Source organism: Cinclus cinclus, chromosome 4, assembly GCF_963662255.1.
Source record: "Cinclus cinclus chromosome 4, bCinCin1.1, whole genome shotgun sequence".
Lineage (NCBI taxonomy): Eukaryota > Metazoa > Chordata > Aves > Passeriformes > Cinclidae > Cinclus > Cinclus cinclus.
In genome coordinates, this window is record NC_085049.1 from 24,524,120 (window position 1) to 24,596,208 (window position 72,089).

The window sequence follows — 72,089 nt, forward strand, 5'->3', positions numbered from 1 at the left end:
AAAACACACATCATTTGTCATCCTAATTAATGAGTCTGGGTAAGATAAATCATATTACACCTGAATATATGACATACTCTTGAAAGCCTGTGACCTCTCTCCTCATTATGGGTCCACCCACAGGAGATGACTACAGCCTTTAGCAGAAAACACGTTACATCTGAGCTATTTTCGGGCGGTTTCAGCTGATGATGTATCCAGAATAATAATGATACTACCACATGCCAGCAGATATTGTACCACAGTCCTTGTGACAGACTGTCTGAAGAACTATATTCTTAGCTATAAGTATTAGGATCAGGGTGGAGCTGGAGGTGGTCTGGAACCAAGGATCTCTTAACTTCGCAATAGTCAGATTGTGGATTTGGCAACTGAAAGATGAACTGCCTAATTTACAAGCATAGCAGGTGCAAGTTAAAAAGCCTTCTCTTCCACTTGTGCATCACTTCACAACTTTCAGGGCAGAGTGGGCTTGAAGCCTGGCAGGCAGAAATGTACAGTAGAATGTGGTTTGTTAACCTCTTACAGACTCCTGGGCACATTGAGGACATGGTGAAGTAACACTGCTGCTCTCACAGAACCAGTTGTGGAGCCTTACACACAGGGAAGGTTCAGTGAGGCTTTTTTAGTAGCCATTCTTGGTTGGCTGTTCCCTCCATGCCATATGCAATCCTTATGCAGGTGGTGCTGTAGGCATGGCTCACATCTCTTCCTGCTCCCTACTGAACAGACTTTTTGTGGTAATGTCATGGTTCAACCCCAGCCAGACCCAAGCCCCTGCTTGCTCGCTCCCCCACCAGTGGGATTGTGGGGAGAATCAGAAAGGTAAAAGCTGGAAAATCCATGGGTTGAGATAAGGACATCTTAATAGGAAAAGCAAAGGCTGCACACACAAGCAAAGCAAAACAAAGAATTGTTTCCCTGCTTCCCATGGGTTGAGCACTTCCAGGAGAGCAGAGCCCCTTCCCCAGGAAAAGCGATTTGGGAAGACATACACCATCACTGCAAACATCCCCTCCTTCCATCTTCCTCCTCCTTTACATACTGAGCATGATGTCACAGGGTCTGGAGCATCCCTTGGCTCAGCCATGGTCACCTGTCCTGGCTGTTTCTCCTGCCAACCTCCCAGGCACCCCCAGCCCCTCCCCAGCGTGGCCTTTGAGGCTCAGGAAAAGCCTTGGCTCTGTGCAATCCCTGCTCAGCAATAGCAACAACATCTCTGTGTTATCAGCCCTGTGTGCAGCACAGATCCAAACCACAGCCCCATTCCAATCCCTGGGAAGGAAACTAACTCCACTCCAGCCCAAAGCAGCACAAGTAAGAGGAGGGGAAGAGCCTGTTTTCTCCCTTCCCATACCACACAAGACTTCAGGGACTGCACTTTGCACAAGGAGCAACAGGCATGGTCAGAAAGAAGACATGTCCTTTAAATACTACAGTGGCTGCCACCAAAAAGCCTCAGCAAAACATGGTGAAAATCTAGGTTGCAATTTCTCAAGTGCTAACAGCAGTCCACTTATATAGTAAGAAATGTTACTGAAACTCATACTTTTAGAAGCATAATACAAATGAAGGTTTTCTCACCATTTCTCATCAGGGACAACATTAGTATTTGAGTTACTTCTGAAGCAGCTTGCTTCGAGGTAGTTAAATTCAGAAGAAAAAATAACTCTCAGCCACAGGGCTAAAGCAGCCAGTGAACAACCAGCTCACCTTCTATCAGTTCCTGTGGTGCTGCAATCATAACCATGAAACTCCCACAGAACTGGTTTGGTTTTGGTTTTTTGTGTGGTACTGAATCATTATTGGTCATATCAGGTACCTCAAAAATAAATTAGCTCCACATGAGATAGCTGCACAATCTTTATTATGTAGCAAGAAAGAAATTAGCATGTCCAAAAGCCACTCAGTCCTCTGCATTTCCTAGTGTACTAAATGCTTACAATTATGCACATTATGAATATTTCCAATCAGAACTAGAGAAGATTAGGTTACAAGTCTTCTTTCCTTGTGGCTTAGTTGTAGCCATAAACAGTTATGCAACAAAAATTAGCCCAAATTAAAAAATTGTCTGTTTTGTGAATAAAACTTGGTCTTAAAAATAGCCACAAATTCAACACCACAGGAGTATGGAATACAGACAGAAATTTTCAGGTAGGTAAAGCCCACTGGGGAAAATATTTACAGCTATGCAAGGTATCCCATACCATTTTGTCTAGTGGAATTACCATTGCACAATTTGTGCTGGGAGTCTAAAAAAACTTCTGAACTTTCAGGAAAGCAAAGCAGTGCTGACTTATTCACTGCTCATCTTCCTCTCAAGTGATCTTTGCTTTGAGGCACTGAAAATATTGACGCATCTCCAGTGTTTTTCCCTTGCAGAAATCAACTTGCTGTGTATTTTCATTACTCATCTCTATGTGTTCCTGCCCTCACTTCTTGCACAATGTACATGATGCAAAGAGATCACGTTTTGTTGTTGTTGTTGTTTTGTTTTTTTTGTTTGTTTGGTTTTTTTTTGTTTTTTTTTTTTTTTAATTCTGTTGAAGCTGGTGGTACAGCAAGCTTGCCTTGTCTGGAAGTCTCTACCTGGCCTGTTGGGAAGGGTGGGGTTAAGGGTAAAGATAACACATGACATCTACATGTAGTCATGATCCAAGTCTGATCAATGTGAAATGATCTAGGGTATAAATTTAGGAACACTATAAATTTCTGAAAGATATTCTTTGGGAAGGACCTGCCTCAGAGCTGGCACAGTGAGTGATTTGCATTGCTCCTGAATGTAACACTGAGTGTCTCCTACAGCCTAGGGCACCCTGCAACTGGTTCTGTCAAGTACCAGCTCAGAACATTTCAGAGAGAAATACAAATCCTTGCATCCTATTGCATTGATTAGGATCACATCAAAGAAATCATGATTGGCATTGATCTTGTCTTCTAGAAAGACCATGTATCTTGTGATTTGGAAATGGGAGGCAAGATATTTATCTTCAGACAGCTTCCTGAGGTGGATTACAATCCTTGCACCATTTTGACAGGTGGAAATTAAAGCACAGGGAGACTGAGTTATTTAAGGCTACACAGAAATGAGAAAGACTGCAGAAAAGGGATCATATTCCTTAACATTCTGGCTATAAGGCCAGAACACTCATTCCTGGTTACAGGTACAAGAAAAAGAAAAAAGATGGTCAGTGCTGATTAACAGCTTGATCCTCAGCCTCACTGACAGCAGAAGAATTAAATGCTGTGTTAGGATCATGTGCTCAAGCCTCCCACTGTTGTGGCTCACATTTGGTGTGAGTCAGTGAGAAACATTCCTGAAAGTTCATGTGTCCTCACTGAACAAATACCAGTGGCCAACAGGCAGCAGCATTTTACAAACATCAATCTGGTGCATTAATCCAACATCTCATGCTGTTATCAGGGTAACACTGCATCAGCTTCATGTAATACCTACAGGAGCCATGTCTAAAGATGAGCTGCAGTTAGCTTTTATCTTCCTGGGCAGTTCATCTTTCTGAGAACACGTCCCTCCAGCTTTGATGCAAGTTTCTATTACCGTATTTTAATACAAAGGGAAGGCAAAATATTGCCAGGTTTAGCTTTGTTCATCAGATGTATTTCAAAAGCTGAAAGCCATTTTTGTATGAGCATCAGTGTGCACACACCTCAAGACAGGGACATTCTTTACAGTATCTGGCAGCAGCAGCAGGGAGACATCTCCTGACTCTTCAGGAGTACGAAGGTGTAAGAGCATTCTGTGTAGTGACAGACCACAGAATTACAAACACAGCAAAGCTGCAGAGGAACTGACAGGCTTTTTTTCCAGGGTTAAATTCTACTTTTGAAAGTCTGAAAATGACATTTTCCCAAGGCTGGTGTCTCATTCTTCATCTAAGATTTACTCCTTAGTTTCCTCTTAGCCAAGTTTTATACAGAGATGTGTCTACTGATGTCGGTCCCAGTTGACATCACTGTGAGAGAGTCTGAAGTTTTTTCTCCATCACTTTACAAGCTACATATTCTGATTCATTCAATGAGTCCTGTCTAGTTTGGGAGTAAGTGAAACACTTCAGGATGGTTCATCTGCTACAGCATATTTGATTTTTATTTAGCTTTTACACTGGACCATCCTCAGGTCGTTTGCATAAACTCTTGGGTACCTGAATGAGGATCTGCCAGCATCACCCTGTTTCTGAATGATGAATCTATTGGCTGCAGTCTGTTTTAACAGGAAATTCCTAAACAGTTTCCATGCATTTTGTGTTTCGGTTGTCTTGGAATACCAGCAGATCTGATGTGACTCAGGTATGGAAGGTCTGAGTAAACACTGGACCAGTGATCTGCACACAGGCATTAAACCCTGATGTGTAACATCCACAGGCATACATCAGCTCTGCAATTTGTGCACTACAGATCCAACATCCTCACTTACTGCACCTGCAACACAGAAACAGTCAAAACAAGTGCAGTTACTCCAGTGAACTTGGTTTCTCAGCCACATTCCAACTGCCCTTCCATTTAAAAAATTATATTGTTGGGTTTTGAGTGTGAGTTTGTTTGTTGTTGTTGTTGCTGTTGTTTTTTTTCTCCTAACACATCCCTGCAAAGCATTTCCAGTCAATGAAATAGTCTTTTTTGAGGTTAGATTTTGACATACTTTTCCTACCTGCCCTAACCATAGGTTTAATATCTGCAGTTTATTTTTAGTATGAACAGATATAAGTAGACTATCGTAAAAATACTGATTTATGCATGCTGGTGGGTAGATCTACAAAGCCTGAAAGCAGTTACTGCTCAACCATTTAGGCTGCTACTCTTCCCAAGGTTGCTTTTGTAGAAGAGAGAGTTTGACGGGATGCACAAACTCTACAGTTTAGAAAATGTAATTGAAATAAGCTGTTATCATTTACTTCCTAGTACTTAGATATGTATTTTCCAAGCAACTGTACCTTCTTCCCTTCCTTTGCTGCACCTTTATATGCTTATTTTATTTCTTTCAAATGCACTTATCTCCATATGGTTTGAAGGTTTAAAAAAAAAAAATAAATCTGTTGTGTTTTAATGCCATCACAGAAAGAAACACAATTAAAAAATAAAGCAGCTGTTATAAGACAAGTAAGAGTAAACTGAACCAAAGTTCTTCATTGATGCTTCCAGAAGTAAGGGAAGTCTTAATTCTGTTGAAATACTGCTGGCTTTTCACTCATGCCAGACCAGGCAGCCACACCAGCCACACCTTTCTTTTGGTAGCACAAATACATTTTTAGATGTGTTGGGTACCACTGAGCGCTGAGACCTGAGCCCCACCTGAAAGATGCCCTAGGCTGAAATGAAAGCTGTTACCCCACTGGATACACAGAGGTGGCATCCAAGAGATTGGGATAGGGAAACCAGGATAAAGAGCATTCTGTGTGGAAAGTAGGTGCGGGCTTAAACAGAAGTAGTGCACGGAGCAAATAATCTTTGTTGTTGAAAAAAGCAGGTGTGCTCCCCTTTGTCACTGTCTTACCTGCCCCTGCCATGGATCATGCCTGGTCTCGGTGCAAGGGAGGGGATGAGCCCCCGGGCACTTGGCGGCTGCGGCTCATCCCTCTCCCCTGCGCTCCCCAGCACTCCCACCTGCCCTCTCCGAGGCCTCGGCACCGCCGCGGGCTGGGTGGAAACGGGGATGGCTGCAAGTCCTCCCTCCAGCGCCGCCGCTTCTGCCGCGACCGCGTCCGGAGAAGAGTGGGGAGGTGAGGCCGGCATCCATCCATCCATCCATCCATCCATCCATCCATCCATCCATCCATCCATCCATCCATCCATCCATCCATCCATCCATCCATCCATCCATCCATCCATCCATCCATCCATCCATCCATCCATCCATCCATCCATCCATCCATCCATCCATCCATCCCCTGCCGGCCCGCAATGACATCACCGTGCGCCGACCCCCGCCCGCCGTGCGCGGGGCTGTGCCTGGGCCGCGGCTGCCGCTCGCCCGCCCCTTCCCTTCCCTTCCCTCCCCTCTCCTCCCGTCCCCTCCCCTCCCCTCCCTTCCCCTCCCCTCCCCTTTCCCTCCCCTCCCCTTTCCTTCCCCGACTCCTTCCCTTCCTCCATCCCTCCCTCCCTCCATCCCTCCCTCCCTCCCTCCCTCCCTGCCGGCGGAGCGCCCGCGGCCCGCGCACCTCGGCCTCCCCCGCGGCCCGCAGGGAAGAGGATGGCGGAGAGCGAGGCCGAGACCCCCAGCACGCCCTGCGAGTTCGAGAGCAAGTACTTCGAGTACAATGGGGTGCGGCTACCGCCCTTCTGCCGCGGGAAGATGGAGGAGATCGCCAATTTCCCGGTGAGGGACAGCGACGTCTGGATTGTCACCTATCCCAAATCAGGTAGGCGGACGGGCGGGCCGGGGCTGCCGCGGCTGGTGGGGCGGCTCCTCCTCCTCCTCCTTCTTCTTCTCGTCCTTCTCCTTCTCTGCCCGGTTGCAGGGCAGCCGGGGCCGGGAGCGGGGGCTGGAAGCGCCCCGGCGGCCCCCGCGGGATGTGGGGGCGAGGCCTGAGCTCGTTCTCCACCGTGGGTGTGTGCCCAGAGAGGGTGCCCTTAATCCAAGGATTGTACCCTGCATCCGGGGAAGAAGCACTGTATCCAAGGATGGTACTCTGTATGCGGGGATGGAGCCTTGGGGCCGGGCATGGTGCAGTGCCCTGTGTCCAAGAATGGTACCCTGTATCCGGGGATGGAGCCCTGGGGCCAGGGTGGTGTCCCGTATCCAGAGATTGTGTCCTGTATCCGGGGATGGAGCCCTGGGGCCAGGTGTGGTGCTCTGTGCCCAGCAGCCCCCGCAGCTCTGCAGAGCTGAGAGCCTGTCCTGGGCACGGAGGGGGTTCGGGACCCTGTGGGGGACCCACGGAGGGTGGGTACGCACCCAGCGCTGCCCCGGTGACCCCGCCTGGGTGGTCCCAAACCGCTGGAGTGTGGCAGTGCTGCTCCGGGCAAGGGAAATCTCGCTCAGCAAAGATGTCGAACGGGGGAAGGTCTATGGCATCCGTGCGAATGTCTGCTGTGGTGCACAGGTTCGGTGTCTGCTCCACAGCCTTCCCTCCGTGCTGCGCTCCCGAGGCGGCTGCCCAGATCGTTCTGGGAGAACATGTGCTCCAAGTACGTTCTTACTGCACTGTCTGAATCACCAGAAAGGCCTCCTGTGTGCAGTACAAGTGAATGTTTTGTCCAGCAAATGCATCCTTTGGCTGTTGCACACCGTTTGGATGTCTGCTTGTAATGCCATATTTCTTGATTTTTTTATCATCTCCGTTTCCAAGCAAAAATATTTAAAGATAATTACCATGGATGTAGTGCTGCCTGCAAAGGGATAGACAATATGGGAGCTTTGTAGCCCACCTGATAAAATCAGATAAACTCTTTTGTTAAGTGCATTCTTAAGTGACTTTTTTCCTTACAATGAGATGACCTCTTTCTAGGAAATCCACTGGATATAACAGATGTCAGCTCTGTAAATGCCCTTGTAAAATGATGTTTCAGTATTGTAGGTTTCTGACTTACTTCATTGTTTGTTGTGTGAATGGCTAATGCTTTTCAATTTCCTGGTGTGCTGCTTCAAGCATGCACATTTCTGCGGCATAGCATCTATTATGTTTTTATCACTTCTCAAGCAGTTTCAAGCATTTGTCTTTATATATTTTTTATATTTTGTTACTTGCTATCTCTTAAAGACTGGCTAGAGCTTGCTAGATAATGCATTAGGAAAGGGAAAATATGTAGATGGATGGCTCTCAAAATACTAGGATTAGGAGTAGATAGCTACATCTACATCATTCTTTTAAACTGTTTTCTCTAAGATTTATAGCATGCAGCACCAACACTATTAAATTCTTTGTGGTTTAAGATTTCAATTTTGAGAATCTGAAGCTACAATAATCTTGTGGCATTGCACCCCAATTTCATAGTGGCGTCTTGTTAAATATCCTCAGCCAATCTCAGCCAGACACAATATCATTAATAGCTGGCAATACTTAGTTTTGGTGGCTAGACAGCTGGCTGTGGAAAGCCAGTTTGCATAATCATATTTCATTTGCTGTTTTGTGCTTATAGCAACATAATATGAGATCTTTTGGAGCCCCAGTGACAGGGAACTGCACACTTAGGAAATGGACATGCTGCAAGAGGATTTACTGGGAGAAGGAAAAGATGGGTGAGAAATGAGGCAATGAAAATGAAGGTGCAGTATTGTGGATGAGCTGGAGGAGCAGCCTTGAGATCAAAATAGGATTTTATTTGCCAGGAAAGAGAAAGCTTGGGTGGTGAGTAATCTGATGTCCTTGTTGAGAGAATAGGCTCTGGACAATAATAGCATCTTAAAGCTCCAACTTCTTGTAGCCCACAGTCTACCAAGACCCTGGGAAGCTTGTTTTGTCAGCTGCTCCTCTGTGGCTTACAGCTGATTTAGGGAGGGCTTCAGAGGGCCTGCTGCTAGGGACAGGCATGGCAGCAGAAACTGGGCTTCCCTAGGATGGTTGCTGCTGATTTAGCCAAAGTCATGCAGAAAGTCTACAGCAAAGCCAGGAATTAAATCCAGAAGCCCATTACCCTAACCACAGCTTTATCTTTCTGCCTCTCAATACTGTTGACAAAGATTTTTCTGTTTACTGGACCTAATCAGAATTTTCATGATGTTGCTGTAATGAAAAAAATGTAGGTCCACAAAACAGATTTTGTGCACAAAATGTAATCATTTGGGGTGAAATAGTTCAGCTTGTTGTGGTAATATTTAGAAGTAGAACATGTCTGGGACCACTTACCTAGTTTCTGTGAATAAACTGTGTTTGGACAATACTTCAAGAAAGAAAAATGCACCAATGTCAAATAGATCCAACAGAAAACTTTTTTTTCTTTTTCCTAAGGAAATCAGCTTTGTTCAGTGTAGCAGCAGCTCTCCATCTGCTCAAACTATGGAAAATACCCAAACAAGCTGGATGTGTGAGAGGCCAGAGCCTGTGGCTACAAGCAGAAAGCTCCAGCAGTAGCTGTTGACCATATGGTGGCTTCTCTGGCAGAGAAAATCCACAAGTGGCTTATAGGGCCAGGACTACTTCAGCTGTCCCAGGAATAGACAGTGCAGCTCCAAACATGTGAAATGGAGGTGGTGCTTGGAAATAGTTACAGTTATTGGTAAATTGGGAGTGACCCAGGAAGAAGCTGTTCCAATAATGGTAGAAAATCAAATGTACCAGTGGCCTTACTGGCAGTAATGTAATAAGCCTAATGGAAAGTGACTCTGCTTTAATGTGATTTCCACTGACGGATGGCTGAATAATGATATCCCCTATATCTTTAATTATTCTTAACACCTGTGCCAAATCAATAGTAACAGCTTTTGGGAACTTCTGGGCTATGAGAAACTTTATACCTGAAACCTAGAGACTCAGATACATGAACATGTGTCTATGTTTGTACATATGGGAGTAATTATAGAAAACTATAATATGTAATTATAGAAAACCTATTTTTGTCATGATGGGTAATTTAAAATCAGGTGCGCTACTGAAGAAATGAGTGGGCAGGCTGAGTGGGACACACAGATTTGCAGGAGAAAATGTAAACCAGAATGCCATTGTCTATAGTATTAAATAACTGGAGCTCACACCACAGATAAGATACAGATGCACTGCTTACAGGGAGCACTGTGCCTCTGTCACAACTTGCAATGAACTCCCTCTCATCCTGTGGATTTCCTGTACCCTACTTGGAAATTAAAATTCTTGTCTGTGAATTTAAGCTGCAGAATTTATGGTGAAGCAGTTTTTTTCATTTTTGATTATTCCCTCAGTCACCATGCTAAGAGCCAGATTAGCTGTTTGCTAACATCAGTGATTTCAGTGGAATTAAAATCAATCCCTAAAGTACAGTGTTTAGTTCAGGTTCAGTCAGTGTTTTATTGTGTCTTACAGTGTCACCCTGACTGGATGTGATCTGTCCATGTACTGAAGTGGTGCACAGCAGCTTCCTTAATACCATCTTGTGTGTGTTCTAAATGAACATGTACTTTGCATTCTTGGGTCAAAACCCACAAGTTCATGCCTTTTGCAAAATCTGGTAATTTGAGAAAGCGAGCTGTTTGCATTAATAATGAAGCTCTCTCTCCAATGGTGATTATTTTGCCAAATAATCTTTTGGAGTTCTGTGTGAAAAAACGTCAATTGTTGAACAAATATCAGCTTCAAGCCCAGCCAGTTCATGAGAACCTGCATTTGGTGCTGGGCAGTCGTTTGAAAGAGGAAGTGTTGCCTAAGGCTTTTACCTGTCTGGGAGTGTCTTTCTATAGATTCCAACTTTCCCTTGTAGCACTGGATTTTTGTAACTACCCTTTGGCTGTTAGAGATGGGATGGCTCTAGACCTTTGCCTTAATGAAGTTCCAGCAGTGAGCTCATGGGTCATTCCAAGGACAGCTGTCATGTGTGCATATTTACGGAGTTCTCCTCTTTGGAATTCTTTCACACTCACCTCTGGTGTTACATGAAATGAACCAGGGAAAGTCAGTTTGAGTTGTCCATTTTGTAATTTGTTTGATAGGCTCTGTGTGTACAGGTCATGCCTCTGGCAGTGCATTGCATGCATGGGGGCTTCTCTGTTCTCTTCCTGTTCTGTGTCCTTCTCCCACTTTGTGCACATCTCTTTTATCCTCCTCTTTCTAGCACTCCTGAATCCAACACTTCCTCTTGCTGGGTCACCAGGATGTGCCTGTCCCTTCCCTGGCTGATGGAGGAGCTCTGTCCTTCCTCTCTCTTAGAGTCTCTCTGCATTCTTCCATGGCCCATTTCCATCCCATAATCCCTGTTATGTTCTGCCCACGAGAGGACTCTGGGGTTTTCTTCTGTTATGGGGACAGAGTTGTTTGATGCATTGACTATTGCAGCTATGGGAGGGGCAACTGTTAAACTGTGGGACACAGAGGGTACAATATAAACACCAGTTTTCCTCTTTGATTCCCCAGTAAAAGTAGTAGACTTCAGCTCATCAATATCTAAAATATTCTTTGATTAAACTCAGCACGCAAAATTGCTGCACTTAAGGAAGGGAGAGGTTTGAGCCACTGGAGATGTAGACATATGTGCTTTTTATTTGGCTATGAAGTTGGTTTAAGGATTTCTTCTCTTTGGCCTCTTGTTTCTTCCCCTTCCAATGAGCCTTAGGTGTCTGTGGGACCATGTTATAAAGCAGATTGGCAAAAATTTGAGCAAAGAAATACATTACAAAGAAAATGTACCAAGTAAGTGTGCCAAAATCTTGCTTCGTTTATCTTGTTCAACCCTACTTTTCATGTTTTCCACAGACTGTAAAAATCTCCTGGCCATGAGATTATATTTGTGATTATGTTATTATAAATGAATATATATACAGGTGAGATTGGAATTATTGTACGTCACAGTAACAGTCTCATTATTCAATATACAGAGTATTATTACTTGACTAAGTTCACGTGGGTGCAGATACCCAGATGTGCACAGGTCGAACACTGCTGACAATCAGTCCTGGTTTGCACAGTCATAACTGAGAGGAGAATCAGGCTGAAAGGTTGCTCAAGGATGTTCCTGAGCTGTGGGAGACTGTGCTGGGAGCTGTCAGAGGGACATGTGGCAGCTGCAGTGGATTGCAGAGGTTTCCCTCCTAATGGCAGTTCTGAGTGGCCTTTGTAACAAAGGCTCCTCAGGGAACACAAGCATCCATGAGTGTTAAATTAGTTGACTTGCCTTAATTTCCAGTGTTCTCATATGGAACTTCTCCCAGCAGTTTTATTTGCATTGTTTTATAACAACAGCTCTGCAGTTGCAAAAGAGCCAGATTCTGCTGTGCTGGATGACCTCTGCAGAATTTTGTTGCCTTGGGCTTAAACAATTTTCATTTAAGGAATTAATTCAAATGTTACAGGCCCAGAGGCATGCCTCAAGAAATCATGAGGCTGGCTTAAAAATAAAATTTTTACACAAAATACATTTGGTGTTCTTTTCCTTTCACCTCTGGTTTTTGAAGCAATATTATGCTCTGTGACATGGAATGATGAAAAACCTCTGTTAGTTTCATGAATCTGGATGAACGAATTAATATCTTTAAAATCAGAATAGAGCATGTAACTTTTTCTCTCTGACAATAACATCACAGTTATTTGGTTTATTTAAGCAATGTATAAAGCTCAGATATTGTTCTGTTTTAATGACAGATAAATGTGCATCAATTCCCATACCAGCTGGCCAGAATGAATGGAATTCTTTTTCAAACAGGAAGGGAACAGCAAACTGCATTGTGTGATAGAGATATGCTGTGTGAACTGTCTCTATAGGGACTGATGGATAGGGTCTGTATTTAAATCTGATTTCATGCTCTTGCTGACTGAAATAATTTTCCTTCCACTACTGAGAAGAATAAATACTCCACATCTTAAACTCACTCCATCGAGGACCATTCAGGTGCAGAAAGTGACTCCTGTAGATTAATATTTCTGGGGATTAGAGCCATTGGGTTCTTGTGCTTTGAAAATCCTTCTGAAATGGGTCTTTTTATTTATATGTAGCTCAAAATACCTTCAGGTACTGACTTACTCTTAAATGCTGCTAGGCAAAGAAATTATAAATAAAACTACCAAAAAATAAGTAAGTCAATGTAAAGTTTGTCACTGACACATTTGATTTAATTTCAATGTGAATAGAATTGAATAAGTCCTTGTATGCTTCAAACTTGAAATGACAGCAGAGGAAAAATATCTGTGGTTAAAGGGAAACTCCTTTTATTATCTAGATAGCAGTGTTTCTCTCATGACCCTTTTATCAAACCAGTGAAGAGATGTTACTAGAGGCAGAACAAATGGCTCAGAAGACAAATAATTTTCTAGTTACCTAATAGGTTTTACTGGGACTTTTGCAAATGTAGCATAATTGCTTCTCTGCTGTTAATTAGTGCAAAACTCAACTTGCTTTTTCTTTTTGTAAACAGGAGTAGGAAAAGAAAAAAAAAAGAAAAAGGTTTTACCCTGGGTAAAAAGTGTCTTCTGAACATGTGAAATCATTATTGACTGTATTAGATGATAATGACCTCAAAGACTAAAGAATTAGAAAATTATGTAGATCAGCCAAACCCACCAGCCAGTCATTCTCATTTCATGTTAATGTTTATTTATCACAGTGAAGATATTAATGAAAGGAAGCAAAATGCTTATTTTTTTTTTTATTCTAATTATTCAGTCTGATTAAATGAAGGCTTTTCCTTGTTGGGTACATTAGGGATTCATACACCCCATGCTGAGGGGAAAAACCTGTTTTGTCCCAAAAATGCTGCTTTAGAAGCAATGCAAGGTTTGGGACACTGGGCATGCAATGTGACTTTGTTGCTGCAGATGCTGTGACCTGGGATAAATCTTATAATTGTTCTGGCTATGTTTTCTACTGGGTGTGTTTCTTCTGTGCCTGAATTTTTCATACATAATGAAAAGTAAGTGGTTTTCATGGGCAAACAGATGTCACCTACCATATCTATATTTTAGAGAAACTAGTGAATTGCCTGTCTGAAATGAAATTAAGCATTTCTTCTCATCCTATTGCTTGAGCCATGGCAAAAGAGCCTGACACTGCCCCTCCATCAGCTGTCCCCTCCTGTCAGGGAGTTGTGCAGAGCCACAAGGTCCCCCCTGAGCCTCCTTTTCTCCAGGCTGAGCCCCTTTCCCAGCTCCCTCAGCCCCTCCTGGTGCTCCAGCCCCTTGCCCAGCTCCGTTCCCTTCCCTGGACACGCTCCAGCCCCTCGGTGTCTCTCGTGTGCTGAGGTTCCCAGAAGTGCCCCAGGATCTGAGGTGTGGCCCCAGCAGTGCCCAGCACAGGGGACAGTCACTGCCCTGGCCCTGCTGCCACACCATGGCTGGCACAGCCCAGGTGCCATTGGCCTCTTGGCCACCTGCTGATGCAAGGGAATGAGAAACACAGATTAACCATCAGCTCCAAGCCTGTTTACTGATGGCCAGGGTTGCCAAAGTAGTACAGAACAGCTGCAGGCACTGCTGAGGCTGGATTGCTCTCTACATGCAGAGCTGAAATGCACATTTGTAATGATCAGTGTCAGTGCTTCTATGGGATCACCAGTGCTTCCAGTCAGAAATGTCTTGTCAACCATTTTGCTGCAACATGGTAAACTTGTTGCGTGATATGTTACTGATACCTCATAGCTGTTTTAAAAGGGTAAGATAAAAAAACAGTTTTTTATTGCAAGCTTCCAGGTTCCCCCATTGTTATGAGCACACCCAGTAACAGATTTCTACAATTTTTATAAGTTTCACAAATGATCATATCTAACAAGTATTGTCCAATTAGAAGACCAGCTGGTTAGGTAATTTCCCTCCAGGCTCTGCCCCGTTAGAGTTGGTCAGGGGCTTCTTTGCCCCATTTCTTGTGTCTTCTCAGTTTCTGGTTGGAAAATAAAATGTCCTTGAAAGTTCTCTTCTTAAAGACCAGTCTTTCAGGAATGTGTTAGAAGATTAGCTTATTACTCCAAAATCTAAGGCAAAGGGTAGGAAAAATACCAGGAGCTGTATAACCATGTATTATCAGTCCACAAAGCTATGTATCTATGAAAAATGTATAAAAAGCTAAAATCTCTAGGCATCAAACCCATGATATCAATTGGCTGATCCCCTTTTATACTCTCAAACAGATATCTTTCCATTCCTGATTCTGAAGAACAGCAATGGAAAGGGCTGTAGCTGGCTTAAAACTGCTGTCCAGCTAAATGAGAGGGGACATAGGTACCTTGAGAAGGACGGTTTTGCTTAGTGCAGCTATAATTGGAGTGGGATTCTGTGTAGGACAAAATGCTTTACTCCCTGACCTTAGACAAGCAATAGCTGACTGGACGGGTTGTGGTTTTTTTAATGTATAACCTGTACCTGCAGCTGTTTCACATTATACTATTGGTGTGCTGTGCTCTTGAAACTTGACCACCCAATGTGTGTAAATGCACATTAATGTGTAGGCAGGTTTTGTCTAACCATTTTACTGGAAGGGGTTGAAACTGAGGCAGAGAATTGCATTTTGAGTAATGACAGACATCTTCTGACATTACTATATGGGGAGGGGAGTATGTTCACAGCCAAGGGTATGAGATCTACCTCAACACCAGTGCCTAATAGAGGTGCCCTGTTGTTTCCTGATTTCTGATCCTGTCTCAGTCAGCAGAGCTCACTGTGAAGCTCTGCATTTACCCACAGACCATATTGTGATTGTAGAGCAGAACACAGAGTCATAGAGTTGTCCTAGAAATCAGTGGAGTTAAGGGTAGCTATGCAGTTCTTTTTGATGTAACAAAGTCCTTGAGCATGATTTTAAGACCAAATGACTTGTCATCCCAGCAAAAATCTTTCCTGCATTGTTGTCCTTGGTACCCGTGTGTGAAAATGACAGGAAATTAGGCACAGTGGGAAGACTTTTGGCTGGAGATTGTGAGCTCCTGCTGGGGTAATGTATTATGCAATTTAGGCATGTTTTTGATATGGGCTCTAAAAAGATGGGAGAATGAAGCTGCCAGAGGGTGCAGGAGGGCAGCCTATAGCTGAGGTAACAACTTAATGTGCTGGGTTGGCTTTAGGCTTGGTCAGCCTTGAATAGATGTGGGAAGGGTGAAGAGAAATGTCATTCTATCAGAGCAAGCAGGCTTATCTGTTATTTCTACGTTCCTGCACGTTGTATGTTACAGTTTTTTGTTTTAGCCTGATGGATGTTCTGCTCTCTTTTACCGTGGAAGTGTGTTTGGTTGGTGATTAGAAACCGGAAGAAAAATTAACCTAAGGATATGGGCAGATGTCTGCTTTTAAAGGTGCCTGTGCTAGTGCAGGATTGTTAGTGCCCTTAGCCTGCTGTTCCTCATTCCTGGTAGAAAAACAACCCACAGATTATTTTGGGGGGATGCATTCTGGTTTGTCCCACGCAAAATTTGCTCTGTGAGTTGATGCCAAAAGTAGAAACTCCTTCAGCTAATTTGGCCGATGTAATTTTAAGTGGATTGGAGCAGTTTGTGTGAAGTTACTCTATTAGTGATGGCACCCGGTGCAAGACGGGATAAGTATCCACAGGTATGGACAGCCCAGCCAAAGCTTCAAGAGAAAACAATTAAAGTAAAACAATTTTCCCTTTGAATATCTGATACCAAGAGGTGTCTGTAACCTACCAGTAGCAGCTTTCTGTGAAGGACTGTGACAAAACCCAGGACACCTGGATATGATGAAGTCATGGATGTTGGGACAAGCTTGATGACACAAATCATGTCTCTTCAATCAGAAGGCAAATCAAGGCAAACTTGCTGCCTGTTGGTGTTTTTAACATAGATCTGTGGACCTGACTCATGGTTCTTAGAGCTGTTAGGGTACTATTTACCCAGCCCTTGCTGCAGAGCATGTGAGGATGTTGTGGGTTATTACAAGGACAGAAAAGAAAGGCTTTTTGCCCCAACTCTCCCCAGCAAGAGACCTCTGCCAGCAAGCGACAGATGAATCTCTCTTCTTCAGGGAATCAATCTCTCTGGCTGTGGGTTTGGCTGTGCCACAAATCTCCCAGAGAACAGGTCCTGGTGTGTTTTATTTACTGGTGTTGCTCCAGTTTTAGGACCCAGCATGCTCCAGAGGAGGTGTTTTTCTCCCAGCTGGTGTTTGGTGTGGGCAGTAGTGGCCACCTGCCTCGCTGTGTGGGAGTGGGGCTGCCCCAGCTGTCAGTGCCAGCTCCCAGACACTCTGTGGTCAATGTGCACTTCTCATCCTGTCCTCTATTGAGTAGTTAGTCTGCTAATGTAAGGGAGAATCACGACTCAGGCCACTTAAAAAAAAAAATAGTACTAATGCATTAGCGAAAAATAGCCCTGCTTTGTAACCAGTTCATTAAAGCAATGCTTTAAGATACTGTATTGGACATAATAGCAATAATCTGTGGATAATACGTGTGTGTAAACAGTTCAGTGACAGCATTTTTACCAAACAGAAAGTAGGTTTTTCTCCTAAATAGAATAGGGTTTTCATAGTGTGCTGTTTATAGCCTCTAGCAAAGCATACTCAAAGCACAACTCAGAATTAATGGACCCATGTCTGCAGAATTTAGGCTGTTGGTTTTGGTTTAAAAGCTGGTAGCTACAAGCAGAAAAATAAAATAAATTGATTAGGAAGTCTAAAAAATAAATCTAAGACTGTGCTTACTGAATGTTGCTGGAAATTGTGTATTTAACACTTCTTTTAAATCCAATCTTAAGTTGCCTCCTTTAGTTTCAGGAGGTCTGAATTTAGGTTCCTTGTGTCCCACAGACTCCCTTGACAGGTCACTATTGACTGTGTGGCATTTAGGCCATGTAAGAGGGGCATTAGTTTTAGAGAACTCATTCCTTTCTGAAAATTTGGCCCTCTAATAAATATTTAACTGGTCAGTCAAAAAAAATAGTGTGGCAATACAACATCACAATTTCAGTCCTTATTCTAAATCCCCAGTCTCATTTAGGAATACAGAAGAATTGGAAAATATGGTATCAAGGTGTATACATTATTTTTATTTTTAAAACTCTAGTTTTTAATGAAAACCTCTTTATTTAAGCCAGGTGGAATTTGAATGTGTAAGAGAAATTCAGCATACAGACCTCAAGAGGAGATACTTTCATGTTTTGGAAATGACTTTTTTTCTTCTAATGGAAAAATCTAATTTGCCCTCTAGTATTGTAGGGTGAGGATGAATCTGCCGTACTGACCTGCAGATTTACACTTAAATTAGCCAGGGGGGAATGAGCTTGCAGGCAATTAGAACAATGGTGTGAGGCTCTGCTGTACAATACTTGCAGACCAGTCTGGCAGCTTTAGCAACCCTCACTTTTAATGAGCACTTGCATCTACCAATGCTACAAAAAAGTTATGAGTCATAATGGATCTGCTGCACTGGATTAGCCAAAATTCGGTCAAGCACTGGCAGATCAAACAAAGTACAGCTAATTGGGATTGCTAGATTACTAGCATTAGTATTTCTTTATTTTCATTTTCCATGCGGTTTCCATACAAGGTGCAAATAAAGGTAATATGCCAAAGGCCTTCACATCCTTGGGCTGCTGGTTTGTCTTAGCTGGTAGGAGAGGAGAAACTGAAAGAAACTACCTTTGAAACCACACAGAGAAGCTAAATTTCACTGGAAATCTTACAGTTTTATATCTGCCACTTCACTTTGAACACAGCTATCATGTCTGGTGACTTTGTAGGAGTGCCAATGGCCAGAAGGAGTTGAGAGAAGCCAGAGAACACATGCACTAGAGAATATTTCTCCCTTCCACGGTGATTAAATTTGACACTGGAAGACATCTAACACGTAGAAGGCAGAAGGAGTAGCTGTGGTGTTTCCAAGTCGTGTGTGTCTCACTGTGCTGCCTCATTGCTGCAGCAGCTCCTGATGAGTAGACAGAGTGGCCCTGGTCTGACTTTGCCCTTGCTGCTGAGGCATTGGCCATGGAAAGGGCACAAAGGAAGAGTTCCCAGTCACGGGGACTGCTGGAGTGTGGTAGGATTTTTAATGAGTCCTGGTTTCTGTGTGTCATTAGGTAGCACAGGAAAGCACAGTGCATCCCCACCAGCACACTCCTATCATGCAGGGCAGAAATACAGGCTCACAGATAATTTAAAAAGCTCTCCTAAAGACCTGCAGATTCTGGCAGGCAGTAGCTTCTTGCAGCTGTTTCCCACCCCCCTCTCTTTCCAGATATTTTGTGATAAACTGGAACAGTGTGTTCTCTTGAGGTGTTTTATTGACATAGCAGAGGAGCTTGTTAGGAAGAACATTTCTCAGGTGCTTTGCACTGAAGTTCCTCAGATGCTGACTGTCTCCATTTTAGCTGGAATTGGATAAGTGTTCATGAATTCCATGTCTGTTTTGGCAAGATGACCTTAGAGGTAGCAGGATGAGCAGTTTCCCCCCCCCCCACCCCCCCCCCAAATGAAATGCTGCAGATGGAAGAAGAAAGAATTCCTGGGAACTTATTAATGTGGCATTTGGTACTTCATGTCCAAAGACTGACAGTTAATCCTGTTTTTCAGTGATTATCCTATTGTGTTTATCCTTTTGTACCATGCCAAGTGAGGTGTGCATGTACATGTGCAGGTGTTCAGCAGCACAGGGAGGAAGCAGTGAAGATACTGGAGATGCACAACATCCATTGCCTCAGCAGGGCCAGAAATCTAGGGAGTACAGAGAGACGCTCTGCACACTTTTATTTTCACTTTTTGTTTAGCTTGCCTCACCTTTTTCTTCTATGATACCAACAGGTATCATAATTTTACTTTTACTGAGAAAGTCTCTGTGACATTTAGATCTGGCCAGGTTTTGTGATAGACTGGGATTTCTGGCTTTGTTCACATAATCTCCTTTGGTAATCTCAGTTCCAGGAATTTACTCTACCTTCCAGCCATAAAATGATGGTTCTTGCAAATGTCCAGAGATCACTAAGTCAGATGGGTCAAATGGCAAATTTCTGTATGTTTTACACACAGATGGGGCTGCAGTGGATGACTCACATCCTGTCATACTGTGGCATTTTAATAAATTCTGCTAGCCCAGCTCTAGGCTTGGGCTCTCCATCTTGTGGATAGGTACAGTATCCCACTTTATTTGGCTTTTCAGCCAGGTTGTTTTTTCCAGGGTTGAAGATGTTGCCCTGGCAGCCAGATCTGGAATTTGGGCTGCCTGTTGCTAGGTTAAGTCATCCTTTCTAAACCAAAAGAACATTTAGTTCTGATACATTTAATTTCAGCTGGTTTTAGTCCTAGTAGAGATGTGAGGAGGTCATACATATCTAAATATACATATAAAAGCTTTTAGATTTTGTTTTTCTATTTTTTTTTTAATAAGCATGTTATGCTTTATTTTGTTCTTTTAAACAGGAAAACAGGTCAATGATAATTTTTTTTACCTGGAGCTTTTGGAATGGGTGTGTGTGTGTGGTAAATAATAATTGATTAAGGGTGACAAGTTAAAAAAAAAAAAATCACGGTTCCCTCAAAAGTTAATTCCCTATTTTTCGTTTGCTTTAAGATGCTGAAATTCTGAAGCATGGTAACTTGAGTGCTAATGTGGGGAAAAATTAGGCTAATACAGTGACTGACAAAAGAAAAAAGTAGCACAGAGTTCATGGCCAAGGAAAATTGAGATCAGCGATCCTGCTGCAGGTGTAGGGAGGAGAAATTCCAGCCTACTGGATAGTCCCAGCATTTCTCCTTCAGCGTGTCACTGGTTTTGGTGGAAACACTTTTAGTTGGAGACTTTTGAGCTTTCCAAAAACCTCAACTCTGGATGGGAAATATGTTATTTCCAACCTGTGGAAATATCACAGGTTGATAATTATCACAGGTTGATAATTGATAAAAGATTTGTGTTAATCATAAAAGTATTGGGGTTTGTATAAACCAGAATACTTAGGTCTGAAATGAAGCATGCACATTAGATAGAGAAAAAACTATATAATTAAATCATTCTGCTTAAATACCCCTGTTATGAATATTGTGTTTTTTAGTAAACTGTATTCAATACCAGTTTGCAAAACGAGGTTTTCCCACAGCCTGAAAGATTTTACAAAATCAGATTTCCTGCCTTTGTGTAATCAATTGCAACCTATCTGCTAAGACCAGACTTCCCACTTCTGCTGTTCCTTATCTACCAAAAGCAGGTAGTTACTTGACAAATTGTCCAGAGATCGCGCACGAGCGGTCCCATGGATGTTTTCTTTGACTATCACTGCTTACCTGGCAAAATTATGACAACAACAAAAAAAAAACCAATTATTGATTGCTACAAGGAAAACCATACTATAAAAAGGAGCTGCAAACCAAGGTTCAATGGAGCGTGGAGTGGGTGGTGACCCCTCACCTTCCCCAGCGCTGCTTGCTCCGTCTATGTCAAATAAAACAATCTAAATTTTGCTAAACATCGAGACTTTGTTTCTCATTTATAACACACCTCTGCAGTTCTCTGTGGATTTGAGGGCAATCAAGCCAAGTCTAGTGCTCAGCCACAGGTCTGAGCAGAACCAGGTAAGGCCATGGGGGGGTGTGCTCCCTGTCCATCACTTTTAACTTCTCTGGCGGATTTTGTGGGGAGCTGGAAGGGAACATGCTGCTCTCCTTCAGTTTCAGTGTGGTTCTTCCTCAACCCTGTGGCCCTTCTGTATTCAGAGGCACAATAGAGATGGCAGCTATTTGCCTAGACAGCAGCTGAGCAAGGAAAAAATAGTTTATTGTGTATCCCCACTGAGTTCTTTCTTTTCTTTCCATGGAAACAGGGGTGCTATAATAGCATTTCTCTTTGCAGATAGAATTGGAAATACTGAAATAAATTACAGAGAACCGGTGTGTTTCTGGTCAGAGTAAATATTTAATGAGAGCAAGGGTTGTGCTCATTCAGACTCACAGGGACTGATACTAAAGTACTGTGTGAATGTTAATTTTAATGCATAAAATATATGCTTCAACTTAAAAATGCAGAGTGAACAGCCTTGGGGGCAGGTGTGTATTAAGTATGTGACAGCTGTCTCTGTGGGTGATGATAATGTAAAAGTGTCTTTTTTTTTTTTTCCTGTCCCAAACCTTTTTAATTTACCCATCAATAAGGAAGGGAACAGTGGAATCTTGAAGGGCTTGCTATCCAAAACAATTCTTGAAGGTGTGTGTTCTTTCAAATTGTATCTAGGCTGTGTTCAACCATCAACCTCACATAACTGTTTCTGTCTCAGATTAAAAAATAACCAGAATAATGATACAGTAGGAGTTTTTTGGGGTTTGTTTTTTTTTTTTTGGTGTTGGAGCAACATACAGGATTGATATAAATGTGCCTCTTTGTGTGTACTGTCTTGTCAGTTAACGTGAATTAACTAGTGACTGTTACAAGTGACTTGAAACTCACAAGTTATTTTCAAGTTCAAATGGTCATGATCTCAGAGTTTACAGCTCATCATTCCAAGAACTGGGCTGCAGGAGCAGGCTTGGGCTTTCTAACCAGTTCTGAAGCCATTACTTGTTCCTTTAGGCACACGAGAGAGTGAATAAATCCTGGTCTCATTTTCCTTACTGCCCACAACTCTTAAATAATGGGTCTGTCTTTTGCAGTTTTCAGGGTGTCCAACACCCTTGGGACTTCCCACCTAAACTGTGGGGTCCCTACCCTTGCGTGCTGTGATCTCTCATTCTGTTCCTCCATCTCACCAAGAGCCTTTCTCTTCATAACCTACTCTGTCAAATATCACTGTTCTGAGGGTTCCCTACCTGCCTGAAGGTAAAGTAATTTTGAAATAGTTGCCCTGTCCAAAGGTCTAATTGAAGTACCTATTAATTTTCCAAAGTGCAGCCACTGGCCATGATATCTAATGGTTGCTTTGTAAATGTCCTCAGAGTGGGGAGGGATGTGTAATTGAGGCTTCTGAAGCTTCTGACTGACTCACTGTGCATGGATGTGTTTGGGGCTTTATCCACTCCATAGCCTGGAGGCATAAACAGACTCTCAAATCATTGCATAACAGGGGCCTTGCCTGCAATTTAGAATAAAGGTCTCTCAGCACAGCCACTAATGCATTTTGTGAACTTGGATGACCTCTATTCACCTCATTTTTTAGTTTCTGAAATGGAAATAGCAGTGTATTGCCAAGGTAACATTTACAGAGGTGAAACCTTTTGTTAGATGCTTTGCAATTCACAGGTTAAGCGGTTTGGAGACAAAAGTGTATTTAAATTGTTACTGAAGAAAAAAAAACTCAGGTTTTTTGCATGAAAGACCTACATGTATTTAAAATAAAAGTAAGAGAGCTGACATACTACATTAAAACAGTAGTAATAGACTTAGCTCACAGCAGATTGTTGAGGACAAAAGTTGCCATTATTTCTCTGTTTAGGTCTCCCTTCATATGGTTGTGTTTAGATAAGAACTGTAATACAATCTGTTCTCCTCCTTTGTTTGGTTCATGCAGGCACAGGCTTGCTGCAGGAAGTGGTATATCTAGTGAGTCAGGGAGCTGATCCAGATGAGATTGGACTAATGAATATAGATGAGCAGCTTCCAGTCCTAGAGTACCCTCAACCTGGTCTGGACATCATCAAGGTACGATTTATTGCGAATAAAGTCTTCCAACATTTGGGTGTCTTTTTCCTCAGTTCTGTGTTTATCACTTCGTTTCATCCTGTGTCCTTCTCGTTTTTGTCACTGGGCTTGTTCAGAATGTTGCAGTAATTCACAGTGTTATTAGCTTATTTTAAATTGCTTTTATTAAGATTCACTGTGTTCTGTTTGGTCCTTTAAATGTGTCTCCATGTCCTAAATATCTTGGCAGTGGGTTTTCTGAATCAAAGTTCCAAGCTTCTCTTGCTTATGTAAACAGGAGCTGGCCAAATGAGGCTATTTTGCTTTGATTCCTTCCCTGAATTTGTGAAAGTGTAACTAAAAATGCAGAAATCCATGCATTGGTGTTCCCACTGCTCCAAATTTACACATCACAATCTTTAGATCCACAGAACCTGGCTCTCTACAGACACTGTGGGTGTAGTTTGAGAGGCCTGGAATATCCTGCATGAAATCCCACTGTGTTAAGAATCCCTTGGATTCCAGCTGCACAGCACATAAGTGTGATCTTGTCCTTGCTTCAACCACTTCCGAGAGAGGCACGTCTTGGAATTATTAGGAAAACTATACAGGACCATCCTGTAACAGCTGCAGTGCTGCTTGGACTGAGCAAGTTGAGGCTGGCAGGGATAGAATTTTTAAGCTGCTTGTGGTCAGTGAGAACTGCAGCCTCAGCTTACTTTAGGCTGAGAGTATTTAGAGGTCAGAGATTGCTCTTCTTTTTCATCTAATCCAGCGAGACCTCAGTGCTACCCTGCTGCAAAAAAGTGGTGGCAATAGAAGGAGGTTTAGTTTGAGATTACACATTCTTATCCATGCATGTGCCAGCAGCTTGATTCAATATTGGATTTATTCAATTTTTAATAGCAGAACATGATTTGTGTCATGAGACAATTTTGGATCAAGTTACAGAAAAAACACTGTTTGAAAGACATTTGCACACTCAGATAAACCTTTGGGCCTAATTCTGAGGATAAAATAAAATGCAAGGGTAAAGTTTGGAAGAAGTTAGGGGTCATGTTTTCAGGGCTTCTAATATTTTTCAGGGATTTTTAGTGGAGGCATCACTGGAAAAAAGAAACTTAGACTGTTATATTCTCTTTCTGAGAAGGTCCTGCAAATGGAAGTATTTTGAAAACAAAAGGGATAAAACCCCAAAATAACAAAACCCCCAACACACTATCCAGCCTTTTGATATATAAAAACCAGATGTAATTCCCTGACCTGATTTTGAGTCCCAAACTCCTCTTAATTTTAGGAAGTGAATTTGTGAATGGAAGTCAGTGTAGTAGAGAGCCTCAAGTGGGATAGTTCAGGACAGCTCAAGATGTGCCCCGGAGAAGTGCTCAGTAGGAAACAATTCTCTCTGCTTTGTTTTAGGAACTGACGTCCCCTCGCCTCATCAAAAGCCACCTGCCCTATCGATTTTTGCCTTCAGACCTCCACAATGGCAACTCAAAGGTGAAAATGAACTCGTGTTTGTTTTAACTCTGCTGGCAGCAGTTGTGTGAGTGCTTTGGGATGAGGAAAAAGCTTTCAATAAGATGATTTTCCCCCATCACAGGTAATATACATGGCTCGCAACCCCAAAGACCTGGTGGTGTCTTATTACCAGTTCCACCGCTCCCTAAGGACCATGAGCTACAGAGGAACATTTCAGGAGTTCTGCAGAAGGTTTATGAATGACAAGTGTAAGGAGCTGTTCTCTCTGCACACATTTATTTTCATCACTGCTTTCCTTCTGCAAGTACAGAAGTGAACTGGATAAAGGTGCATTTGTTTTGCATATACAGAAAGGAGGTTGCTACAGATAGCGCTGTGGGGATTGAGATTTGTCCACGCAAACTATGAGCCGTGCTTTTTGTAAATATTTACCTTACAGTATTTGACCCTCTGGGTTCAGCAGTTTTCCACCTGAGCCAGAGGAAAACTCTGGTGTGCTCCTCTAAAATTCAGTTTGTAGGCTGCCAGGTACCTCCTAAGTGGTGAATACTCCCAGCATCATTTGATTTCAGTTACCTGTCACTATTAGCTGTTCTAAGGAGTGTGTCTCGTCCTCAGGTTTGGGGTTATTTTTCTGATAATTCCTTCAATATTTAAATTTCACCCAAAACCTGAAGGCTCATACCTTACAATTTAGCACAAAATTCTCTAGTTTGCATGGGCCTGATCTGGAGTGCACCAGTGAGCTCAAGTGAGACCCCATGAGAAGGCAGCTGCAGGCTGCTGCTGCCTGGAAAATGCAGCTCTGTGAGGAGAGTGCAATAACCAAGGAATTGCCACACTCTCTAGCTAAGGAAGAGAAAAAAACCCTGCTGCCTCTTTTTATTTTGCAGTATCTCCTTTGATACCTTAACGTGACCCTTAAGAATTCACCAGGTACCTTGAGCTTTAAGAACAGGATCTCCTCTAGATCCAGACCAGCAAACCTGGAATTTAGGAGAGCTGATGCTGAAGGAGCTGTGTAATACCAAAGGGAACTAAAAATAAAGCCTACCAACAGAGGTTATTTAACAGGCCTTAAAAAATCTCTGCTGCTCCTTATCCTGCAAACTTGAGCAGGATTAATGCTCTCCTCCCATTCCAGCCCACCTTCAGTTTTCCACTTGCATTCCCTAAGAATGGAATGCTTGCCTGTAGCCCCTGATCAGGAACTGCTAGACCAGAGACATAAGAAAGACACGTTAGGAGGTCTTCTAAGATAGAAAGGTTGGGTGCTCTTTTCCATGTATGTATCCCAAGAGTTATTTGTCTCTTTATCTTGTAGCAGCCACCTGATTTTATCACAACCTCCCAGAGCCAAGAAAACATCACAGCATGTTCTGTGGCCATAATTGTGCAAATGGGATGTTTACAACACAGTAAATTTAGCGTTTAGCTGGGTGTTTACATTTCAGCAGGATCCTGGTAACTTGAACACCTCCAATGGACAAAGAGATCAGTTTCATAGGAAAACAATTTCATTCAACTGACCAATTTTTAATTTTTATAGAAGCACTAAGATTCCATTTTTGTTTATCCCATTCCATGAGAAATGGATGCATGAAGGTAATACATCAGTGTTCCAGTTACCAGAATGAAACAATTCTCTTTCAAAGAGAAAAGGTGGCTTCAAAATACAAACCTGAGAAGTTGTTTTTTAAATTTTTCTTTGGTTTTTTTTTTTTTGCTTTGCTGAAAAGATAAAATTGACCAAAAATATTGGGAAAGAATTGAAAATCTCCTTATTTGCTCACCTCCTACCATGATTATGTGAAGTACTTGTGGGAATTAGTCACTGGTAATGGAGAAAAATGCAGAATGAGTTTCTCCTGGGGGTGTCTTCTAATATTGGCAACAAAAGAGATTCTTGAATCTCTGGTTGAAGAAACCTCTGGTAGAGACACATAAATTGACTGAAATCTGTACAAATGTGGAGTTAACCAGAGAACTGGAAAACAAATTAGTGAAGTTTTGGGGGAAAGGGTTAGGTCTCCCATTAAATGAATCAAAATGAGACACTGCTCTCCAGGGGCTATGAACCACTTCAGTTATTTAATTTTTTTAATGGTTTACTAACCAAAGTGTTCATTTTCCTCATGCCAATTATAATGTTTTTGTAGTAGGATATGGTTCATGGTTTGAACACGTGCAAGAGTTTTGGGAACACCACATGGATGCCAATGTACTTTTTCTCAAGTATGAAGATATGCATAAGGTAGGTTAGATGTAGCAAAATGGTGTTTTAATCACATTTAGCATCCTAGCTTTTAAAAAACATAAAGCACTGAGTTACGTTCTTATATTCATATTGGGCTCCCTAATGCCTGATGCCATTTTTAAAGCACTGCTTTAAAAATTCAGTTGCATCTATTGACTTTAGGTATTTTCATATCCACACTAATTTTTTGGAGAGTCTGCCTGCATCTATAGGCACTGGACTACTTGCAGAGAAGGCAGTGATGTGAAGCTGTCCAGTACTTGCTACACTCAGCCCTGGGCATTCATTTAAAAGAAATGTGTTGCTGTATATGCTGTATCAATGAGGGAAAAAAATATATAATCACTATTTTGTCCTATGTATTTGGCATTTATTGTGATTATTTGGTTTTTATTGTGATTATTCTTACTGCTTTCTGTGAAACAAATCTGAAAACAACGAGGATGTTTTGTAGCATAAAGTGGATATAATTATTGAGGCCTTATGGTATGCTGGCTAAGAAGTCCACTTAAATCAGAAATCTGGTGGAAATACTACGTATTTCTTATTGCAGAAATATCTTTTTGAGAGCTAATAAAAATATTTCAGAATGTTTATTTGACTGGAAAACTAATGCAAACATAGGAAAAACCCAGCTCCTGTTTCTAAACCTGTAAAAATAAAAAATCAGAACAGGACTCGATAAAGCTGGGTAAATTATAATTCCAGCATTACTGAGCCTTCTGATGGAGTGGGATTCTAAAAGAAGGTGTAATACAATCAAAGCAAGTAAAGTTTAGTCAAAATTATTGCCATCCCACGGTTCTGAATAATTAATGTATTCCTAGCTGTGCTCACCAGCTGGTGGCATCACAGCATCCTTCTGCTTCCTGATAAATATTACTATTTTGTCCTTGCAACTCATACTGAGGAACCCTGGAATTCTGGAGATGTAAGTTCATGGTTGTTCTCAGAGGCCACCTCTCCAGATCCTTCCCATCTTATGTGAATGCAGTCTCAGAAGCTGACAAAGGAAGAAGGGCCCTCCTAACATTTTTAGTCATTTATTTGACTAAGGTCAAAATCAAAGTAACTTTTAAACCTTCTGAAATGCACTGGTATTCCAAAGGGATCAGCTAAGGGTGGGTTGTTCTCTGAAGTGGGAAACATCACAATTACTTTTCAGTGGTTCCCTGTTCCAACAGCTGAAGGTTACACAGCCATGCTTTCTGCCAACCTGCCTTACTCTAATTATTTGGAATGTGTTTCTTTTCAGCAAAATTGGAAGGTGGCACAACTTCAAGGCAGTGGTGTTTCTTACAACTTCTGCACTTGTATTTTTCACACTCACTGAGACATAACTTACTTTGAAATGTTTAAACTCATTAAAATGTGATTTTAAATATTGTGGAATAACCCGGGTTTTAAATGCTCTCTTACAGGACCTAGCAACAATGGTTGAGCAGCTGGTGAGGTTCTTAGGAGTTTCTTATGACAAAGCACAGTTGGAATCCATGGTGGAACACTGCCATCAACTCATTGATCAGTGCTGTAATGCAGAGGCTCTTCCTGTTGGCAGGGGTATGTCTAAAACCCACAGCAAAACTCTTGGAGAAGTTGCAAGAAGCAGCTTAGTAACCCCCAGGGTGTGTTAGATGTTGGCTAAATATTGCCATGTAAAGGGTGGGAGGGAGCTGACTGTTGGTGCAACTTGGGAGCTGGTTGTTTTGAAATCAGGTTAGGTAGAAGTGACTGAAAAGGATGGAAGAATCCAAGATTACCAGAGTACTTTCAAACCACTCCATCACAGAGTCTTTGTCTTACTTAGACGGATTCAGCTCTTTGTGTTGAGAACTCTTCACTGCTTCTTCTGACCTTTGGCATGCCAAAGCCCACACCAACTCATACAGTTTATCCTGGCCTAAGCCCTGGAGTTTCAGTAGATCAGGTTTTCTAGAATAGCAGATATTTCTGATTTGGAAGGCATAAAATCAGAAGGACCTGCAGCTTCCCTTGTAAGTTTTTAATTTTCTTTTCCTACCTCAGCTGTTTAGGATGTTTTTATCTTCCAGATATTTATTCTTTCTCTAGGAAACTGAAGGTGCCGTGTGATCTGTTGATACATCTGTCCTTTGATAAGAAATCAACTCCTTTCAGTTGCCCTTGAGAAGTATAAGTGTGAACTTAGGCTCAATCAAATTATTTTCTGTGGGCTGCTCTATGTCACTTTTAAAAATGAGGGAGCCAAGTCAAGATGGTCAGTTCCTAAGTTTTCCCTACATATGCCTTATCTAAACATAAAATCACTTCACACACGAATTTAATCCAGTTCTATTTGGAACTTTTCCCTTGTTTTCTACCCATAGCAGTGGTAGCACTTTGTGGTACAGCATCACATATGAAGCACGTGTTTATCATGGCCACAAAGTTTCTCACAGGTATTGATTTGCAGGTTATTGTCCCTTACCCAGGGATTATGACAAAACTACTTTGGTCTTAGATTTCTGTGTGTAGGAGCCCTTTCCATACTACCACTTTCAGCCAGCCTTCATGTGATCTGCAAATTATACCAGCTGTAATTTTTATAATTATTTTCAAATCTCTGATGAAAATGCCAAATATTACTGGTCCCTCCTGGCTACTTATTCTGTGTTAGCTCGTTATTTATTCAGTTACCACACATTTGGCTGGGACATCCCGAGGTCCTTGGAGAAGGTGCTCGTGTGGGTGCAAGGCTTTGCAAGCAGGGTTTGTGTTCTCCTTGTTTGCCCACAAGTACCTTTTTATTTCTACAGTCTGCAAATGTTTCAGAAAGAAGCCTTCGTGTTGTAAGAGAGAAGGAAGGGAGCTACAGCACTTAATGTGATACTTTGTCATTTGTTCGCTGTGTGCTTTTTAGTATAAATATCCTTATTTTGAATTTCTTTTCTTTGCTGTCTTTGGCTTTTACAATATTTTGTTACTCCAGAATGTAGCTTCATTAGCAGTGCTTTGTTCCTTCTCTGTTCGTTTCTGTGACAAAGAATGGTGGCAATGACATGACAGCTGATTGTAATTTGTTTCAAATATTTTAATTTGTCATTAGTTACATTTACTTTATTATTTTGCTTTATTTTAGTTCTTCATTTTTTTTTCTTTTAGCACATTGATCTTTACTCTGAAGATAACCCTGAACTGCTGTGAAAGCAGAACAATGATTAGATATGTTACTTGTATTTGACTCTTATCACATCATAATTTACGCAGTTGCATGATTCAAATCATAAACCAGGTGGGTGACTTTTTGACAAGCTATCAATTCATATGGTAAAAAAAGAAAAAAAAGTTGTTACAAATAATCCACTGTGTATGTATGTCATTTGTAAAACTTGTCATTTGTCCATATGTGTTTCTAGGGAGACTCAGAAATAAAATGATTTTCTTTACCAAGCAGAGGAAAGAAATAATTTATTACCATTATTGAATGGGAAATACAGGGTTTTGTGTTTCATGCTGTAGTTTTTGCAGTTACAGTTGCCAGATCAAAATTTAAGTTAGTATCAGATGTTTATGATTGTAGCATTTCCTTAATTTATTTTTTTATAAACATATGAAAATTTGGTGAAAACAATAAATGGCATTTTCAGTGTCAGGTTATTTGGATCCTAAAAAAAAAAAAAACCAGGACACTTTCATACCTTCAGGAGTTTTAGAAAAGCCACGATTTCATAAAATGGCATTTTCCACACATGCTCTACCATCATGTTAATAACGAATATGTAGATGTTGCAGACAGTTTTGTGTTTGGTCTCAACTATAAAGTTGCTGCATAAAAGCAATGGTAATTGAATTAAATGGGTATTCTTCTTACACATCAAATGCATAATTAAGCTCCCTGCATGTAGCTTTGTTCTTGCTGTTATGATTAAACTCTCATAGCACAGTCCCAATTCTCCTTTCATTTATTCCAGTTGAACAAGTCTGGATTTTGTCTTTATCTCCAGCATAAATGAGAAGCAAATTGAGCCTCCCAGTCTGGCTATTCCTTTGGGCTTATTCAGCCACAAGTAACCCTGGCCGACTTTGAGTTAAATATATTTTGGGCTGGATTTAAATAGTTGTTAAGGGGGCTGCTGCCTTTGTCTGGCAAGTTCAGTAGGGTCACCAGGTGATGTTATTGGTTGGGTTCCATAGATTATTTCATATGAGGAAAGTGTTCAGTGTCCCTATTGCATCCCCCAAAAGCTTCCTATTCGTCATGTTCAAAATTGAAATGTCAGTGGCACAACTTGAGTGCATGGCACTTGTTCTCTTTCATACACAGAAACTAATTTTCTGACAAACAGATCTCTCCATGTTGAGAAATGGAAATTAATCTGTTTGACTTACCTCTAGACACAAAATAATAGAAATTAGCAATGAAAATATTACACTCCAGTAGTCAGTTTTACAACCCACATTACCTGTACCTTTTGGATAGTTCTCTGAGCAGTGGGTGCTGGAGGCATGGTGATTGTGAAATGTGTTTTTAGCTGTTGGAGTTACTAAACAGCCATAGCTTGCACTGAAAGCAGAAATCCACATTTAAGTGAACGCCCAACCCAGAATCTGTGTTCATTTCTGATTAAAGCTAGAGTAAAGTCTCACACAAATCTGCATTCTTCCTGTGTAACAGTGGCCTGGTGCAGCTGAAGACGTGAATGGTTTTATTTGAAGGCTTTGCTAGGGTAGTGCCAGAGTAATTGGGTGAGGCAGTGAGCAGCCTTAGGTCTCATTAAGCTTTCAGAGAAAGCCCAGACTGATCAAAACCTCACAGCTGATAGTTGGTGCCCTGCACAATTAGACTGTGGCTGTTTGGTATTCTGTTACATCCACTCTCTGACTTGTGTTTTTTTTCTGTGTTTCAGGACGAGTTGGGCTATGGAAAGACATCTTCACTGTTTCTATGAATGAGAAATTTGATTTAGTTTATAAACAGAAGATGGGAAAATGTGACCTCACATTCGATTTTTATTTATAAAAAATGCATGCATATGATATCCAGATATAGCTAGAAGTGCTTTATGCATTCATTTATTACCTGCTGGACAAACTACTGTAGCTATTATGTGTAATAAGATTTAAAGAAAGAAAAACAATCAAAGTAAACCATATCAGATGCAATTATCTTCGATCCTGAACAGCTGTTTATCTTCTAGTATTTAAGTCCTTTGTCCACATTGAAGAACTTCCTAGACAATACTAGAACATTCAGCTGTTATGGAATGTATTATATACGTATAAGGTATGTATCATATATGCAACTAGAATGTACACCTTTTCAGCCCCACATTGATTATTTAATGTGTTTTATAAAAGCTTGTCACTAGAACCTAAATAAACATTCGTAAACCAAATAAAAATTTATTTCTGAGGGAAGCAAGTAACAGGCCAAAACAGTATGCTAGAATGATCTCAGGGGTTAATCGTCACATTTATTTTTATAGCAGGTATAACCAAGTATAAATAAATCCCATTCCAAAATAGGAACTGACCCAAGTGGGGTTCACATTAGGTTCTGCACACCCTTATCTGTGTGATTTGAATAGGTTCTGTGCACTGGCACACTCTGTGAGACAGGGCTCATTCTGATTTAGAGCTCTGGTTGTCAGCCTGGCCCCAAATCCCACCCATGCCTTCATGGAGACAACTCAGAGCTGGCTTCCTGATGGAGGCAGTTCAGCTCCATGCCCAGGGACAGCAGATAGAAGATTCTTAAGCCCTCAGCTCTAGGTCACTCCCTGAAAATGGGGCTTAAAAGCCAGGAATGTGGTGCAGGGACTTTCTTGAAGAATCAGTCTGCAACCCATGTCATTTTGCGGTGTGAATTTCTCCCTTTAGGTGCAGCCCCAGGAGTTAAGGTGCTGGGTAAGCTTCAGTTCCACTAAAAGGCAAGGGCACTGTTTATGGGTTGTCCTCCTGGACTGCACCAGACCTAAGGGGAAGATCTGTGCCAGTGTAAAGAAGGCAAAGGGAACTGCAGCATCTGAGGAAGAGAGTTGATGGATATGCCAGCAGGTGGGAGTATTGCACAAATATCCATGCACAATAAGTTCCAGGAATTGTTAGCCATGACTGATCCGGATTATAATCAGGATTCGAATTTATTTCTCTTACCTTTATTTTAGTCTCTACACAAGCAGCCTGAAGCAGGCTACTATCACTACAGAACTCTCCCAAATTATTTTATTGCTCCATAGTGTAATGACATCTATGCTTTTTAGGTTCTCAGCTGCAGGAGGCCCATTTTTACTAGTCAAATGTTCAGGCTCACCAAAAACTGTGAGGAAGGACTAGTTTTTAGTGTTTCAGTTCTGTTGGGAAACTGTCAGTTCAGCACTGGCAAGTGGTGTAGCATGATGTGGCTTGACAGCACTTTTACTTGTATATTTGTGAGTGAAAATGCTTTCAGTTAAATTTTATTTCTATTTTTATATTTTTAGTACTGTATGAATATTAAGCACTACACATTATTCTTCTGTGCTTGCTTGCTTACTGAATAAAAGATGTGTTCTGTGCATTGTCGCTGCTCATTTTCTAGACCTCCCACTCAGGCCAGGTGGTCTTTGCAGGCAAACTACAACAAACTGAGGAACATGGGAGAAGAAGAATTCCCTCTTGGTGCAGAGGAAGGCAAAATTCCCCCGCAGTTCCTGCAGATGAGAGTCAGAAGAAAATTTCATTAGCACAAAAAATCTACTTAAGTCACTTAATCCTGAGGGTGTACAAGCAATACAACCTAACATTTCTGAAGGCACCAAGGAATCCTGCTCAGGTTCCCAGAGCTGCTTTCCTTTGCTCCAGCCCATGCCCAAAAGCCAGGAATGTCCCACAGCCACATCCCTGACATCCAGGTCCATCCATATGCCATTGCCTGTTGAGAGGGCCACCAGCTGCCAGGCCACATAACCTGTGCTGAAATTCTGCCTTTGGATCTCTGGTACTTGAAAGCATTTGAGTTTTTCTATAAAAATCCAGGGGTGGTAAGCTCCTTCCTCTTTTTGACAACTTGAATTTTCAGGACTCGGCCCAATGATACCAAGACTCTGCACAAACCCAGACACCCCTTGGCCCAAATTGTCTGGAGAGAATGCATGTTTGGTACCAAAGCACTGCAAATGAAGAACAGAAATACCATAAAAAACAAGATTTTTTTTTTTCCCCCTCAACATTGCAGTTTGGCGAACTGCTTCTGTAGAGGGAACTGCTGCAAAGTTTGTGCCCTGTCCAAATTTGTCAGTGTCCTGAAGGTTCGAGTCATTATTGCATGGAAGTTGGGCAGGACAGAGGAAAGAAAAGAAAGCTGAAGAATTACCAGTAAAGGTTCTCAGCACTTTTGTATAAGCCTCATAACATAACATGGCATCGATAGTCCTGGCAATAATTATTAAGATGTATAGGCTTGAGTCACCATTATAATAAACCATCCAGTATTGCCTGGGCTATAAATAACACCACTTAGTAGCTACCAGCAAAGGTTTAGAGTGAGTATTAAGGAATATTTTTTGCTGTTTCAGTATTATTAAAAAAAAATAAATTTAAAGGTTAAACAGAGATTGAACTGAATCAAATATTTTTTAAAAATTCCAGTGAAGTGAGCACACCTGTGGGAGGGGCACAGTGCAGAAATGATGTGTAATCTCACTACATAATCCATTTGATTGCTGCAGAATCTGCAGACTGGTGTCCTCTAGTGTTTGAATCATAAAGCACGTGCAGATGAGTATTTTCTGCTACCTGTCATAGTGTGTGTCACGCAGAACAGAAATGCACCCAATATTCAGCTTCATTCTGGCAATGAAGAGAGAATCAGCAAAAATGAGCATTTTGTAAAAATAGAACATACCCAGATTTCAGCTTAATGAGGTTTAAACCTCAAGTGCCAAGTCATACTCCAGTACAAACTGCTGGTTTAGCTTCAGAGAGTGGCAAGGAAAACAAGAAAACTGATACCACTGCGCTCTGGTCTATCAGCTTAAAAATCACTCCTCTTAAAGGGGAGAGAGATGGCAAATTCTACATGCAGATTGGAACAACTCCTTACAGCTCTCAGGCTTGAATTACACTTGGGTGCATGTAACATCCAGTGTCCTTCTGACAGCATCTGAGCTGTGTGGTCTTTAAAAATGAATGTGAGAAAAATTTACAAAAATGCAGGGCAAGTCTTTGTGCTATAGAACCCCAACATGTCAGAATAACTATTATCAGCACAGGACTCCTTACCATAAACTGGTTTTAAAAAGGGTGAAGAGCTAATGCAGGAACATTAGGTTCTTTTGGTGAGTTGTACTGTGCCAGCATAATTTTTCTGGATTTTGCTGCTTCATCTGCAGGCAAAATTGTAAAGCCACGCAACAACTTTTGCTGGAGTTCTCTCTGTGCACAGATGATAAGCCCTGGCAATGTAAACTCGAGTAGATTGAGAAGCTGCCACCTCCAGCTGTCCCAGCTGCCTCTGCCAGGAATGGCCACCATGGAGGAGAGACAGCAGAAGCAAATGTGTGCTGGTTCCTCAGTGCTGTAATTTACAGGCTGACATTGACTTGAATTGACATGCACGGTGGTGTAAGATAATAGGCTGTGCCAAGAGCCAAAGCACATCCTCAGGTGCTGCCCTGGGTCAGAGGTGTCCTGCCAGGTCCTTGTCTGAGCTCCTCTGCACCAGCTCTGCAACTGGCTGGAGGTCTCTGTGGAATTCTCTATCCAATTACAAAAGTACCACCTAGGCCCATGAAGAAGGCAAAAAAGAAAGAAACCTCCGCCCTAAAACCTCCATCTTGCCTTCTATATATTACTATATTCTAAAACCTTAAATTCTAAGTTTTCCACCGTGTGATATTACACACTTCCATTCAAACTGCACACATGTGATCCCAGTTCTATCACTCAATTTTGGAAACCTTCTCAACAGCCTCAGGTCAAAAGCAGTGTTTTCCTGGGAGTCAGTGCCTATCAGCACAAAGTCTAAAATTCCCAGTTTCCAGGGTTCCAACAAGACTGTGCTTGGGAACAGTCTGCTTCACACACAGGCTGAGTTTCACCTGCAAAATATTGTCTGTGCAGGTAGAACCATGTCCTTGAACAAGAAGGAGAGACAGATCCACTCTGCCACATGACTTGTATTAACTAAAACCTGCTTTTGGGAGGAATGCTGTTTTGTAGGAGGGAGTGCTGCAGTGTGTGACAGCACACAAGATGAAGAAAGAAAGGCAACGTAATGACTGCTCAGACTGATCCCAGTCACAAGCATCAATGTGCTGACTGGCTTGATGTGTGTGGTACAAGTGATATTCAAAGTAACTGCCACCCAGAAATTAAATCCGCTGTCACCATCTCTGTCACATACTCAGCTCTTGCCAGCACTGAACATAAGATGACAATTTAATCCTCGCAGCTGGTGTTACAGTGTGGTAAGACTGCAGGCCTTGCATCTGCTTCCTCTTGGCTTTGGAGGAGAGTCACCCATAAAACATGGGAGAGTTCTAAGGACTCAGAAAAAGGCAACCAATTGGAACAAAACAAGAACTAAGGAAAATGCTTAGATTTCAAGCTCCACTGGGAAGATTGCTCTTTTGTTTCAAAAGAAAAAAAAAAAAACATAATTTTTCTCTTGTTTTCCTCTGACTTTACTCTGCATCCCCTGCTCCCAAAGGCAGTTTTAACCCTACAGAAACAGATAATCCTGGAAATGTTGCAGGATACTTTCAGTAGCTGGGATTGCTACCACCCCATAGCTGGTAGGATTTAAATCCACAAAGAAAGACCCACAGTGGGTGTCCAGTTTCAGTTTTTTTATCCACCCTGCTCCAGCCACACATGCTGAGGGGTTGGTCTATTCTAGCAGCCAGACCCTTTCAGACATGTTCCTTGTTCCCTCCTCAGTAAATACCAGTGAGATTAGAGGCTAAAATTGTTCAGATTTGTTTTTAATAATAAAGATCTGTATAAGCCTGTGTACTCTAAACAGGATGAAAAAGGAATATAAACAAAAATATGGCATGGGTCAATTCAAGTTGTAAACATTTAGGTTTTGACCATGCAAGTGTGCATCATTTGGTCGCTCTTCTACTGAGTAATCTGCAGCAATTTACATGAAGTCTTTGAAATAAAAAATAATTTCGAAACTATTCTTTTTTTCTAGCAAGATGTATGTTGCTATGTACAGCCATCACATTTCTGTGATCCTACACACTTCTGCTCAAATTATTGTCTCTAAATGAGAACTATCACTGAATTCAAAGGGACTACATTAAAGGTAGGCCACATAGACAAATATTTGTGGGAAACAAAGTTTTAATTTGCCCTGTACATTCAGCTGATATTCATCTGCAGCAAGATCTACTGAAAAACTGAAATTGTTCATGGATGTTTGAAAACAATTATCATTTGGTTGCTGATGCATGGCATCAGTGTGACTGGATCCTGCAAGACACTGCATTATTTTTTCCAGAAAGTGGCTACAGTATAGTTTCCAAGTAATCTCCCTCAATCTATTAAAAGAATATACCAAAGTTTAGGGACAGACATAGAATAAGAACTTCTTTTTTTCTTTCTTTGTGCTGGATTGCAGTGATTTATGTTGTCTTTTAGAATGACCAGGAGGTCATCCCTAACTGCCCCCGATGAAGAAGAATCTGGTTTAGGCATGGTTTAATCCTGCTTGACAGGAGTTCTTTCACCTTCCCACTGAAACAGAGATGTTTTATAGCTCAGGACCTTTATAGGCCAGTAGTCTGTCCCAGTTTAGAGCATGTCCTGATAATTAGAATATTATCAGAACACTGAGGAAGAGGTGCCAGGGCAGCAGGGCAGACCAGGAGGCAGCCTGTGTGCTACTAAACCTCCTTATGTGATGTGTTTTAGGCTGGCTTTCACTTTGCTGGTATTTCTGCCTTTGGGACACAAAATTACTTAGTCACTGTATATAAAATTGTCTTTTTCTCTAAAATAAAAGGCGCCTCCTTTGGGTTATTTCAGTCTGCTGCATTACTGGGCAGGTCTCTTGGGGGTGGTTTGACCAAACAAATTACACATGCTGGAATCCAGGAAACTGTCGCACAGGGACAGGTGACATCAGAGAGGATAGGGCATCTGTAAGATTGTTCATTCTTTCTAGAGACTGCTGTCATGTTTATTTGCTTCCATTTTGTATGTTCCATAAAGCAAGTGCTACTTCTGTTTTGCCTGTATTGTATGAAGTGAGGAGGAAACTTCTTTGGTCATCCTCTGAGCAGGGCAAAGGCTGGCTGTAAGTAGTTGATATTTCTAGAATGAGACTTTTCCCCTCAAGCCATGGAAACATGGAAAAGTAGCAACTGGAGACTGAGAACAAATGGATTAAAGATTTCATAACAGGAATTAGTGAGTTGTGAAAAGGAAGGCAGCAAGGAGACATCATCTATACTCTGGTAGTCTGATATACACATCAGAATTTTTCCTCTGGCTGGTGAACACTGGCAAAGATGCTGCTTGCTTCCAATACACAGCTTCAGGAAAAGATGGGAGGTGGGAATTGCTTTGCAGGAAACTCCTGCTTCACCCAGTGTTTGGATTTCAGGGTGACTTGTCCTGTGTGTCTGTGGTACATGTTGGTGTGCTGAGAGAGAGAAAGGAGTGAGGGGAAACAAAGCAGTGTGAGAAACCACCCTGCAGATCCCAAAGTTGGAGAGGAGGAGGAGGTGGAGGAGGTGGAGGAGGTGGTGGTGGTGGAAGAGGTGGAGGAGGTGGAGGAGGTGGAGGAGGTGGAGGAAGTGGAGGAGGTGGTGGTGGTGGAAGAGGTGGAGGAGGTGGAGGAGGTGGAGGAGGTGGAGGTCCCTGGGCGTTGAAGCAGCGAGTCCCCTGCAGACCCGTGAGGAAGCAGGGATTTCACTGCAGCCATGGAAAGGACCATGCTAGGGCAGCCACCATTCTGGACCCACATTTTGGGAACCTCCAGGTAGCCATGGCCTGAAGGAAGCTGCTCGGTGCTGGAGAAGATTCCTGGCAGGAGCTGTGGCGCTTGGAGAGGAGCCCACAGGAGTGGGGTCTCTGTGAAGGACTCTAGCCAGTGGGAAGGACACATACTGGAGCAGGGGAAAAGTGTGAGGGGGAAGGAGTGGCAAAGAGGCCTTCTACATTTCTGTCTAAGCTGACCAGAAATACAGCATTTGCAAGATTCATCCATCTTATAGCTATAGTGAAACATATCTCAGTGCAGGAGCTATGAATACAGACACTTGGGAAACTCTTATCAATTAAATTACTGAAATGAGAGCCAAATCTCTTAGTGACTATAAATGCTGTAATTCTTCTTAAGATAGGAAAGCAAGCAGAGCTGTTCTGATTTATGATAACTGAGGATCTTGCTCTCACACTAGTAGGAATGTACTTAAAAATATAAGCAGTGGGTCTGATTTATGACTTTTTATGCACTGCTGCGAATTCCAAGTAACACATAAATCAGGAGCTATTCAGTGCAGGTAAGTCATTCTTGATTCATGCACCGATATTTTGCAGGTATAAAGGCAATGTAAGTGAGGAGAGAACCAGACTCAGTATTTGATGAAACTCGAAATCTGTTTGCTCTGTACCACTAATTTTGATTTTTTTATGAACAATGTGCTGTTTCTGAAGGATGTGTGAGAAAGACAAGCTTAGACCTGATGCATATATACTTGAACCAGAAAATGCTTTAGAGTCCAGAAAAAGGCCAGCTGACTCTACAGGAATGTTTTAGAGATCCATCCTGATTTTCTGGAGTCAAAGAAAGCTTTGCTAATGACTTCAGCAACATCAGGATGTGCTACTACATGTTGTAGTCTAGTCACTGAGCCACAGAGCTGCTGCTACATCTGCTTTTTGGGCAGTCCTTTTGCTAACAAATTGGCTAAAATATATCTGTTGATGCTGTAAAAGGAGCAGAGTAGTACTGAAAGCTCTGTGAATTTCCCTCTGGCTGGTCTCTGAATTTCTCTGGGCTGGTACAATTATCTGAGGAGGCAACAGCAGAATCATGTGTGTGTTTGTGTGAAACCTGGTTATTGGCTGAAACATGCCTTACTGCCCATATTTATAATGGAGCAGGTCTTGCAGGCCGAAGTGGTTCACTTGTGTTCTTGGTCTCTAAGAAATGGACCCTCCCCATTCATGATTTCTGCACAGGTCCCAGTGCCAGTATATCAGCCACTGTGGTGGGTTTGTTTGTTTATGCATTTTGGGTGAATTTTTTCTGTGTGGGAGAGAGAAGGGCTCTTCTACCTATGCAAAATGCTGCACTGTGCTGCATTTTCACTGGGTGACTAGTAAGTCTTGCTCTTATCCTGATGTTTTTCACTTGGCTGTGCAATATCTGCCCCCCCCCCCCCCCCCCAATAGGTCTCTTTACGGAGTTGTAATTGACTGAGTGACTGAGAGGTGAGTTGACCTTGACTGGATGACACCAATCCTTTCTATCACTCCCCTTTCTCAGCTGGACAGGGGAGACAAAGGATGGAAAACCACTCAAAGACTGCAGAGCTCAGAATTCCCTGTGCTAACATTTGCTTTCTATAGCGTGGTAATTGAATGGCAGGAGCATGGTGCAGTTGACTGGCACACATCAGAGAGAGGAGGAAATGTGTTGTACTCTCTGACTGTCACTCAGCTTGGAGAGAAACCAAATTCCTGATTTTGAATTACATTTGTAATAGAGAAAACAAGGTCTTGAAATATTTCCTTTGAAGTCTGATTGGGTTAACCTTGTAAGTACGACTAGAACTACACTGTGATCCAGAGCATAAGAATGTCAAAAGTGTTCAATTTAAAAGTGTTTCTGTGACTAATGACTGTAAAACAGCACGGAAAAGATTGGATGATAGCACCATCACCTGGGTCACCCCTGTTTTGTCAGCACTTAAAACTCTTTACACAGGGGAAAAAACAAGTGTCTCATTGTACCCGAATGAGCTTTGAAGCAGCCTGTTGCCTGAAATCAGAAGAAAAAATGTAGGCATCAGGCCTCTGCCAAGGTTTTGGTTGCTGGGCTCTCAGGTTCCTCCCCGGAGCTGAGAGCAGTGTTTGCAGGAGCAGCTGGAGCTGGGTGGTTGCACAGAGCAGATGCAGATCCCTCGGCTTTGCCCTGCAGCCCCTCCTGGAGCCATGCTGACACCACTCTGGAAATGCTGTGTCTGATTGTTGTTTCCCCACTTAACTCTTCTGTTTGTACTTACAATATAGTTTGCTGCAGATTTCCTGGAAAATTAATACTATGTCTTCATGAAACAGAGTAATTAGTGTAATGAGCTTGTGTCTGGTATATGCATTTTTCTCCCCCAAAACCCTGAAATTCAATACCAACGTTGAAAACAGCTGTGCTGCTTAATAAAATAGCAGGCTTTCTCGACTAAAAGGTGGTGGTTTAAAATATTTTTAGAGCGCTTTAATGTTCACAGACTTCAAGATAACAGAAGAAAACATTTCCAGGTATAATTCTGTAGTAAGGGAGTGAGTCTACCACTCCAGCCTCCTACTCTAAACTGCATATCTGAAAGCGCTGACATAGGAGAGAGTATCCAGCATAACCACAGAAACTGTGACCTGCTCTCATGTGGTCACTGCTGTCAGCAAGACGTATCTCAGTCTATTCTTTTATTAGAAAATTAGATCTCATGTCCAGAAGTCAGTTTTGTCTCTCTTGTTGCTGTGCCAGCCCCACTGCTTCTTTTGGTGTCCTATACTACTCTGTTGTATTCTCATAACCAGGGGAGACCATGGCCAGGGTGCAGACTGCAGAAGAACTCAGTGTCTTGCATGCCTCTGCCAAGATATCACACTCCCCACAGAACCTCATTTTGCACACAACACAAAATAGTTGTGTGGCAGCAGGTGACATTAAATTAAATCAATTGCAGGTTGTGTCCACAGTCCTGGAACTTCAGGTCAAAATTCCTATTTAAGGTTTGGGACGCATTTTCCCCCCTGCCTGGGGAGAAGTCATCTGTCAGGCACACTGTGTTTGCTGGCTACCGTGGAATGAACTAAACCAATCTAGTTCTGCATCTGGGAAGAGGGTGGAAGAGGGAGCTGTGGTCTTGCTCACACAGTTCTTTTTCCTCCTGCTTGTATGTGAGGAAACAGGGTCTTTATTTCCTTCCCTTTTCTGGAGTCTACTGAAACTTGAGAGGGATGCCTCCTTTGGACTCAATTCTGTTCTGAAGTCACTACAAAAGCACCAGTTCCAGTTATAATGGATGTGGTACACATCTTATCCTTTGACAACTTCTTTGGCACGACAATACACTTACCAAAGAAATCTCACCTTCTGGACAAGTAAGATGTATAGTTTGTTCCAATCAAGCATGAATTTGCTGGTAATCCCAACCTGGACATTTCTCTTGCAAGTAATTTTTAATTATTATCATGTGAGGCTCCTGCCATTAGAGTGTGTGTCACATTTCCTCCTCTCCTTGCCATGCAATTTTAGATTTAGGGTCAGATTCATTGTAGGAGTAATCTGTGACAGCTCTATTGATTTCACTGGAGCTGTATCCAGCTGTGAATTTGAATGCTTTCTTTTGTCAGAATGGCTTGAAGTTGAAATGAAATGTGCAAGGCATCTGTGATTGTACCTTCATTGTAAGGAAAGGATGAGCATAAGAAAAAAATTGGTTCCCATAAAACTGCAGAAAAGCTGTAAATAACAAAAAGCTGCTTTTGCCATCTTGCTTTTTGTAAACAAAGCTTCTTCTGAAGGCAGTTATGTTTTGTTTTAGAGCAAATCCTAAGCTTGGAAAAAACATAAATACCTATAAGGTAGCCCAAGAGTTAAATTTGTGTTCAAAACCTCCTCTGATTCAAGTAGAAGGTAAACAAATGCTCATAGCTATGGCAGAATCTGGCTCATCATGAGTCCAAAAAGAAACATCAGGCCAAATCCATGAGAGCCAGAGGTGTTTTAAGTAAAATAAATCATCCCTGTACACTCTATTGCACTGTCAGGTACATCATTCTCCTTTGCTGGTTGTGCTTTTAGTGGGAAAGGAGCTGGCATGTGCTGAAAGACATACCAGCCACACACCCCTGATGCAGACAATGAGTTTTGACCCCACTCCTACATGGCATCTCTATCCAAAGCTCGATAACTGAATGAAGTCTCTAAATTGTACAGGGCAATGATCTTTTCTCTGTTGTTTGAAGTGTGGGTGCTGCTGTCATGGAACACAGTTGGGCACTCAAAATTTTTTAACTTTTAAAACTTAAGTGTGTATTTCAACTTACTGTTTAGTCTGTAAAGTATCTGTTTAGTATCAGAAAGAGAAATCTTGGAATCTTTAATTACTTACAGTTGGGTTTGGCTATCTATTGCTTTCAAAGATGTGGACTTATCAATTTACATATGATTTACATATACATTTATTGCAAATTACATTATACACTGATACATTTATAGAAATGAAGTGATTCATACTGAGTTCTCAAAAAAAAAAAAATAAAAAAGTTGTCAAACAGGAGTATCTGGATGACTGCTTAATACATTTTACAGCTATATCTGCGAGCTCTGTCCCAGATCCCAAATTTTTCTCCTGGGACATTGGACAGATCTCACTTCAAAATATAGTTGACAAAGAAGATGAACTAGAAAAAGAAAGCATTTCAGATGCTTGATGTTGGTCAGACTTTGACAGTCTAAAAGGGTGAGTTCAGGAGGTGTTGAAATCTTTCTCTTACGTGTAGCAGAAGTGAAATGTGATGCTGTGCTAGCAGGGCCACACCGTGTCAGTCTGTTGATAATTGTTTAGAGGCTGTCCCTGTTTATGTCAGGAGCAAAATTTCAACTGGGAGCAGGTTTCCACAGCAGCAACATCAAAAAGGTGCAAGACACGGTCAAGACCTATTCAAGTGAAAGTTTTGCAAAACTTGTGAAAGCAATGTGACCTAAGTTTGACAACTGGAATGTTTGCATGAGATTTTGTTTGTGTAATGTCTCTCTCTATGTGAAAGAGTTGCAGTTTGCCAGCAATTTTTTTTTTTTTTTATTTAAGGGAAGATCTCACAGCTTAAATTCATATACATGCGGTGTTATGAATATGCATAGATTAGGTTGTGAACTCTGAGTCAGAGACCAGCTGGTTTTTGTCTGCACAGAGAGCTTCTCTGCTCACTTTTGGAATTTGTCACCTTATAAACCACCATCAGATTGGACTTGAAGGAGCACTGGGTGTTTATATGATATCATAACTGAGGCCTATCAGAAACAGAGGAGGATTCTGATGCGCAGTCTCCACCAGCATTATTGTACACTTCAATTTCTGTCCTGAATGGGGAGGTGAAAATTTTTGTATTTTTTTTTTTCAGAAGTACTTGACTCTCTTTTGTTTGTTTGATTTAGGTGAACTGATCTGTTACATTTGCACTTTACATTAATCAGTCTGTAATGAGTTCATTTCAGCATTTCAGCAGAGGTTGGTGTTGATTTCTTTGCTAATACTAAATTATCATTAGGATGACACATATCCTCCTGAAACACTTTAAGACTGTTTTGGTAGAAGAGAAGGATATATCAGTGAGATTGATGAGAATGAACATGCTTTCATAAAAACATATGAAAGGTCATAGAGCTAAAGCTTTGAGAAAATTTATCTTACATGATGGAAAGGCTTGAAGGTTGTAAGTTTTTGAGAGCAATTTACTGGTATTAAATTAATGCCCTGCCTAATTCTGGACAAATCATTGAGAAGTAACAATGTATAATTGTATAATGTGCAAAATAAAACTGAAACTATAAGAGAAATTTATTTTTGCTTACTTTGAGGAACTAGTAGTCCAAATTAAGTATTTAAAAAATGTGATGTAAACTTACCCATGTACACTAAAATACAGACCCTAAATATTTTCAAAGTTACTCTACCCTATATTGATTTCCTTTTAAACTTCTCTAAAATTGCCAGAAGTACCAGCACGTTCAAAAGGTAGGCAAGAGTTCTGTAGTTTGCAGCCAAATTTCTCCTAAACTGTAGTTGTGAATCACTTGTGGGTTGTGGAGCTCTCAGTCCATAATGTAGCTGCTAATGTGAGTTCTTAGTGATACAGAGATATGCTACACTTTTTTCCTAAAATTACTTTTTTCATGCATCCAAACGGCGTAGTTGCCATAGGAATGTTACTGGGTTGATGAAGGGAATGGTCTGCTAAGCCACTGATCTGCTCCTGGAAAAATAGGAGCCTTTGAGACTAATCAGTCTGTTCCCTAAAGTAGCAATGGAAAGTTGTTGTGTATGGAAGAAATTGTAACTGATTGATTTTAATTGAGATTGGAAAACGTGCCACTCAGCTTGGCATGTCTTGAAGTGAAACATGGAAGTTAAGCCAAGGGACCCACTGATGGAAAGGTTACAACGTTTCAGGATTCAATATTTTTGTAATAAATAACTCACATTCATCTTCATTTGGTGCAATCCTTCATTAAGAAAGTTGTGAAGACACTAACTGTGTGTGAACTGGGATTAAATTTGGATTCTTCCTTCAATGAAGTGAAATGGAAAGTAAAGCTGTACTCTGCATGAAAATAAAAACCCTGAGCAAATCTGAGTTGTCACAGTAGCTTTCTTATTGGAGCAGTAAATGTTTTTCACTCCTCCAGTGAAATATGAAGGGTGAAATTCTGCAAGACAATCTGCAGGAGAATTCCTTTTCCTTAATTTTGTCCTCTAGGTTTATATGATCTGGCCTTCAATAAGGGGTCACCTCAAAAAAATATTCTGTAAATTCTGGTTCAACTTTATTCCCAGCAAGTGCAAGAGCTAAGAAAACTCTCAGACAAAGAGAGAACGAGGGAGTGCAATGCTGAGGATACAAAAATGGGATTAGGACTTTGAAAGGAAGCAAGAGGAAGAAGAGGAGCAACAAAATAAGAAAAAGGGAGGCACCTAAGCCAATTTCTCCCAGAGAGACAGGGTAGCTTAAAAATTCTAATTAATTAGTGAAAACTAATTAAATAACAAATGACAGAACTTTCCTGGAATCAAAGGCTAATCTTTTCTTTATTACATGCAATATAACAAAATATAAAGCTTTTTGTACGCTTGGGTTTGAATTTTCTTGCAGTGCTCGAGGAGAATTTTTTTACTCTTGACTTCCTCTTAAACTCATTAAATGTGGAGAGTAAGGATCATGCTTGGGCAATCTTGTCTTTGGCCTGCTGGTTTGTTAGGAAACTTCTCCAGGGCTGTCTGCTTTGTACAGAAGCTGAAATACCTGCCCTGGGGTTTTCTCGAGCTGCCAGGCACAGATTGGTGAGATTTCCACGGGAGGGCAGTGCAGGTGCTGTTTTCCAGGAGTGGGGATGGGAGGAATTTTCAGAGATGCTCTGTGTTTAAAGCTCAAGCAGTCTGCTGAATTCAGAGGCTGAATTGACAGCAGTGCTTGGCTTTTAGGACTTTGGCCTCCAAAAAGAGATCAGACTAAAATTGCACAAGGCTTTTCAGAGGCAGTTTGTTAAGGCTGAGAGGATGTGCAGAGAGATCAATTTGGCACCTGGAGAAGCTACTTGCAAAAGTAAACTTGGCTGGTAGTTGACTCTGAAAATGACCTGTGAAGGTCCTTAACGCAAATCAGTAGGGTGAGGAAGCAAAACAAAAGCAAAAGCAAGGTGATGTATTTTCATATTTTAGAAGACATTAAAACTTACTGGTGACAAATGGATTGGAGGTGTTTGCTGGGGAGAGGGGGAGGAGAAAACATGATCTCTGAAGAACACTTGAACAATGAAGAAGGGAGAACTTGTACTACAATTTCTTGACCTTGGGCCTAACGAGTACGGTGTCCTTCCAAAGGTCAGACCCAGCTGCAGATAGTCCTTTGTGTTCTGTATGGCAGCCAAAACAAATCCTTCAAGAGAAGTTATTTTACACTAACAGTCATCACACCTGTGGTCGAGGACCAATGGTCACATTTTCCAGGGATTCAGATTTGTGATGACTTTCTCCAAGAGCAGAGCACAGCTGTGAAGAGCAGCCACCAAAAAAAGGCAGGATCAAGCCCCTTTCTTCTATTTGTATTCGTTCACATGCTAAAACAAAACTCTCCCACTGATGTTCTTACAGTGGTCCATGGTACTGTGGACAACTTGTGCTTTATGTCTGTCGATGACTTGTGGTTTATGTTCAACTAGTCCTTTTTATTATATTTATTTTCAGGTTGAGCAGTCACAGCTGCCAAACAACGACATTAAGTCAGCTGGCATTGCTGCTCAAGGAGAAAGTATGTTGACCAGGGTAATAACAGAAACCACATGCAGGGGTAGTAATTAATTTCAGATAAGTAGATGGTGTTCTTGATGTACTGATATCAATTTAGTAACGAGTTTTAAAGGATGTTGCCCTGTTGCTGTATCATGAAGATCTATTCATACTTGTATGGTTAGTGACTTGTTGTTGTTTGGGCATTTTTCATCCAGCTCAAGGAATATTTTAAAAGCCTCTCTAATCCCCACTGTGAATCCCCTTTTAGTATCAAAACCCTAAGAACTCTACTCTTTCAATCAGTCTTGCCACAAATCCCTGGTGTAGGAGCAACTTAGTCCCACTGTGATTTTATTTCATTATGTGCCTGTGTCTTGAGCAAAGACATTTGACTTTTTAAAAAGACTAGATTCTCCATGGCAGCACAACTTCTCTAATTGCCCAGCCCAGCTTTGAAAAGCTTGTGTAAAACATACTTTCACATCACAAGAATGGTGGTTTAGGCATTTTGTTCTCTTTTTACACAGAAGTATCCAGATACGTAAATCTCAACACAAACTTGAACAGCACAAACCCTCTCTTATAAAAGTTATACATGGAGAAAGTGGCTGTGTGACTGTGGGAAGCCTGTATTTTTATTATTTATCTTTGCACAAACTGAGCCATGAAAATTTGTTTATAAACATCATGGCATTTGCAAGTTTACCTAATGCCACATATCACTATCATTAGCTACTAAATAATAGTTATTATTTACCAGGACACAGAAGAGTATTCCATGCCTTTCACAGCACTGTATGACAGTCTGTTGGCTCTGCCCTAAAACTGCTCATCGAAGAAGAAATACATTAAACATAACCTGATGTAAATTCCTAGGAAAATCCAACCTCCTGCTGTGTTTGGCATGGACTTGGCCTGTAATTTGGGAGAAGGAAATAAAATCTTTCTGATTTCACAGCTGTTATTGCACCTCAGGGCTGCAGTTGTATTTGCAACCCATTTGCTTCTCTTCCACTGAGTAGGACATCTGAATATATCCTCACTCTAGCCTGAATAAAATATTAACATACCACAAGGCTGTTAGGACAGATTGTATCCAAGACAATCTTTTCTCGCTCTAGAAAAGCCTATCAATCATAACTTGCTGTAGTTGTTAATAAAGCCATAGCTTTTATTCATTTGGCTGTATGCACCTAATTGAAGAGTAACGTTTACATTTTCACGTTAAGCGCTCCCTATCACAAAATAAACTGCTGAAATGCTTTTTTGTTACACAATTTATGAATTGAAAATATCCTTCGAAGTTCTAATTAGAGCTGTATTTATTTTACAAGGTCCTGTGGAATTTTTTTTAACAGCATTGTGAAATAAAGCTGTTACACGTATTTTAGTGCATTAACTGAAAGAATTATTAACTTAAGGCAAGGTTACTGCTACCTGTGTGTTCCAAGAACAATTCAGTTAAAGAAGTAAATATAAATTCAAGATGTATAGATGCATGATGTACACAGTCATCCAAATATGCTAAAGAGCTCATTTACTCTTAAATATGTATTTGTGACCTATCACAGTGGTTAGTCTCAAGCCAAACCTTATTCTGCTTCTGTTTGGATGCACGTAATCCATCAAGGATACATTTTTATTCATAACTCTGAGTTTTTAATTTGCACGTGTGTGATAAACAAAGAAATAAGCAAGCCCCCCACAACACAACCCTTTCCTGCCAGGAAAGCTGCCCCAGCCTGGGCTTCCCACTGGGCTGCAGCAGCATCCTTTGGACATTCCCCTGACTTCGGTGATGGAGCATGTCCAGAGAAAGGAAATGAAGCTGGTGAAGGCTCTGGAACACGAGGAGTCCTCTAAGGAACAGCTGAGGGAGCTGCAGTTGTTCAGCCTGGAGCAAAAGAGGCTCAGGGGTCACCTCCTCTCTCTCTACAACTCCCAGACACGAGGGTGCAGCCAGGTGGGGATCAGCCTTTTCTCCCAAACAACCAGCAACAGGACAAGGGGAAATGGCCTCAGGCTGCAGCAGAAGGCTCAGGTTGGATATTAGGAACAATTTCTCCCCTGAAGACGTAGTTAAGCATCAGAACAGGCTGCCTGGGGAAGTGGTGCAGTCACCACCCCTGGGAGGTTTCAAAGAATGAGCGGATGTGGTGCTTTGCTATGGTTTGTGCTCTGTTGAAGGCTGGAGTTGAGGATCTTGGAAGTCTTTTCCAACCTTAATGATTCGATGATTCATTGATCTGGTTGCCAAAATTCCAAAAGTAGGGACAGGATTTGTTTCCCACTTGCAAAAGTATGTGGCAGCACAGAAAGGAGCCTCTATTTTCATGACATGGTGCTCCTGAATATTAAAAAAAAAAAAATCAAAAAAGCTCCCAATTTTTTTCAACAAGACCTTGCAACTTGCAACAGGCTTTTTTTTTTTTTTTTAATGGCAGCAATAAGACTCTCCTGAAGTGAGTCAGTCCCTACAAATTATAGTGTCCTTAATAAAAGAATCCATCCACTGTGAAAAAGAAAGTTTGTCAGTGTGCGAAGATGGCTCTGTACTGCATGTGCACATCCATTTTCTGTGGAAGTCCTTCACTCGGAGCTGTCTAGTGGGACTGAGAATATTATATTAGCCAGATTCAAACCCCAACTGTTTCTATTTAAAGATTACTGAAGTACTGTGATTGATTCACATTTACAATCAGGCTGTTCATGTAAAGAAGGAAGTAAAGAGGAGTGAAATTTGATTTATTTTGCGTACTCATTGCACAAATTTCAAGGTCTCTAAAACTTGTTAATGGATTGTAGAGGACTATCAATATGAAACAAGCATCAGACCCATATATTCCATTCCCTCCCTCCCTCTACTTTTATCTCCCCTCCCCCATTAATTTTTGATTTTATGTTTATGAGGATCTGAAAATAGTCTAATTCTTTTCTATCTGGTTTGGGCCTATCTTTACCAGCTGGTAAATAGGAAATGTTCACTGTAGGAAGCCAATACTCTGCAGAGTGTAAACAGATGGAATCAATATAAAGTGACAAGTTAGACTGTGCTACTGAGAATACAGAGCCAAAACTAAGAGCATAACAGTCACGATACTTATTTTGTTCCAATTCATTTGGTACTGAATAGCACTTCATATATGCACAGCTGTGTCCTTCCATTTTTTCACTTTCTTTCTTCTGGTTTGATGATGACAATTTCAAAGAAAAACTTTAATTAAAGATTTTACACAGAATGGCCCAAAGTAGAATATAGAGAAAATGAGCACTGATGTGTTTATAGCACAGAGAAGAATATTTTTTCAGGCATTTATTTCCTTTCTTTCTTTTTAACAAAACAAACAAAATCTGATGGATGTATCTCCTTGCATGCAATATGCTGGATTGGTAGATCTTTGCAGATTGAAATCTCCCATTTGGCAATATGGGCCTCTAAAATCTTCCCCATCACCCTCTTTCTTCCTGCAGTACCTGGTACAGCAGGCTGCCATGAAGGGCAGGAAATCTGAGTGTTCATCCCTGCATGGATGTGTGGCTGAAGGGAAGGGGACAGTCAGGCACAGAGGTTGCTGCAAAATGTTCTAGACTGTCCTGAGGCAGCCTGGAAGCAGAGTGACAGAGGGTCTTCCTTCTCTTGCCCTCAGGTGCTCCTCCTACACTCTTGAGAAGGTATTTTGGAGAGCCCTCAGGGACAGTTCTTGGGCCAGTGAGTTTCCAAGCTGTGCTGTGTCACAGCATTTGCCTTGAAAGCACATTTGAGCTATGGTCCTTTTGCTAGAGAGAGGACCAGGTGTTAGAGCACGGGTTTTTCTTTACTCATTTATGCATTTTTGACACATTCTTACAAAAATGGAAGAACACAGCATGTTTTACCACTCTATCCTCAACTTATTCTTTGCGGCATATTTCTTGATGCTGCCATTAAAATTTTTACTATTTTTGCTTTCTTGGCAGATAAGAACCCCAGATTTCCCATATGTTGTTTATTGGGTGGCTGTATGGTTCTAATGAGGGGCAGCAGCCACAAGTTTGAACATAGATTTTGCTTCTGATCCTCGTGTCAGGGGCAAGCAGTTTGTGTTTCCTTCAGAAGAACCTCTGGGTCTGTCCCAGCCTCATCTGTGTGCCTTACAAGGCCAGATCCACGGGGCAGACTCAGTTGCTGAGGAAAGTGCCAGCAGATACAGCAGCTGGCAATACCTGTGTGGTTGACAAAACAATTTGTGGTAGGAAATCATCTCACAGTCAGCCACAGCTTGTGGCTGAAGGGAGTGCCTGAAAGTTCCCCCCACCCCGTGATACCTGCAGGGGATCTGTTTTCACTGGATATCCTACATGCTTCTGAAGAATAGGGAAATATTTAAAATATTAATTGTCTTTCCTCTTCCCAAGGGATGCCTGAGTGTTTTACATGCATAAATGCTGCTGAAACGCAGGCACTGCTGGGGTGGGGAGCAGCAGCCAGCTGGCACGTGTCGGTGACAACAGAGCACGTTATGCCAAAGACACTGTGGCAAGGCCTTGTGGCTGCTCAAAGTGGGTGATATCAGCACCACCCCAGAGAACAAACAGGAGCAGTGCTTCCAGTGGTTCTGCTGGAAGATTCTGATAGCATTAACTGGTGAGTTCGTGGCCTTTCAAACCTGTAAGGACAAATGGTCACATCAAGTTGGCAGGAAAACCTGCCACTCGTGCCAGGCATCACAGCATCTAAACCTGTGCTTCACTCATTAAATAATACATTTTGGTTAAATCTGATTGCAGGGAGAAAGGAATTGAGATTTCTGCGTTTCATGAAAAGCTTGGATTTGTGGTGGAAACATTTTGCCAATCATGGCAAAGAAGAGAAATCCCTATTCTGGTGTAATCTAATCCTATCTTTGAATTTCAATTTCCTTTGTTGTTTTATATTTATAGAAACCATAGATATAAATTCCTGTAGAATTATAAGAAAATACTTCTTTTTAAATGAATATAATCTATTTTTCTGTCTTCATGTCTTTAGCCAGATAAGATTTGTCTCCTTCCACCCTGCTTTGGCAGGTGGAGTTGCCGAGGAGTAGTCAAATCTGCCTGGCTCACAGCTTCTCACTTTGGGCAACCTTTCCTATCTCAGGGGCTGGCTGTAGCCACAAAGAGGCCTATTCCCTCTGCAGAAATGTTCAGCAGTGGGAGGACTGGGCTTGAAATATTGACTGGACTCAGACTGTTGACTTTTGGTGAAAAAACCCCCCAAAACATGGAATCTTGGCTCCACTGAAGTCACTTCTCTATGATCAGGATTCCCTACAAGGTCTCTCCTCCTCCTTACTCCTAAAAGCAGCACTGCAGAGCAGATGCAGCCAAGCTCAATTTAATTGTCTCCGGCAGCCACACTCGAATGAGTGAGTAAGGAGCAGTGGCAGGATCTTTATTATTGCTGCTGTTATGTGAGCCAGGGGGAACACAGCCTGATTCAATTCCTCAATTACTTCTGCACAAAAAAAAACCCCAAAAAACAAACAAACAAAAACAAAACAAAAAAACCCAAAAACAACAACAAAACAACAAACAAACAAACAAACAAGAAACAGTTAAAATAGTGATTTTTTAAACAAGGCTTTGTTCTTGAAAGTTGAACAATTCAACTGAGAACAGAGTAAGAGTGGGAGATTTCCAATACTACTTTTATTGTCAGTTCTCAGTTTTTAAGTTTACTCTGAGGTCCAGGCTGCTGAGATGTTTAACAGGCCTGGAGAAGGCAGTTACAGTTGCTATCCTTTTGTCCCATGTATCCATATTTTTTCAATCTCTTATTGATTTGGGGAACTTTTGCAGAAGTGAAAAAACAAACAAGAAAAGTCTTGGTATATGTAGAAAAAATAATTCACTGATATTCTGGAGTTCACTGATACTTTTGAAATACGTACTTGCCTTGATCTTTTGTTTCCAGCAAACCTCCGAGTTTTAGTATTGAAGGAAAAACATCCTCTGCCTACCATTTAAAATATATGAATCTGAAATTCATGTTATTTCTTTGCCTAAAATTGTCTTGAAGTTTCCTAGTGCCGTTTGAAGAGAAATTTGCCTTAGAACACTGAGTAAATGAAAAATACTCATTTTTCATGGGGTGTTATTGCAACATTTCCTATTGTGCCAGGGAAGGTTGTACTGAATTCCCATTTACTGTAATTTGTAGATTGCAGAGAATGTGGGAAACATTATCAGGTGCTGCAGACCTTTTGGCTGCAGCCAGGAAGGATGGACAGAGGGGAAGATAGCTCAGGATGACCTGGTTTAGGATGAAGGGCTTGGAATTTGAAAGTAAGTAAACAGCCCTGATTTTTCTATGAGAGTAAAAATAACAAGAAATGATGAGGCCTTTTTGGTCTTCTGAGTGACAGTGGCTGCAGGCTGCAGCAGCAGGGTAATTTGATAGTTTATCTTCTGTATGCAAGTTACAGCCTTCAGCCTTTCTCTGACTAATGGATGCAATAGTGTGTAAGGATAAATGTGTTGGTAATTCATTCCAAAGGCATGAATCCCTGCATCTGAATTCATCCCAATCACCTTGAGTTTCAGGATGGAGGTTAGGATACTGGAGAGATGATGTGTGCCCTTGCCTGCCGTCCCACTGAGTGGTTTTGGGGGAGGATGTTCCTGGCCTCAAGTCCAGGACAAGGTTGGGGTGTCTGCATGGCGATGTTTGTGTCTACTCCACTCTGAAAGCTGCACAGAAGAGATAGTGAGAGCCCCAGAGGCTCTTCCAGAGGAAGAAGTAAGTAGTGGAAAGAAGAAAGAATTTTCCTTACTCTGCTTATAAGAAGTGTTAGGACAGCCTTTTGTTCCACCCCTTCAACTCCTTGGTGTGACACAGGATATATGAAATACTTTTTAAAAAGAAATTATTCATCAGAATCAATATATCAGGAAGACGGAGTGTGTGCACAGGACATACCTACAGGAGCCAAGACCCTTTTGCAGCTGATTTGAAGTTGTTTTCTGGTTGAGAAATTGGCTCCCCCTCCTGCTGCTATCAGTGAGTGGAGACAGCCAAGAGCTACTGCTCCTCACAGGGAAAAAGATCCTGATAACCAGGTGACAAGTGAAACCCAGCCTTTGGAAAGGGAAACATCTCTTATCAGCTGCATTTCATGCCTTTGCTGAATTCTTGCAAGTGGCTTGAATATGACTGAGTTTTTTCCCCTTGGGTAGAGGAATGCTGTTATTTAAACACTGTGTACCATTGCACATCTTCACATCCTGTGCAGCTTGAGGCAGTGAATGGGGAAATGTCATATCACAGATACTGGGAGGTTCTTCCTCTCACTTTAGCACAGTTCTTATGTGATACAATCTGGTGAAATGAAAACCCACAGAGTTTTGAATCATTGAATCTCATGGGGTTTAAGAAGACCATGTGCTGGTGTTGCACCTGGGTCAGGACAACCCCTGGGATCAATCCAGGCTGGGGATGAGCAGAGGGAGCAGCCCTGGCAGAAGGACTTGGGGGTGCTGTGGGTGAGAGCTGGCCCTGCCCCAGCCCAGAACCCCCCTGTGCTGGGCTGCACCCAGAGCCCCAGGGCAGCAGGGGAGGGGGGATTCTGCCCCTCTGCCCCTCTCTGCTGAGACCCCCCTGCAGGGCTGCATCCAGCTCTGGGATCCCAGCACAGGAAGGACAGGGAGCTGCTGGAGCCAGCCCAGAGCAGGGACACCAAGGGATCAGAGGGATGGAGCAGCTCTGCTGGGAGGAAAGGCTGAGGGAATTGGGATTGTTCAGCCTGGACAGGAGAAGGCTTTGGGGTGACCTCACTGTGGCCTTCCAGTGCCTGAAGGGAGCTTAAAGGAAAGCTGGAGAGAGACTCTTGACAAGGGCCTGGGGTGACAGGACAAGGGGCAATGGCTTCACACTGACAGAGAGCAGGGTTAGATTGGATATTGGGAAGAAATTGTTCCCTGTGAGGATGCTGAGGCTCTGGCACAGGTTTGCCAGAGAAGCTGTGGCTGCCCCATCCCTGGAAGTGTCTAAGGTCAGATTGGATGGGGCTCTGAGCAACCTGGGGTAGAGGAAGGTGTCCCTGCCCATGGAAGAGGTTGGGGCTGGATGTGCTTCAAGGTCCCTTTCCAATGCAAACCATTCCATGATTCTTTGATCTCTCAGAGTGAGTCCAGAGGCAGTAGCAAGTGGGGCTGAGGGACTTCTGCCATGGAGACAGGCTGGGAAAATTGGAGTTGGTCAGCCTGGAGATGAGAACATTCTAAGGATGTTCCTACTGTAGCATTTCAGTACCTAAAGGGGCCTATAAGAAAGATGGGAACAGACTCTGGCAGGAATGGTTGCAATAGGACAAAGGGTAATGATTTTAAACAATAAAAGAGGAGACTCAGACTTGATTTAAGGAAGAAATTTTTCATAGTGAGGGTGGTGAAACACTGGCACTTGTTGCCCAGAGTAGCGGTGGGTGCCCATCCTCAGAAACTTTCCAAGGATGTCAGGTTGAATGGGGCTCTGGGCAACTTGCTTTAGTCAAAGATGTCCCTGTTCATTGCAGGGGCATTGGACTGGATGAGCTGTGAAAGCCCTAAAAGCCCTGTCCAACCCAAACTATTCTATGACTCCATGATCCTACACACACTGTTTCCAAAGAATGTTTAGTGTCTTAAGATTTCAAATTCCTTTCTGTGGATTTTGGAGTCTGTGATATCCATCAGGAAACACCACCTGAGATACTCTTTGGTGAATAGGGACCTGAAAGATAATGAAGCAAATTAAGATGGTGTTTTATTGTTTGAGAACTTGTTCAGTTTTATTTTTTTTAGTTGTATATTAATTTCATTGTGAGAGACTTCCAAATTTTTTTTTTCTCATTTCATGTTGCCTGGCTACAGTATTTTACTTTGTGTATTTTTTTCTGGTTGGGGCACTTTCCATAATTAGTTATCAACAAAACCAGTTAAATAGTTTGGTGGAGGCAATTATAGAGCAGAAAAAATACTCTTCTAAATCAGGTAATCAAAAAACAAAAATGTTGCTTTATTTGAGAATAAACCTTATGTTTGGCATTGCAGTCTGAAAGGTAATAAATTTATAAAAATGTTGCCACATTCTGTAAGTGCCGAATGCTAAAAAAGAACACAAATTTTCATTTTGGGGATTTAAAGCTTTAAAATAAAGTTTTATCAGAAAAACTTCTGAAGCTTAACAGATGAAAATAATGGTTCTGAGTCACTTTTCTATGAAACAACAGGATATCAGACACAACACAGATATAAAATGTAACCTTAATTTTCTTACTGGTGGAAAATCATACAAGTAGCTTTAGAAGAACCCTATTAAATTTAAGGGTGTTCAAATATATCTGAATTGTATCTGAATTTCTACTTGCAGGTGAACCATAAAGCAAATGAAAATGTATTTTCTTCTTAAAATACAAATTGTGAGACAGTTAATAGTATGTTTAAAGGAGGATATTACTGCCCAAGTCAAAGGAATAAAGTGCTTTGGTTGGTTTTTTTTTTAAGTGTCAATAAAATCGTGGCTCAAATTCACTTCTTTGGTGAAAATTTCCCTCGGGTCCAGTTAAATCTCAAGGACAAGATAAGACAGATGAGTGTGCTCTGCCCCTCTGTCTGCATATTTGTTAATGCACAAAGCTGAATACTCTGTAATCATCATGCCCAAAAAGAACTCTGTTGACTTATTTTGCCTGTATCATAGTTGGGAAGATGTGGGCAAGTCAAGAACTTTGAATCTGAATGGCCTCTGCTACTTCAAATATATTCATGTGTTGCCCTGAATTCCTGAAATTTCAAGTATATCCATGTTTCCCCCTGAATTCCTGTTATATTAGGCAAGGGCAATACTTTTTCTGCTTTTTGGGAACTTTATTTAGTCTCTTGAACTCTTCAAAAATCTACACTGCTGACAGTAGCAATAATGGCTGTGAAACTGGGGAAATCCAATGTGAACAGCAAAAAATCTGAATATTTTCATGGAATATCTGGGTTCCCCAGATTTTCATCTCTGGAATTCCTTGATAAAAATCAGTTGCCCTTTGGCTTCTAAGGGGTTTGTTTAGCACATCCAGAGCAGATAACCAGGGAGGCCAAGGAAATGCCAATGGTCTTTGTTTCCCGTTCAGCTCCCATCCTCAAGCAAAAGGTTGGAGTGCCATATTCCAAAGCTAGCAGGGCAAAAATCTTGGATTCCTCTACTTCTGAGGCTGCTGTTGAGGTTTCTGAAGTTTCTGTGGGTGTAAGGAGCCTCAGCTTCAAGGCTGTGTGTCCAGGGGCATTCCAGGATATTGCATGCTTAGCTGGCTGCCAGGCTGTGTGTGGTATGATTGTTCCTTGGGACAGTGCACCTCTCACATCATGGATCTGTGGCTGTGACTTTGAGAGAAAATACATCTCGTTTGATAGGGCTTGTGCTCCTGCTGATCTTCATTCAGATTTCTAATTTTGAGTTACAGTATAATATAATCCTTTTAAAATTCTCTTTGCTGCATTGATCTGTTATATAAAAAAAACGAACAGATAAACCAAACCCAGTCCTGTTCTTTGGGCCAAGTTCTGTCACCAACTTTCTTCCTGCTGTCCTTTCATAATGTGGTCTTCTGAACTGATTTCTGCTTTTTGGACTCTGCAGCTGTTTCTGATTCAAGCCATAGCCTGCCAAATATTTGCCTTGGATCAATTAACAAGTGTGTTTTTTCCACAATCCTGTTATAGTTGCTCTGGGCCATGGTGTCGAGTCTCTCAATTAACTTTAATGGACTTTGGACCAGTCCTGTAATTATCAAGAGGGTTTTTCTGTCAAGATCCTGACCTGAGGCACAGCTCATACATATTTTTTGGGCTGAGAAAATATGCTATGTAGTATAGGTAAAATATTAATTTTTAGAGATGTATTTTGTATCCACAAACTCAGCCAGAGAGCCCTGTTTGCACTCAGCATTTCTTTCAGTTATGTCAGACCAGTGCCAGAGAGATGGAGCAATTGTTTTACCTCACCAAAAGGTTATTAAAAAATTTCTGGAAAAACCCCCGAAGTCTGACAGTTCTGAAACCCAGATCTGCCTAGGAAGCAGTGAACCCTTTTTGAATGGACCTTCCATCTAAAGATGTGCTTGTTTATGTGGAAAATATAACTCTTCCTAAGACCAAATTAACTTTTAAGGTTTCAGAGCTGGGCTTGGTCAATTCAGGAAAGTTATTAAGGTTTCACATCAGGGCCTTGCCTCATTCTGCATTTTTTGGGGAAAAACCCACCATGAAATATCCTTATTCATATATATACCTATTACCTATTTCATTAACGTTCCAGTAATATCCTGAATTTATGGCGATGCAAACCTTCCTTACTAGATAAATGGCCAGAACTATAGAAACAAAAAACACCCAAAATCTTCCTATATGTGATAACTGGGTTTAATTTGAAGATCAGAAGAAGAAAAAGGATATGGTAGCAATTTTTAAATATTGAGCTTAAAAGCTTTTTCTTAAAAGTCACATGCTCAAGATGAAGCTGTCCCTAGGCACCTTTAATGTTCTCATGTGGCAGTTATGCACCAAATAACTCAAGGTTATTTTCTTTGGCAGCAATTTCAGAGTAAATCGTTGTGTAAAGAATGATTTCTTTACCTTGAACAATGGGCTGGGTTCATAAAAAGTATAATGGGTACATTTGTTTGTTTTTCAATTTTAACAATTAGGAGTATCCGTATGGGTGTAAAAATAGGAAGTAGGAAAATAACGAATAGTAGTACTTATAATTAGCATATTTTGATACTTAGAAAACCAGAAGCCATTTCTATGCTTATTAAATGTGCATTGTCAGCTTTCATGTTTTTGAAAATTACTACCTTAAAAATAGTTTCAAATGGAGTGTTGCTTAAGGAATATACATTGAAGTTAAAAGCAAACCCAGACTTAAAAATGTGTAGAACAATGCTTGTGTAAATCTTATCAGCACTGAGGTAGCTTTTAGTGAAAACCTGCTCAAAGATGTGGAAACAGTGTCCAAATTCTAGCAGGTATAGAACATAAATAGGTACTGGAATGTTTTTTTTCAGATTATTACCTGTGAAATGGTTATATAAGTATATAAGGTTATATAAGTAGAGAAGCCATAGAAATAAGCAAAGAAATTATTTAATAACAGCAAGAGCAAGGCCATCCAAAAGCTAATTTGAAATACCCAGGCAGTCTTGGCCTTCCTGGTAAGTGAAAAGATCATAGTATATCCAGAGAGCAAGCAGATAAGAACAATAACAGTAATTTAGAGTTTCTTGTTTTCTTGTTTTTCTTTCTCACTGTGGAGAAAGATGGAGGAGACTGCTGTGTCCTAAGCCAGTCTTTGGGAATACACTTCTAGGTCCATAAATCTGTGAAAGCAAGCCAATCATTGCCATGGTTAGAAGCAAGAATTTGGGGGCTTAATTATGTTCTCTTCATACTCCCAGGTGAAGGCAATAATAATTCTTTTGATTTTTGTCATGAAAACAGGCTCTGGCCCGTTTTTAATGGTGGCTCCCAAAACCAACTTAATCTTCATTTATTACAGGTCCAAATTGTACCATGCCCTTCTGCAGGAGTTTGGTTCATGGTGTGATCCTGGCCTAGCTGTGGGATCCTGTACAAGAAACAGGAACATAAAGAACAGAGGGCAAAAGTACAATTTTGAACCAGACATTCCTTCTGTGTTTCTATTTGTTAATAAAATGGGATTCTCTTTCCCATATTTCCAAGATATGTATGGGTGCATAATAAGCCATTTGTTTCAAAGCAGCAGGAATTGAAGGAATGAACCAGCAGAAAGTTCCTGGGGGAAGGAATGGTACTGCTTTCATGAGACACTCCCCATGGGAAGGGTGACAAATGGAGGATCCTGACTGAAGAGCATTCCTATTTTGTAGTAAGGCCATGATCTGTGAATGTATCTCTTTATGTTGTAGCTTGGGGTTACTTTGGTAGATCAACAAGTAAACGGTGATCAGGAAAGAGTTTCAGGCACTCCAGAAATGTGCCAGAGTATCATTCCCGATGCTGGTATTTACTATTTACCTGATCTTTCTCATAGCCTTCTCATGCTAAAATTGAAGTGTCCATCCACAAATAATACAATCACAAATGGTTTTGTAGTATGCCTTTAATTTTGATTGTAGGCATGAAAAGTTTGTTCAAAATGGAACTGAATCTCTCTGTTTTATTTTGTATGCTTCCACCATGTTTCACATATGCCTGCAACTTCATTCTGCATTTCAATATGTACAGCTCTCAGGTAACACAATCTTAATCCCTTTAAAATTTCCTTGAAAATTAATTCTCAGATAGCTCACACCCTCTAGCAAGACATGAAGAGAAGTCTTGAGGGGAAATAGGATGCGGAGGGAATTTCAGGGGAAAAGCAGTGAAGTCCTCTATGAATTATGCAAGGACCCACATTTTACCTGCATCAGAAACAAGTGTGTGGCTTACTGTCACAAACAGAAGAGCCCTGTGGGTTGGCCACAATTTTATTTTTTATTAAATTAGTTAATTACAATTAATTATTACAAATTTTAATTGTTTACAGTTGATTGTTACTAATGGGAAACTGAGGCAAGAGGCAAGTAAGTAACTTCCAAAGTTTATTAAGTAAATATAATGTTGCAATGGTGAATTCCTGTCTTTCAGTATCCCACAAAAGCAATGGAATTGTGGTGATCTTAGAAGCTAAGTGTACCTTTGTGCTTTGCCAAACAACCCAAAGATCAGAGAGGAAAAGAGTGCAGCTCTATTGTCCTGTCCAAATGGAATCTGACAATTGGTTAACCAGGTTCTCTTCTGATTATCACTTAAATAGTCCCAAAAACTGCAAGTAGAATTCCCCTGCCTCTTCCTGAACCCCATGTTGACACAATTAGAGGGTTATATATGGGTGGTATTTGGGGTTTTTTTCCCCTAAGATCTTGGCCTCTGCTCTGAAGGACTTCTAAAGGGTTAATGTCCCAAAGGTGTCCAGAAAAAGCCTGAAAGAAATAGAACTTTCATTTTCATGTATTGTTGACAGTCAAAAGCAGAGAACAGCTTCACATCAGCTGCTCTCATTCCCAGGATGTTGGAAAACTGTGCAAAAAACCCCCCAAAGCACCATAATTGTGATTCAAGGAGTGGTGTGAATCCTTTAGAGCTTAATGTTAGCAGACAATCTGTTTAACCTTTGAGAAGGGAGTTTAAGAGGTGCCTGCATCATATGGTGTTGCATCTTCAGTAGATAAATTCAAATTAAAAAGTAAGGCAATCAATTCTTCTTGGAAGAAATTCATCAGGACTAACTAGACACATTTTTGTAAGGTGTTTAATCAAACACAAGATTTATTGTATTTAGAGACTAATTATGGGGCTAAATGCTAAAAAAAAAGCCAAAAGAAAGTTAGTTGCCTGTGATACACAAGATGTGCTAATGGTGCCATTTTAGCTGTAGACTTTATAGATCCTCTTTATGTGACAGAATTCTAATTTTCATTTTTAAAACTACATCTTTCTAGGTTCCTTGCTTAGTAAGATAAATAATGAGCTTGAGTCACAGCAGTGTTTTCTGAACAACTTTCCATTCTAAAAGGTACATCCAGCAACTTCACTGCCAATCAAAGGAAATGTCTAAAAAGTAAATGCTGCAATCAAGCTGTAAAAGTTAATATCATGTGGAAATTAGTTCTAACTGCAAAGTGAGGTTTCCATTTAATCCAGACGAAGCTGCTGCAAATTTTCCAGCCTGCTATAAGATCTAGACAACTTGCTGTAGAGTATAGGTATGACTTGCCATAAGTTACACTGGAATTTAAGAATATAATAATATTCTAATATTATTGGAAAAGAAATGCACAAATATATTAAAATTCATGTTCATGTAGAGGGCCAAGAAAGTGGCACCTTCTGTAAGATTTGAATGTTCTCAGTATCCTATTGGGATCCTTGCCCTCAGGACACGCTTCTGGCTCATGATCCTGACTTTTCTACCAGGACCCCCTGGGATTGTTCCTCCCCATGTGCAGGACCCTGCATTTACCTTTTCTGGGTTTCAGACAGCTCCTCTGCCCATCTCTCCACCCTGCTGAGGTCCCTGGGAAGGGCTGTGCAGCCCCCAGGGGGACTGGCTGCTCCTCCCAGCTCTGTGTCACCCCTGACCCTTCACCCAAGGCACATCAAACAATTCACACTGAGAGACAACCACTGGTGACAGACCCCCAACCACACCCTGTGCCACTGATTATGAACCTCTGGAATTTAATGTTCAGCCAATTCTCAGTCCACCTCACTGCCCACTCATCCAGTCCACACTTCCTGAGTTTGCCTAGGAAGATATTGTGAGACACAGTGTGAAAAGCCCTGCTGAAGTTGAGGCAGACACCATCCACTGTTCCTCCTCTCATCTAGCCAGGTAGTTTCATCACAGAAGGCAATCAGGGTAGTCAAACATGACTTCTCTTCAGTGAATCCTTGCTGACTACTCTTGATCACCTTTTTGTCCTCCATGAGCCCAGAGGTGGCCTCTAGAATAAGGCACTCCCTCACTTTGCAGGGATTTGATGGAGGATGACTTTCCAGTAGCTCCCTGGGTCCTTCTTCTTGCCCCTGTGAAAATGGGTAACATTTGCTCTCTTCCTGTCCTCAGACACCTCTCCTGATTGCCAGGATTGGGAGTGCCCAAGTGTGCTGTCCAACATCTCCCTCAGCGTTTGTGGATGGATCCCATCAGGGCCCATGGACTTGTAGCTGTCTGATTTGCCTGGATGTTCCTTAAACCAACCCTCCTTGACAAGGGAAAGTCAGCAGGCACATTTATTATCAAAGGTCATTCAGGATACTCTCTTCCATTTTATGAAAATATACTTTTAGTGATGGATCATTCTGGAAATATACAGAGGGGGAGAGGAAGTTATTTTTGAGTGGTACCTTCTGATATTAAACCTCATAAAGTTGCCTGTTAAGCTAACTGATTGAGTTTTAAAATAAAACGCACACAGACTAATTTGCATAATTTTAAACTACTGATCAAGTTTGAAATACAAGAAAGTCATGTTTCAGGTTTGCTTTAACCCATTTGTAAACAAAGACATATCCAGTTAACAAAAGCTGTCTTGAAGAATCTTAGATGGCTTCATTTCTTTGAAGCTGACAAAGCTCTGGAATTTACTAAGACGGTTTCCTTAACAGCAGTAATCTAGCAGAAAATAAAAAGGAAGGAGCAAAAGCAGAAAAGGTTTTTTTCTACAGTCTTTACCAGCAAAACCTTTCCTCCAGTCCCCACCAGCTGCATGTTTCATGCCAGAGTGCAGTCTGGTTACACTGAGAGGGCACCCACAGAAAGGGCAAGGGAATGCCATTAATACTTTCCAATATTTTGACAGACAGCAAAGCTGAGCCAGGCATCACAGGAAAAGAAAATTGCCAAGCTTTGAGGCCTGTTAATTATATCGACTTCTTTTATGAACCAATTCCACACATAGGGTTCCTGTTTGAGTTTACAGCCGGTTAGCAAAAGAAGCAGTTCTATTTTATTTTGTGTGTTTCAGTCTTGCTTAGATTCACAGTGTTGAGATGTAAGTACTGGAACCCCAGATTCCTTGGGCTAACACAAAAAAAGAGTGCATCAGAACTGTGTTTCAAGATGTGAAGTGCTAGATCACTCTGTCAGATTAAGTTCCGTAATGACTTTGAGTAACAACTCGTGTCAGTCTGACAATTATTTTCTGAAATAAATTATGAGCAGATATGTGCTATTGCAGAAACACATTTTTAAAATGTGGTGGCAAGCTTAGAATAGAGAGAGTGGAGCTGGAATAGATATGGCAAATGACCTCTCCACATGTCCTTAGATGTGAATTTAACAGAAGGTGGTTGTGAAGTGTGATGGTGGAATATAACTGTGTCCTACCTGCTTCATGAGAAGGGGAAAAGAAGCAGAGTTTTCCAATATTCAACACTTTGCCTTTATGCCATGAAAATCCTGACTCTCTAAGAGAAGAGAGGCTGAATCAGGAGTATTCTGCTACAGGCTCAGTAAATGGGTTTTCTCAACCTTGACAATCCAGGAGAGTAGGGAGAAACAAGGCTACAGGGACTTCCAGCATCTTGACCCTCTTTCTTCTCGTCCATCTTGGTTGGAGCAGGGTGCTACTGATGCCAAGGTGAGGGTTTGATCCCTGCATGGACCTGTGTTCATGCAAGAGCTGGAATCAATGATCCTTGGGGAGCCTTTCCAGCTGAGAATATTCTGTGAGACCTTTGATAGGGAGTGCGGATTGGAAGCACAGTGCACCTCACCTTTCAAGCCCTCCCAGTGCTGGATGTTTATTCTGGGCTTTCTCAGGTCTCCCTATCCTGTGTCTTCACCCAGCAATTTCAGCAGTTTTGAATGAACAATAATCTGTTTAGCAGTAGAGGGGGAAAAAATGGTCCAAAAAATGGTCCAAAAATGGTGGAGGGAAAAAAGCCTCAGGGATGCTCTCATTATTCAACAGCCCCATGTGAGCTAACATTTCAAAAAAACAGACCAGTCTTCCTATTGTTTCATGAGCCTTTTTAAAATCTGCAGTAAGTCAACTTTCAGGCATTTTAAAAGTCCCGTAAGTAAAAAAAAAAAATCCCATATCCAAATAACTGACTTGCAACAACCCATGAATTAAAATAAAAAACAACCAAAGAAGTGTGTGATACATTTGAACAACATCTCTTTTAACTATTCCACATCCTCTAATATTGTCCAGTATTAACGGTGCTAACAACCCATTTTAATAATGAGAATATTGATACCAGGTTATGCCATGGATGCCTTTAACATCACATTAAGATAGGTGTTATCAAGCAGACTGATCCACAAAGTATTTTTAGCTCTGAATTTTGAAGCAGAGTTATTATTTGAGAAACTTGTCTGACTTGTCATTTGAGAGCATGTGATTGGGAATACTGTACTGTAGTGAGCTTATTAATTAAACATCTGACCGTCAGAGCATGCCAGGGTAACCTATTTGATCAGTTCACAATGAAGAACATTTGAAAAGGTCTTGTAAAAAATGCACCACTGTTTTAAAAGCTTCATGGACTTGGTTTTTCTAAACAAAACACTATAAATTGTATTCACTACAATGTGTTCAGCCTATCAGGACATTGAAAAAACCTTCAGAGAAATTGATGTCAGTCAGAGTGGATTTGTGTCTTTGGATTACTTGAAGTCAGTCATAAATGGCTTTATATTTCCTTTGCCAAATGAAATTTTTCAAGAGCTAATGAATAGGTAAGAATCATGCTATTTTCTTAGGGGACATTTTTTAGCACTGCTGTCTTATAACTTTATTATTGCTTCCTGTGACTACCATCATTAATTCATCTTACTTGTGCTTGTGTTGCAGTGTATGTGGCACAGTATGCAAAAACTGATATAGCAAGGCAACAAATAATTTTTTTCTTGCAGTAAGATATGTAGGTTTAATGGAGTAGCAGCTTGAAGTTACTCCTTTATAATTCTATTTGCTCACTAATTTGTATTTAATTTCCTAAAGCAAGCATTACTTTATCATGTTCAAATCACTCGTGGTGTGGGATGGTTTAAATTTGCTGGAATATCAGCTTCACATCTGTTTGCATCATATTTGCACAGTGACAGTGTGCCTCTACAAGCCTCTCCATTTTAAATATGAAGGTGTGGCAAGGAAAAGAAAGAAAAAAGTGAAACTAAAGCAAATAAATGAACTTATGGTGGAAGCTTTCATTTCTGCACTGCGTACTGTCAGTCACTGGAAAAGACAACTGAAGGGGCACTTCTGTGCTGCATAACAAAGCAACATCACACCTGGGAATTTAAACTTAAGACAAAAGAGGTAAAAATTTTTAAAATATTTTAATCTTTTATTAGGTTCTGAAATTTTAAATATTTATACTGAGGCTTCTTTGAAGACTGAGAAATCATGCCAGCTACTAAATTCAATTCAATGCAGTATTTTACTTCAGCCAGGCATCTTTGTAGCACGATGACCAAAACCCAAATCACCTTGTGGCCAGAATAGTGTACAGAATATGAACAGATAGAAAACGCTTTACAGCTCAGCTTCAAGGATCTCAGCAGACAGATTTTAGGTCACAGGACATTTTCCAAAATGTGATTTTCTGAATATGATCACTGTCATACACTGACTAGCTTCCTAAATTCATATTTTCCTTTTTAAAGCCAAAATATCATAGGAATGAATTTTTTTGTGGCTTTTGGTTAAATCTAGTTCAGTATCTCTCATGATTAATCTCTTGTACTCAGAAACCAAAAGCTGTGAGAAGAAAACTGACAGAATAGACTTTATACTTGTTGGCAACTGTGCCAAGGGCATATGGCCAGTCAAGGAGAAAGGAAGAACAACTTAACTCTTACGCAGCACTTTTACTCCAAAATATTGCTTTAAGTTTACCCAGGCACCCAAATCAAAAAGTGTGAGGAGGTCAGTAGCCACATCAGGAATTACTGCCTAATGATTCCATAACTCACAGTTTATCCATTTAACCTGTTGAAAGGATGGAATTGCCCACATACATAACAAGGTGGGAATTTTTTTCTGTCTATGCATTAGTTAGCTGCACAGAGCTCAGTGCAGATATACATTTTGCAGCAGCAGGTGCTGTATGGGAGTGTCATCTGCAGTAACCATATTGCTTTGTGCATTCAGCAGATAAATCTGATTTGCTTCTAATCATTCACAGTGAGATATATAAAAGTGATTGACTATTACTTTGTGAAAAATTGTTATTATGGAGGGAGTTTTTTGTTTTGTGGGTTTTTTTTTTTTTGTTTTTGGTTTTATTTCAATTAATGTCACTTGTTAGTTTAAATCTTCAAGTAAATCTTACTCTTAAGGGCAGTTGCATAATGGAGAGATTTCTGCCTGTATTTTTCCACCAGAGCTTTATTCTAGCATTGAAAAATACAGTGACATTTTAATGATGCTGTAAACAGAAATGTTCAAGCCTATGCATGCCGTATCACTTAGGTGATATTTCTCAGATAATACGATTCAAAAGCTCCATCAGGTGAATGAACAGCAGCAAAAGCTCTTCCTCACCATCTAATTTTAATAATGAAGTAACTTAATAGTACTTGGCAATAAATATAAAAGCAATTAATGGGCCAGGGACATGATTTCAAGGATTTTTAAGATTTCACGTATGCAATATGACATTTGTTGTGCCAGGAACCTGCTTGTAAGAAATAACACATAACAGTATTTGGGAGTTGTCTGAGGTATTTACATCTCATGGGCTCCTGATATAAAATTCAGGGACTCTTGAAGTGTATTCAATTTTGCCTGGAGACTTCAACCAATCACCCACACATTTTTCACTGTGTATGTCCCCTCTGCACCGTAATCAAGCACATCCAAGGCACCATTGAGGTGTTCTTCACTCAAAGAACATCACTCATCTGAGTCCTGAATTCCCTGAATTACATCACTTCTACTCTTCAAATTTCTTTCATTTAGAAAAAAAACATCATCACTTGAGGCTGTGTAAAGGGCTGCTTAAGCTGAAGGAATTAATTTCACAAAATCTTTCAGCATGTGGGAAATGTTGAGGTTGTGTCTTTGGGCTTTGCTGTGGATTTTGTCCCTTCATGAGTGAGAGGTGTGAGTGAAGGGTGCTCTTGACAGTGGCTGGGAGCAAATCATACCTGACCAATGTGAAGGGTTCGCCAGCAGAGGACCTCATGTCTAAGACTTTTCTCATGGCTGCCAGGATTTTTAATTGGGGACTTTTATTTGTGATATGAGGTAAATCATTATTATCAGTTGGTCAGGGTTTTGATGAACATAATATCAGTGAAAAACACAAAGACAGTTTTCAGCAGCAGAAGTAGTTTTTGTGTTACCCTCATGCTTCGTTTTTTGATTTATGATTTGTATAAAACTATCAGATGCTAAGGCACAATGATTAAAAATGTCTGAATTCCTAGTATTTTGTAAAGGACCAGTATGGGATGATATATCACATGGTTTTGCCAGCTATCCATGCTGTTATGGCTCTAATCAGTCAATTCTCTTGGAAATATATTCTTCTGAACCCAAATGTTTCCATAAGCATACTTCCAAAAAAGCCATACCATGCAGAATTATTCTTACAACTTTTGTAATTTAGCTGGCCTCCTACAGTAGATAAAATGCTGGATTTTCCCTCAAAAAAAGATGCACATTTTTATCTGGCCCTACAGTGGAGCAATATTTCTATTCCTCAGTATTTCTACCTATGGCATCTAAATATTGTACTTATTGCCTTTCTAGCACAGTCTGAAATCTGAAGGCCAGTTTTATAACTACAAAGAGGAGATGTTTTGAAATTAAAAAAAAAAAAAGCTCTGAAGTCCGTTCTCAGTTTTTATTTTTTTTATTCCAACTGATTCAGCTTTATCTAAAACCAAAGCTTAACAGTGATGTGTTCCTCCCTGAACTCCTCATTCTGGCTCTTGGAAGGACCAAACTCATGCCTTTCTATGGTAAAATCTGCAAGAGGAATGTGCTGTGCTGGCCAGATGCAGGCAGCACTGAAAGAGCTCCACAATCCACTCCTCAGTCTGCAGTGTGTGGCAAAAGCACTGCACCTTGTGCACTGATCAATGGCACCACAGACAGGAGCAAGGAATTCCAGACCTTCACACATCCCCACTGGTGTTTCTTCCTGAGCTCCCTCCAACTCTCCCAGGATTTTGGCAGCTGTCACTGCTGAATCTGAGAGGCAACTGTAGGATTACTGAGCAAGGAGGTGGAAGTGGAGAGGTCTGCTGCTCTGATTGACACAGCTTTGGCTGGTTGCTCATTTTCAGGGCAGAATTTCTCTCTACAGTGTGATTTCAGGGATTTAGCAGCCCATAGACTGTTGAGTGTGAAGAGATCTCAGCTGGGGGCTCAAAATAACTGTTCTTATCTTGGCCTTAATTTTAAAAATAATCTGATATTTCATACTGTTTGTTTCATATTCATTTATCCAAGACAATAATCAGACATGAAATATCTATCCTTCCCACAGCTATTTTTTTAATAACCCATTCCTCAACAGTATTGTTGGCAAAACCCTTCCCTGCAGAGAATGAAATTATTCCTCTGGTGAAATTTGAATGCCAGCACTGCCTCTGTCTTCATTTATCTAGAGTCGTTTGTGTTGGCCCTTCCCAGTCTCTGTTTTGGGCTCTGGGCAGTGGCAGCTGCTCAGACCCTGAGCCATGGGGTGTCTGCTGCTCACAGGCATCACCACTGGAAAAAGTCAGGTTCCCTGCACAGCCTGTGGTGTCAGGTTGTAGTTGACCAAAGCCTGAATGCTGTGATTCTTCTAACTTGTGTTGCTAAGCTTTGTTGGCTGTTTAGGCTGAGCTTAGCGAACTGCTGGGCAGTCCAAAAACAGGAGTTTTGTTTTAATTGTTTCGTAAAAGATCCTGGAGGCTTTGCATATCTCTGGTAGATTTTTAGTTTTGTCCTTTGCATTCTGGATTAACAAATGCTCTTAATACCATCTACCACCATTTTAAGGGGAATTAGGAGTTTTAAAAGCTTTTCTGAGATGACTATAGTAGGAAGTCAGCATTTCTGATAATACCTGAGGGATGTAGCTGCCTACAAAGAACCATCTGAAGTGGGAGTGGATTTAGCCATTGGATCTTTCTGCAGTACCATTGAAACTGAATAGGAGATATGCCAATGGTTTGGGGGTTGTGGGAACAGGTCCTTATTGAATTTAAAGTAATTATCTATGAAATACGATACTAGTGAAGTTCCCAGAATTTTAACGTAGTTTAACATTTCCAGTACTTTTGATGTTTTCAAATCTGGGTACAATGTACATCATAACATTTAAAACAGCACAATATCCTATTCCCCTTAGTTAATTTCTCTACTGTTATGTGTAAATAATGAGAAGAGAAGCATTAAATACTATCTCATTGCAGGCATCTGTAATGTGAATGTCTGTGCCTGAACTGCCCCTCCTGGACTCCGTTTTATAGTCACTGGAGAGGAACAATGGGCAGGATTCATCTAATCAGTTAGAGATGTCTGCTTAGGATGAGATGAATCCTGTCCAGAAAGAGCCTGTTTCTCCCCAGTGACTATAAAGGGAACTGAGAGTGGCTCGCTCAGGTGCAGGCATGTACATTTGGTTAGATGAATTCCACAGTCAGGCACTTGGAATGGAGAAAATAAGTTGGCTCAGTTTACATATTGAGCAACAAAGAAAAGCTATGCAAGCTTACTCTAATGATGAGAGTTGCACACATTGGCATCATAGGGAGGATGTGATGTTCTAGTTCAAAATTTTTATTGGAACGTAGGGTACTTTTATAAGAAAGTCTCTAAAAAATGCTTTTCCTTTTTTAAAAAAATCAGATTTCGATTGTAAGCCACAGGTAAAATTGCGTGACAATAATTTTGAGAAAAACTCCAGGATCCTGGGAGCACCTTTGAAAACAATCAGACAATTCCTTTGAGAAAAAGCAAACATAAATAAGTCGTAAGTTCTTATTTGTAATGTGAGTCACCTGTGGCCACATAATTATTGAAAAAGATGTGTATCCACACAGAGACCACCCTTGATTAAATTCAGTTAAAAAAAATCTCTTGGCAATGTTTCTTTGAGTGCATTCTTATTTTTAATCCTATCAAACCTAAAGTCTTAATGAGGTTATTTCTTTTTCCTGCTCTGAGAAGAATACAGTGAGTGAAAGAGGGTGAGACATCAAAGCATTGCAAACTCTTTTGTCCTCTAGAAGAATAGTTCCAGCTAAAGGAGATGAACATTTCTCTAGTGACACTGTTCTTCAGAAGCTGTGCAGATACATCCAAGATGTTTATCCCTCTTTAAAGCAGGCTTCCTTTATGCTTGATGAGGAAGGAGCAATTATTTTTAGGCGCTGCCTCCGTTAATTACTCTTACAGCTAAGTATTTGTCTCATATATTATTCAAAGTCAGCTGGTGTTTGCCAGTGTTTGTTTCCTGTTAGAGCAACACACAGAGTCTACCTTTTCAAGTTTCTTTAACATAGATATGTTCAGCTGGGGACTAAATAATCTGTAACAACTTCTCTGATGACCAAAAATCTTTGACCTCCTGCAATTTTGCTTCAAGCCATGTTGGCCAGTAGTTTACTTCTCCCTGTGGCTGCCTTTGAACTCCTACTAGTTTTTCTGTATATTCCATGAAATATAACAGCAGAAATGAAAGATGGTGCTTTCACAGAAGTTTCCTTGGTATGAGAAAAATAAAGAAATAATATAACTTCTCAGGTACTGCTAAGTGTTCCCCTGTTGCTGCAGACAATAACTGCCTGAGTCCCTTGTTCCTAGCATCACACTGGCAATTTATTTATGCTTTGATTATATGTTATGAACTGCACATCTCTGAATAGAGCTTGTAATTAAGCTTCCCTTTCTATTCTGGCATATTTTCTTAGTTTCTCATTGTAGGACTTAGAAAGTTTGCTCTTTCCTTATTCTTCCCACTCATGCTGTGTTAGTGGAATGTTCTCTTCACCGTTTCCCTATTCCACTTATTTTTCAGTGATCTGTGATCACCCAATCTTTCAAAGTTTTGGAGAGGATTTTTCCAGGTTATTTGTACATGTTTGTATGTATACATTTATATAGATGGGATGGGATGTGCTTACTCTGTTTGTACACCCTCATGCACACAGAGACACATATACATGGATGCGTGTGCATAAAATGTATGGATAGGACAGGGCTAAAAATCAGCCCCTGCAAGCCCTCATGAGAAACAGACCTAGCTGAGAATGGGTTATTGTCACAAATCTGTTTGAAGGTTTGTGTTATCTGGTTCTGTTACTCACCACGCTTTGGTATCTGCTACTTCCAGTAGAGGGATCCAGATGAGTAAATTTGCAGCTGTTGATGTCCCTTTGTTGACTCTACCATTGTTATCTGTGTTGCACCATGAAGAGTGGTAGCTCCCAGAAAAGCTGACTCCCTTACAGCTGAAAGGAAACGTGATACCTACTGGCTTTGACCCTTAATAGAGAGAGAGTGCTATGAACAATGCTCAGC

General features: G+C 41.1%; 1 protein-coding gene across 1 annotated transcript; it reads left to right on the forward strand.

Annotated features, from left to right (window-relative positions):
- The first annotated feature begins 6,208 nt into the window (after positions 1–6,208).
- On the forward strand, positions 6,209–31,826 carry SULT4A1 (sulfotransferase family 4A member 1). Its single transcript, XM_062490917.1, has 7 exons — positions 6,209–6,377; positions 23,000–23,130; positions 24,529–24,609; positions 24,713–24,839; positions 26,751–26,845; positions 28,270–28,408; positions 31,714–31,826. The coding sequence occupies exons 1-7, from the start codon at positions 6,209–6,211 to the stop codon at positions 31,824–31,826; spliced, it is 855 nt and encodes a 284-aa protein (XP_062346901.1).
- Positions 31,827–72,089: the final 40,263 nt, after the last annotated feature.

What these genes read in the sequence shown, in the direction of transcription:
- SULT4A1 (XM_062490917.1), top strand. Translation starts at nt 6,209, where the DNA reads ATGGCGGAGAGCGAGGCCGAGACCCCCAGCACGCCCTGCGAGTTCGAG. An exon ending in AGTATGAAGATATGCATAAG is followed by an intron (nt 26,846 to 28,269) that starts GTAGGTTAGATG and finishes GCTCTCTTACAG; the next exon opens with GACCTAGCAACAATGGTTGA. An exon ending in GGCTCTTCCTGTTGGCAGGG is followed by an intron (nt 28,409 to 31,713) that starts GTATGTCTAAAA and finishes TCTGTGTTTCAG; the next exon opens with GACGAGTTGGGCTATGGAAA.